This window comes from Limanda limanda, chromosome 14 (assembly GCF_963576545.1).
Source record: "Limanda limanda chromosome 14, fLimLim1.1, whole genome shotgun sequence".
In the NCBI taxonomy this organism is placed as follows: domain Eukaryota; kingdom Metazoa; phylum Chordata; class Actinopteri; order Pleuronectiformes; family Pleuronectidae; genus Limanda; species Limanda limanda.
The window spans coordinates 9,592,517-9,664,605 of record NC_083649.1 but is presented as its reverse complement, the minus strand read 5'-3'; positions in this window follow the sequence as shown (position 1 = coordinate 9,664,605).

The window sequence follows — 72,089 nt, the reverse complement described above, 5'->3', positions numbered from 1 at the left end:
ACACACAAATGTGTTTGTTCTCTGCATGTCTCCCTCCTGCAGTTTAGTTCATTTAACGGGGTAAGAACATTGTGGCATTCAAACTCAAAAACACAACAAAATAACCTTTACTAACACAGAGCTGCCACATGGGCAATTACGATCACAGAATATTTGATGGCCTATAAAGTGATTACATCTGACATCTGAGAGCCAGCAGGTTGTTTCATTTGGAAGATGACAGCCTGTTATTGAATAAAAATAACTGAGGGCACAATCTGTGCTTTGATAAAATTAAGGGAACTGGGACTGACTTTGTTTGGAATCCCTTTGCTTTCTATAACCCTGTCCTAAAAGTGTGTAGCTTGGGTAAAAGTATATGTTTTCAACAGCAAATGGTCTGACTATCTAACAACCAATATTTGGTCAATTAAGGACTAAAAACCCAGAGGATACCAAATCAAACAAGGTAAAGGCAGGTAATCGATACTGGTGATTTCCAGACTTAAGGACAACACCAATGATTATTGGAACAAACCACAGCAAAGGTCGTCAGTCGAGACAGCTTCCATTGTTAAATATTAGTATTCAACAATGTGTTCCTTTTTTAATATAGCAAGTAGTGTTTTATTGATCTGTCAGTTTTTGTAACAGGATTTAGTGGGGTATCAAGTCACTGATCCCAGCTAATGCCTGAAAACTAGGTGGTTCGGTAATTTGCAACAACCTTTTGAGTTCCTGTGAGCTGTAAATCCACAACCTCTAAACAAACAGCCCTTCTTGGAGGTGCCTCCTTCTCACTCAGACTCAGACTGACCTTGGGTCAAGGTCCACCGCTGCCTGTACCCTTCGCAGACATCCTCACAAGGAGACAGGATGACTGGATGCAGAGGAAGGATTTCTCCTCAGAGACCAGCTCTCTCCACTCTGCACCAAAAACTGCCCTAAAAAAAAAGCATGAGGATGCACAACAGTGTGGGAGTCGTTTAAACATTAGCAGGGAGCTGTTCTTCAGCTTATATTCACACACAACATCCCAATACATCATTATCAGCAGTAACAATAAAGTGACACAGCGATGCAGAGGCGTAAAGCTAAAGCCTCGCAGTTCTTTAACACTTGGAGTTTTGTACAGAAGGAAATACGCCCAAATGTGATGCACAACAAATGCTGTCGGGGGCTATTTTCAAATCCATTTTCCATCCATAAGAGTTGCTGATGTGAAGAATTACATGCCTACAGCCATTGATGTAGCTGCTGTGAGCAGCTGGTCTCCGCCAGGGAAGCAGGCACATGGATCCACGTACGAGCACGTATAGAAACATGTGCACACAAAGCCACTAATAAACATCCAAACACACAATGGCAATAGTGTTGTATCCAGGCTCAACACTCTCACATCCATCCCAGCGTTTCCTGCTCAAGGGCTCACACTACCTTTCAACCCGCAGCCACACAACACAACACAACGTTTCCACTCAGGCAACAGACTCCAAGGACATGAGTAATACATGACTCACATCGGAGCCCTGGTCAGGAGTAACAATCCCTTTACAAAGTGATGTGCACAGTTAATTTATATGATGCATCTGAATTCTCCAAAGAGCCAACCTTGGACTGAAAACTCACAAAGACACAGGGACAAACATTGAGCATAGCCTTATAATTTAATGTACAGGTTCTAATTCAAATTTAATTCTCAGTCGAGTAAGAAAATAAAATGTATGTTGCATGCTGAAGAGAAGATTCTTCTATAAATTACACGTTGTAAATTCACAAGTAAATATAAAATAAAGTGTAAAAGTGTCCCGATACTTATTTTTCCAGCTTTGTGTGCTTTATGGTTCACATCTACTTCCACTTGGAATGTATTGATTCTGACTGCCTTTTGGATTATGAGGTTTTGGATTACTGAATATCGCTGGCTTGATGGCAGGATTCTGAATTAATGCACCAGTTGTAAACTATAGTTACCGACAGCAACAGCAAAGCTTATAGAGAGCTTTGAACTAAGATTATTTACGTAACCACCAACACTAACCAAATTGGGGGGGGGGGGAAAGAATAATGCTCAGACAGATCCATGCAAATTCGAATTTTTAATGTCTTTAATATGTCTTATATTGAGTTAAGATCCACAGCAGTAAAAAGGATTCCATAGTTTGGTGAGGGATGGAGTCTTGGTTGCTGTGTGGAAGTGAATTGACATGTAAAGGCCTTTAATTGTACGTACTTAGCAAACTAAATTCATTCCATTGCAAGCAGTGTTTGAAATATTCATGATTTCCTGCAAGTCAAGGGAGTTACCTTCTGAAAAGGAACAAGATATACACGAACAATGGTGCTATTTTATTCTTCAAATATTATGAGTTTTTTTTTTTTCACTGCACATGAAGCACGAGGCATAATAACTTTGGATTACAGACTTCACAATACCTTGTATTAAAGAAAATCCTGGGTGGCTCAGAAACAGAGGATAAATCATACGGATGACAGCGCTACAAAACTCAATAACCATAGTTTGCTTAAATAACGTTTTGAACCTCAGGGGTTGTGCTGTCAGGTCCCTCTGGTGATTTATAGGTGTTCTGTCTCTGGTGTTTGCACCAATGTACACAACAGTTCATGGCAATGTTACGCTTGTCTAGTGACCTTATTGCCGTTTGCCACCATGGCTCTCAACAATGATTTCAAGAGACAGCTTTATGGTGGCTGAATGAGTATTAGGAAATAATTCACTGGATTCAAGGGAGAGTGAAACCTTGAACAACCTCCAATACAGAAGGGGCAATGTAAGGTAATTTGATTCCTCTTCACATGTGAATAATCTTATTTTGTAGGGGTTTACAATCCACTGAAATGGATAGTAGCTGTTCTACCATCACATTCACTACAACCTTACCAGAGCATTTGAATGCCTTCTCCACCAACTACAAGTCTTTCCCTCTCGAGCACAGGTACATGTGAAAGCAAACACACACACACACAAATCCACACACACACTCGGTTCATACCTACCTACCTCTACGGGTAATTAAATCTTAAACCATGCACATCACTGAACTGAGCCGGTATTGCAATAGACAGGACACTGCTGGAATTAATTGTTCCAGCCAGTCATGTTGCAAGTAGCCGGACCGAGAGGAGGGAAAAGACAGAGGAAGACGGGAGGATTTCCAAAATAATGGTCATGAAATGTCAGGAAGCGCAATCACTTTATTTGGCCAAGGCGCATAGACGCAAACCTCACTGGAGGTATAAATATTTCATAAAGCGCAGATTAAAATGCACATCATAGTGCATTTTTTATGTGTTGGACTGAGTCTGCTCTGGCTTTGATCAATATAGATTTATTTTAATGAGACATTTATTTCCAATGCCATAAAATTAAGACAAAACTATCCGCACCATTTTGAGAGAAGACAGAACAGTCACTAACAATATAAAATGTGCTTAGACAAACGCAAAACTCTTTAGTGTGTAAGATTAGTTGCAAAAATCGAACTTGAATTTGTTCCCCGGTGTCACACTTGACAGGGAACCTTTTCAAGAACATAACAGCATCTAGCCTGGGGCCAAATAACTCTTTAGAGGTAATAATGAGATTGATGAATGATGAATATTCTAAATCAATATTTGGACCAAGTGTACAGAAGCCAACACCAGGAGAAATGAGATGGCTCATCCATATAAAGTCTCTCATCCACTATTGAAAGCTAAAATCTCAGTTTTTGTATTACACCAACCAAACTTTACCTTCTCGGACAATATTACAAGCTGTGCCCCTCAAATTCTACTTTATGTTTTGCTAATATGGATTCTGACGGATTAATTTACAATAGCCGATGAATGCCACTGGAGCTTCTGCATACATGTAGTGCTAAACTGCCAACTCTGAACTGGTGTTTTATTTAACGAGCAAGAAGAACTGAGCTTTACAGAACATTATGTCTTCACAGTAAATCACACCTGGTGAAAACACTCCGAGCTCGCAGTCCACAAGCTGCCAGTGCATGAGAGCCAGTGGTTTAATTAGCTGGCCATCCTGGAGGGCTGTTATGCACTAAACATATGTAATCACATAAAAAACTCACAGGATCTGCTGTTCCACCTCTGACTACCTCAGACCCAGAGACATTTTATGTCTTCATAAAGTGGCCATAATTGTGAGCGTGCCATCTTTTTAAAAAAAAAATTGGTTTGTAATGAACTGCATCCATTTAGATTATCTGCCTTGCACACACCATGCAGGCTTCCTTTTATTCCCATACAGCTCTGCACATTTATGTTTTCATTTTCTTAGCTTTCTAATGAAAAATATATGCGTCCCTGCATACCAGCAGTCTGTATCATAGACATTAAGACAGGCAGACAGACATAGGCCACGTGTGTGCACTTACTGTACCTGTACAAGACAATATTTCATTAAAGAAGCAGAAGAATTTTTTTCAGTACAGAAAGCTTTATACAAGTTCTCACTCAAACAGAACAAAGATAAATACAAATAAAATGGTCTCACATATATATTTCAGACACCAGCTGACTAAAATATATAACTACAGATTCCCTTGGAAACTTTCCAGGGATGAATTGTGTATTTGTTCTTACACCAGTTCAATCAGTCACCTCTTGACTTGACTTGCTGTCAGCTGATATGAAAAATCATTTTACACATTTCTACAAATGATTTGTAACCAACAACAATGTGTCATATTTTTCATTCATTTGCCCTGCTCTAGGACAGCTGTGTAAGTGCTATATGGGGATGGGGGGGCGTCCTGAACATGGCTGCCGCAGCACAGCTAACGTCACCACAATCAGCATTACATCGTTTTTTTATTTCTATTTTGGCTGCTTGCTGTTCCCATTTCAATATAATGTCTCATAACTATTCAGAGGCCCATCTGCATGCCTGGGGCACGAGCATGTGCAATTTAGAGAATGTGTGATGGTATCAAGTCATTTTGTAACAAGTAATACATTTAAATCAATCCTCACCTATGTTCAGGCCTGTTCGTTATTCATAGCGGACACCGGTTTCCAGCCTATTCTGGATCGTGCAATTGGTTTTGACAATTGTTTGCATATGTTGGTGTGGATGTGTGTTCATGCAAAAAAAACCCCACACGTATTGGATAAAGAATACGTTTTCTGAATGTATGCAACGTTTCTACATGGTGCAACTTGGGGAGCTGTGCATCGCAGCGGAGACCCTGAACACTCACCAAAGCTTGATGAGAATATGTGTTCTGAATGAGAACTGTACATGTTTCTCAGATCGTCTTCTGGTGATTCATTGTTTTGAATTGGAAGAACAAAGACTATTGGTCAACACACTGTGGCTCCTTCAGTGCTGACCAGACTCTGCCCGGAGCCCATGAACTATTTAAAATGGCGTCGGTAGATAGTTTGTTTACTCTGAAGAAGAACATGTAGCTGGAAACTTGTGGATGTCTCATTAAAACTGCATTGAACTGAGCTACGGTGTGCGGACATGTATTCTTTCTTCTTCTACTGTATGATCATTAGTTCAGCACGCATTAATGTTTCATGGGATGTGTATGTCTTCTGCACTTATGAATCATAACAGATTGGCGTTATTGATTTATTGATGCACTTGGTTTTTGAAGTGAAACTTGATTTAATGTCATCTTAAGGAGGGTGTTGCAAAGCCTCTTTGAAAACAAGGAGCTCCAGGTCTCACTTTAACACAGAAGACGAAGATTACTTGAAGGAGCCAAAAGCTGTCTTTGACCTCTGTGATTAGAAGCTGCATCTAATTTCTCTGCCACCATGCTGACATCAATGATGGTGACTGACTTAACTGTACTAGACAAATGTGAACTAGTTGCCTGATATGCAATCGATATGAGATAATCTACTGTATTCTACATATTTGCAAAATCTTTACAGATCCCCTAATTACAGAGCCGACAGACTAACGGGACAGAAAACAGAAAGTGAGCAACGATAGTCTGAAGAAAGTTAAGTGTCCTTTGTGTCGTTCAAAAAATACCATCCATTAAACTCTAGTAGAGATATTGTGCAAACACTAAGTCCCGAGTGCATCCTGGTTGTTGGTAATACTACAATGTCAAAAATTCTTTCTTCCAACCTCCTTTTATGGCTCTTAAGCTATTTTCACCCTCTCGATGCTGCCTTTTTGTACGATAACACATATTTCTCTTTCGAACAATGTAACCATCACTGCCCTCACACCTCCATGCCTGGGTTACATTGGCATGGTTGTAATACATCCACTAGAAGGCAGAGCTGGATCGAGTTTCTGACAACAAACAAGGGACCAAACTAACGCTACTGTGCAACTCACATTTAATTCCTGTCCAATCTCCTCCCAGCCATTCTGCAGTTACTGTTTTGTGCCCCGGCAAAGTAACATCAAAGAGATGCCTGTAGTTTCTCACCAACTCGCAAAGTCTCTCCTCAAAAAGTTCTGCCGTTGATGACGTCTATCCGCTCAAGGCTAATGGATGTTTTGTTTGAACTATTGGCTCCACTGGCCCTCCCTCAATTTCCAGTGGTTCTGCTCCGTTTGGACTGTTAGCTTGCAAGAGACGTGCACAAATACCGAATACCATTTACAATCAAATCAACCGAACCTCTTACTTCTGTGGAGGTTCATGGTGAGTATTATTTGTGAGAAAAACAAAGCAGGATCATCATGGCCTACATACAAACACTGTTGCCGTCCAAAAGGTCATGAAGTGCGATATAAATACCCGCACGGAAATTGGGAATCTTACTCATGAGCTACACAATGTGCTGTGACCTTTTCCCTGTATGTGTGAGCTAGAGGAACTTAAAAGTTGATACTATCTGATGACTGCCAGGTGCAAAGATTACATTTGATAAAATGATATATCACACGCAACCCTTTTCCATTGAGTGTAAAGGGGGTGCAGGAAATATCACTCTCGAATATGAGATGACATGGCGAGCGCTATCCCACTTGTCATTAGTAAAGGTCATTTTGTTGTTTGTAATCGGAGACTGTATAAAAAGATGGATGACATAACTGCTCCCTCAAAAGTGAATCCAAAGCGTTACAACTGCCCCCTGGTGGCTGGCTTCAGTAAAGATCAGAAACACCACCTCCGTGTTAAACCAAAAAGTCGCACATCAAATAAAAATTAGTCAAAGATAGATTTTTTTCAATAGATTTTTTACCACACGAATGTATGCCCATGTTATCAATAAGTGTTTTTAATCGTTTATTTGATTCCATAAAAATGAGATGAAAATTCATTATTGACTCATGGCTCCATTCCCTAATCGCCACTGCACAGACTGGCTCCAGAGGACGTCATCAACACGAGATGGAAGCATTCCTATCCGTTTTTCTACTTCATTTCTAGAAGTGGGGGTGAAGCATCCATCTTTACATTCAGTCTATAGGCATTTGTTATGTATAAAACATGTAAATTAGAGTAATAAACTTTCTAAAGGTTAAATGTTCTTCATAGGAAAAAGCAGTCGCAATGACATACATATAATGTTTCAGATATGATGAGGAATGTTTGATTTATTGATTGCCGGTTTTTTGGAAAAAGTGAAGAAATCCATAATGTATGAGGAAGTAATTTAGCAAATCAAAACGCTGTGTCACCTCTTGGTGACACATAGTGGATAACTGGGCTACATGACAACTCCTCTAGTGCAACACTGTGCTGCTGCAAAAGCACAGAATCAGAAAGAGAGCAGGACAGAAAAAACGAGTTCTCCCTAAGTCCTTGAAATTATGTTTTCAAATCGTGCCTTTCTTGAATGGTAAAGAGTAAAGATGTTCCAACCTGTTATCTCATCGGAGAAGCACAAACTGTGTTTTCCTTACGCAAACACACACGCGACTCAAAAGGCTTAAAGTGGAATATTTATAGTTGAGATACTAAATCCATTAATATGTGCCTTTGGCCTTATCACTTAACTTCAGAATACAAAGTACAACACTTTTTATCTTCTTCTACTGAGAGTAGCACGCGTGTGGGACTTTACTTTGGTAACACCTTTGCCTCATTCTGAAACACTCTGCTTTGATGGTGCTGCCCTTTAAAGTCATTCGCTGATGTTTATTGGAGAAGTAGAATCCATCACAATCCGCACCCTTAACTAACACAGCGAGTTTAACAGTTGTGTTTAACCTCATCAAATCACTGCTGTCGCACTCTTGAGCAGAGAATATAAATAGGCCGTGCACATTAACGCACGGTGATGCTGCGTGTGCTGCGGGCTGGATATCAATGCTGCTTGTTCTCCCTTGAGGCAGTGAAAGCTTTGTATTGAATATGAGATGGAGGCTCCAAGGAGGGGCCACTCTTTTCCATTACTTTAGGGCAGTCACTGTGAGCCAGGTTTGTCCTACTCCATCAGAACCGAGTCTGGGAAGGTACCAATGCCCTTATCAAGGATATTTATCAGCTGTTGCCCAGGAGGTGGAGCGGCTGGTCCATTAACTGTAAGATTGGTGGTTCGTTCCCCAGCTCCTCCAGTCCAAGTTTTGAAGTGCCCTTTAGCGGAAGACTGATCCCTAAATTAGTCCCAAAGGTCCCAATCACCGTAAGTGAAAGACATATTGATAAGTGCCTTGTTTGCCGTGGCAGTAAAGCAGCATACAGTGTGAGTGCACTCTGTTTCTTGTTTACATAATTGACTTAGTCGTCTTGTCTGTCGCTTCAAATGGAGGGGACACAAATGCTGTTAATCACTATTGCTGAAAGAGATGGATCATCCTGTTTATATGCTGAAGCGGTGTTGAGTAAATGTGGGTTATGTCTTTTCTCAGACTTGACTCCAGATCCAAGGATGAGGGTTGAGCCAGAACTTATTTGTTGGTATTGGAATGGTAATGTAGTGTATAATCCTTTTAAATTTAGTTTGAGATTATCCATTAAAAAGCCACAGGTAGTATTATTGCTGGGGCTTCTGTTCCTTTTTCTACAGCCGCCAAAGTCAAAATAATACATGTCTTATTATAATTATGTTTCCACCACCACTAAACATTTCTCATTATGAAAACCTTTGCGGAGGCTGACACTGAACCATTTTTCGCTCCAGACTCCCGCTGAGTCTCACCAGAACCCCTGTAATTCGTGGACGTGCGTGAAATCGATGATGCAACCCTCCACTCGCACTACAGAGCCTTTTCAAACTGGCTAGCAACAAGTTTCTTTTTTCAGACTCTCAAAGTGGCTTCTGCTACATCAAGGCCCTCCAGGTGGGCGAGTAGGATCAGTAAGAAAAAAAGAGATCAGGGCCAGAAGCCTTTAATTCCAACCTCCACCGAGGGAATTTGCACAGAGTGGATACAGCCAACCTGCAAGTGATTGATAATCCTCATGGACTGCAACCTGGGATACCTAACCAGAGCAGGAGGCAGCCGTTCTTGCTATATGAGACCAGGAGCATTCAACATAAAAGACTCTCTGTATGTGAAACAAGGCACAAAACTATGCCAATGTGGTTTTAAAGTTAAGGACACATGGGAGCAGGCAGCGCTTGCAGGGAAGCTAAAAACTGAGTCACAGTGTGAACTGTATCATGATCATAGACTGTAATGAAGCCAAAATATATGATGAAAGCACTGCCACTGCCGATACATTCACTCGGCCAATCGCACGTGAGTCTCAGCTGTCAGTCATGACGTTTAACCCAGTAAGTCAAACCAAACTTACCAGAAAAATAGACAAATGACAAAACAAAACATGGATGATGCATGATGAACCTCTGCCTCACTAACAGAGCTCTGTTTCAAATGACAAAACTAGGGCTGGGCAAGTTAACTCGTTTTAATCGAGTTAACTCAAGTGATGAGTTAACTCGATTGTTTATCCGCCAATTATTATCTTTTTTCCTGTTCTGCAGCAGTCAGCAACAGACTTTTACAAAATAAAAGCCTGACTTTCACAATAAAACAATAAATAATCAAACCTGAGTTAATGCGAGACAAAATAATTTATCGAGTTAACTCATCACTTGAGTTAACTCGATTGAAACGAGTTAACTTGCCCAGCCCTAGACAAAACCAATGATCAGTTGCCCTTTACTTACCACAACCATACTGCCCAGGCAATGCACTGAATCTTCCAAGGTCTTATAATGAAAATATACTATCTTCACATATGTGAGTGGCATCATTCCTCATATCATACCTCAGTTATTATTAAATCAAGTATTCCACTAAAAAATAAATGTCCTTAAGGTCGGCTGTGTTATTGATCACTCCCTAGCCTTCCAGTCATTCTATTTTTTCCCACTAATCTGCAGCCACGGTTCAATTCCCCCATGTTCTGAGTGTGTGTGTGTGCTCACCTTAAACTGTGTGTCCCGTTAGGATTGCAGTAACAGTGGGCGGCGTGAAACGAGGTCGCAGAGTTTGCCCTCCAGGAGCAGATGGAGATGATGGTGAAGCCAGGCATTGTGGAGCACTGCTGTCATGGGCCCTGCAGCCTCTTTGACCTGAACAGCTACGGCCACTGACCAGTGAGCTCAGGCCCTGGTGCTTCACCCTGTCTTTGTTAGCCTTGCTTAGCATAGCCGAGCTCCTTCACTGACTCCCACAATCATCAGCTCTGTAAAAGGGACTGTTTTCAAACTAAGTGCTGATAACTTAATGCAATTTGTTTCTCTTAGAATATAGAGTTTTTTGGCTGAGAAAGGGTGGCAGGTGCGATGGCTTATCTCAACTTCACATTCAGCAAAGTCAACGAGTGTCGAGAGCAGAGTTTTTTTTGGTGTCTGTGGTTTTTCTCTCTCTCTCTCTGTTGCTGTCATCTCTCAGGTGCAGTCCATTTACAACCGGTGAGCTAAACCCTCAAAGACCAGTTTGGAGCAAGTGCTCTAATCCCGCTTTGGTACTCAGACTATTCTGCAAGGCCGAGCCATTATGTGCCAATATGTTTGCAGCCAAGCTGAGCTGTTGGATGGAGAGAGTGTTTACATTTCTGATTCCGTTCTAACTGGAGTCCAAGCTTGGCGCAAGAAGCTGGACCACAACACTGCAAAGGTGTGAGGAGAGGTGAGTGAGTTGCCTCAAGTAAAGAAATAATCCCTTCCTGGAAATGGTACTTTAGAATTTTGCCTGTTAGAAACGGTGGCCAGGCAGCAGCTTGACAGGTTTCGTCTCTTTGATTCCAGTGTCATTTAATGGTGACAGTTAAATAACAGTTAAACTCTCTCTTGTGGGTAGTGAAACTGGCCCAGAAATATCAAACAATAAGTTCAAGGCTTACACTGCATCATAGAGCACAGTTGTGTGTAGCCTCTCACAAAATGAGTAATGGAACGAATGCATGATCTCTCTCTCTCTCTCTCAGTGTGTGTGTGTGTGTGTGTGTGTGTGTGTGTGTGTGTGTGTGTGTGTGTGTGTGTGTGTGTGTGTGTGTGTGTGTGTTCGTGTGTGTGTGTTTGTGTGTGTGTTCTTTTGTGTGTGTGTTTTCTGTCACATTTAGCAGAGATCTGCACTTCCCCCTGCTGGTGGTTCTGTAGACCTGCTTGAATTAAAATATGTTCTTTGAAGCCTCAGAAATATTACAGACACATGAACTTGTTACCTATGGAAAAAATATAAACTGTTAATGTTAATCTTTCATTGTATAGTAAGTAAGCAGTCTCAAATATAAATAGCTATTAGTCCGATGATGTTCCACTTTCCATATTGAAGACACCCTGCTCGCTATGTGTAGTCTTCTGTTCATAATTAGAGCAAAACATGGTTTAATATGCTGATGGTAATGATCATATGAGCAAATGCATCAGGGATTACAGTGGCGTGCTGTGCTACACTGAATACTTATGGAGGAGAAAGACACAGAGGGACTCTCTTTGTATTCCACCTGAGACACTGTGCCTCCATATTGCAATTTCCTGTTCGAGTCTTATCTCGGGGCGACTTGGATCCAGCAAAAGCCTCGTGCAAACCTCTTCTCCTCACCTGCTGCAACTCCATCTCTCTTTCTATTTCTCTCTCACTCCTTCATTCTCATTTTCGCCCCCCTGTGCAATGTCATGATTAGTAGGCTATGCTAAGAACCAGTAACGCTTTACCTGGACATCAGTCACTCAGACAATCAGTCAGCTGTCTCGCCGTCAGTCAGTCGGGTGATCGGTCCGCCAGCTCACACCCTTGTTGAATTACTCATTCAATTGCTCGGCTGATTGCTCAGCCGCTTTCTCACTCAGTCAGTCATCTGCTTTTTTTTGTTTTTCCCCCTATCACTCTGTTTTGCATGCCAAGGAACTCACAAGCAAGAAGCATTCCGAAAAAAAAGGACTAAGAGTATTAAAGGGGAAACAGCGTCCTGCTTCCTTTTACTCTCCTCACCCCCAAATGAAGAACTGGCTTTTGCTCATTTTAGCTCTCACACTGAGCAGCCAGAAGTGCTTCTTTGAGCCGCCGCTGAGTGCAGGACAGCAGCCACCCTGAGTGATAGTGATATTTCAGCAGGAGGACAAGGTGGAAGGCGTTTACTTCTGACAGCAACACTCAAGTCTTGTGCTCCGAGTATCTGTAAAGAACCAGAAAGACTTGCGTGGCAGTGCCAGCCAGATGTTACAAGAGAACTCTATACAGTGTTGAAAGGCTAAAAATGAACACAGCACTGTTGAATGGGAGGTCTATCTTGTGTTAGTGTGTGAACACGTGTGACCACATGTTTGACAGTTGCTTTGGAGCTGTGAGATCCAAATCTTCGAATTGTCTCCACAGTAACAATAGGGTTGTGCCTTCCATGACAAAAATATAATCCTGGCTCTGAAACTATGTGACATCTACCTACCCGATGAGCACTTTAACATCACGGATCATGTGCACCTCACTGTGGCAGAGAGAGACAGAAATAGAGAGGTACAGGTTGGCAAGTCGAGCCAACGACTGATCTCCTGTGTCTGCCATGATTACATTCTGTTCAGGCCCGGTTGCAGGGAGAAGGAGGAAGGAGGATCAAGCTTCGGCCACAGAATATGAATTTTATATCTGCAATGCAGCCGAGAGGTACCTCCATGCCTCCATGCCTTACTTCTCACTGGATAATAAAAGATATGTCTGTGCGCAACAGCTGATGTCTTTTTTGTTTATTTCTTTTCTGAGTTTGAGCTTCTTGGTTTAGTATTCAGACGGCATTGCCATAAATATGATACACTCCGCCGCACTTTTACTTACCAGTTTGTCATTTTGAGCTCTAAATGCATTATGTATGCATAGCTGACACAAGGATCATTATCATTCTTTACACAGAAGACAAATTATACGATTCAGATTTTTGTCATTATATAAACTGGAATGTATCTGTAATTAGGCTAAGTGTTTGAAAAATCCCAAACCAATGCATGAATATTTATTATTCAAAGAAAAATGACACTGTAACGCAGAAGTAAAATGAACACCAAACAAAAAAACTAAATGATTGAAAGAAAGCCTTGTTGGGCTGCACAGCGCATGGTCAAGTTCTAGCTTGTTGTAATGAAATATTCATGCAGTGGTGCATGTTTCAACCACAATGGGGCTACACTGAATGAGAGGTTGTTAAAGTCTGCCCAGCAGCAGTGTGATGAATGAGTGGATAAATGCTGACAGGTGCTTTGTGTCAGCTCATCATCAGAAAGGTTCCTCACAATCATTTACAATTGGAGGCTCTTAATTTATTCAAGTGGTTGGATTAATGAATTAACTTAAGTTTGTTACAAGAGAAAATGAGAATAAATGAAAGACTTTTCAAAACATAACTTATTTTATTGTAAGAGGAATTGTATGTGCTAAATATTCTTCATGTTAACTCACCCCCCCCCCCATGCGGTATCAGGCTATATGTGCCACCTGTGCAGCCACTTCTAATTACAACTTGAACAAGAAAAATCACCTCTTTAATGAGCAGAGTGACCTTTTTCCGAGGAGAAATTCAGCTGAACTTAAAGTACAAATTAGATGTTAATGGTAGGTGCCGACTGATGGGGACCGTAATAGCACTATACAGCAACAACAACCTATCAAACTGCTTCAGACCACCCTTAGGCCACAACAAGCTCTTGCCAGTCCTGATATTCTTTGCTATTTTTTCGGCTGAGACCTGGCTCAAGAATTAAGCAGTCTCTCCATTTAATGACACTTCGCTATCACCCCCAGGCATACACACATCCCATTACATTAAAGATGTTCTCGCTTGATTGCAGCGCAGTGTTGTTTTGCTGTTTATTCTTAGTGTTTTCATCTCTTGTGTGTGTGTGTGTGTGTGTGTGTGTGTGTTTGTGTTTGTGTTTGTGTGTGTGTGTGTGTGTGTGTTTGTTTGTTTGTTTACAAAAAAACCTGTCCTAGGTTTCTGTCATAAAAATCATATTTTCCTACTTAACTGTTACGGTATCTAACTACTAGGTTGACGTTGTGTCAAATAATTACATCGAAAAAGATATGTCCACTTACCCTGGAAAGACTACAATATATATCTATATTAATAAATAATTAAACTGCTCACTGGTTGTTAGGAATGCATCTTGTGACATGATGTCACAAGCAAGGAGCAGTGATCCTGAGTAAGGGAGACGCTGTTTTTGGAGAAAGATTCTGTCTCAAAGCTTGGTAAAGCTTGTTCCACAACTCTAAGTTGGGCCAAAAGCCTTTTCCACAGGGAAAAGTTAAATCCTCAGTTTATCTTCCTCAGACCTGATCATTCTCTGTGGAACAAGAGCTCACTCACTGACCTGTGAGGAACAGTGTTATTTGGACATCCTGTCTGTCTTTCCACTCTGACAAACCAAACTGAAGTGTACATTGAGTTGTACTGACACTAGAGAATTGCAGGTATTGATTAGTGTAATTGCCAACCTCGTCCACAATGACAACAGAAGATTGTGATCGGATTCCAGACGCCCGAGTGCAACTTCGGTCTTTGAAACAAAAGCCTCTAACCTATAATTTCTCATTGATCAACTCGACTGGGCCTATCTATCCTGTCCCATTGGATTAGAGACAGAAAATTGAAGGAAAAAAAGCAAAGCTCTGCTCACCTTTCCCAACCTCACCTGGACAATACAACCTCAAAGAGATCAAAGAATAGGAAATGGCACAATGTCAATATGACATTTTGCTGCTTGAGGCAACATGGCATTGAAAAACAGCTTAGAGATTAGAGTGTGGGGAGAATCTGGTGAATCCAGACAGCTCAAGGTCATGCAGCAGTAACAAACAAACACACACACACACACACACACACACACAATGCCCGCCAGGAAATACACACACACAAATACTTTTTGTACACATAGCCTTCACACAAATAGGCTCTCGTACACGTTTACACATGTGTCGAAGCACATCGCGGTTAAGCTTGTCAACAAATTTGCCCTTCCTGATGAAAGCATCAGATTTAATTTTTTGGCAAATCAAATCAATTCAGTTTCATCTGTGCAAATTCAATTTCAGCACTGACTGGGCTCGAGAAAATGTAAACTGTGGCTGCTGCACAGTACAGCCTATGATCATCGAAGGGGGGGGGGGGGTAAAGGTTATTATGTTCTGTTTGTACATCGTTATCTCTGAAAATGCTCACCTATACTGGGGAGGTGGGACACCATTATAACTATTATAATGGTCCGAGGGTTAATATCCAAACATTCTCTATGAATGGTCCTCCTGAGTCCAGATAAGTCGCTGTGAATGGAGAAAAAATAATTAACAATAGACTATGAGTGAAGTGGAGGGTTCAACATTCACACACACACCGCCGGCCACAGAGAATAGACGTAATCTGCGTAACAATGTAATTATAATCTGCCTAATTCTCTCGTCTGCCGTTCACCTCTTGAGAAACAATAACAGGAAAAGCACCAAATCTTTCTTCGATTGTTTTGGCAAAGCATTGGCTCTTTAATCAGGTGAAGTGAGTGACGACCACACTGAAGAAGATCCCCTCCCCCCCCCCCTCAAAGCATTAATCACGAGATAATTGGATTGAAAATTAAGGAGACGTTGTCTTTGTATTCCATTAGCTTGGAGTGGATTTCTCATCACTCGCTGGCAGTGGGCGCTCCTTTCTTTTTTCTTTTTCCTACTTTTTTTCTCTCTCTCACTTCCCCAGAGGCTTTTTTAAGAATACAGAAAAGGTGGAGAGGGAGGACACGGATAAGTAAAAAGCTGGTACAAGACAGAGAATGAGAGAGGGAGATGGAGGAGAGTAAAGAAGAGGGGGTTGGCTAAATTTGATTCACTTAATTTTGTATACGGGGGCCTGGCGTCTTCAAAAGGGTAAACTGATCCAGTCACCGTGATGAATAGGCTCAATTAATCCACCCAGTGGGGAATACATGTGTTAGGATCCGCCCCCTTGTTGGGCAATTCCTCAGACATCATCTTACATCTAATCAATTGAAGGAATCACTCATTGCCACTTTCTCTGTCCGATATGTCTGTCCCTCAGTCATTTATCCAAATTATCAGTGCTTCACAATCCAGCCAGCAACATAAAGAGCAATTACATTACAGGTAGTGTGTAATGATTTGTGAAATGTGCAGTTACATACCAATAAATATCCGTAGTTGCCTGGTAATCTTCCCTGAATTATCCAAATTCCTCCTCCAAAACATCTAGATTATAACCCTCTTATTCTAAAACGCCACTTCTTGCTCCTCCATAATGTATATAGCGGTATGTACTCGTACAAACTTAGTACCAAAGACAAAGGATGGTAAGGAGATTTTAATTGCAGTGGCTGATTTCCCCTCTACTCAGTACTTGTGTTGTGTACAGGTTACACATCTCCCTGAATGTCCTGTTACTTTATTGCACCTCTAGATTGGGACAAATTACACCTTTACCTTCCTCGAGGAATCCACCCGCCTCTGACCAAAGCACTGAGGTCTAATCAGACAGAGTGAGTGAAAACACCTCTGTGTGTGTGTGTGTGTGTGTGTGTGTGTGTGTGTGTGTGTGTGTGTGTGTGTGTGTGTGTGTGTGTGTGTGTGTGTGTGTGTGTGTGTGTGTGTGTGTCTTTAACAAGAGCAGAGAAAGATATAGTGACACAACAGCTGTGTAGTTGAACCATGAGTGCTTTTGGGCATTTAATCTCCTAAACCCATTGCAGTTCTCAGCAAATTCCCGAAAGTATTTTCATGTATTTTTGTTTCCAACTTTATGAAAGTAAGATTTTAATTTACCACGAAGACTGCAAACATGTATTCACATAAATTACACAGTAATGTGCAAACAATACACTTCATTCATTTAAAACTGTTCATGGAAAGATTTCAAACCCCTCTTGCATCACTTGAATTTCTCCCCAGTTGACGATATGTTGAGTAAATTCCAAACAGTCGTATCTTAGTCAAATAAACAGCTGAAGATGCCAACTAGGGCCGAGCTGGGGAGACTGGGATGTGGAGCATATTTAGCTAATTCAGAGACAACTGTGGAGCTGTGGGAGTTGTTATTAGGCCTGTGCATGTGTGCATAGTTTTTTCCCAGTGACTCAGATGACTAAGCACAATGCGGACAAAGAGGTTTATATATCTGGCACAAATTGCATATTTTGTCATTTGTGCATACACAAGCTTTTTAGACATGAATCTATAGGGCTTTATGCATCTGGTCGCAGGAATCTGATCGAGGTTTCCAAGACTGTAAGCACTTAGCAAATTGCATAGGAGTAATTTACTCTGCTCATCTCCCCATTATAAGAAACCCTTTTATATATTTTTTCTCCAATATCTCATTTCACTCAAGCTTCAGTATATTACTCTTTCATACCTTTAAATTGGATACCCCAGAATAATAGTGGACTTGTCTATTATTGATACACTGAATCCATCATGGCAGAAAGAAAAGGGATTGAAAAGCCCATGAAAGATCTTGAGGGCTCGGGGAACTCGTGATTTCTCTGCAAGAACAGACTCTGCCTACCTGTTTGAATGTCTGTGTGATAAGGATTTGAATGGGGCGCATTACACAAGACCCCTGCCAGCAGATGCCTTTTCAGTGACTGCTAATGGGAATCATCGAGCTCACAAGTGACACACATTGCAGTTCCCTGCGTGTCATAAATAATCAAGTCTATTTTACTCCTCCATAATTTTTTAAGGGATTAAGTCTTGACAAAATGTAAAAGAACAGCGGAGGGGAAAGTAAATCTGTCTTATCTGCTTAACTCAGCTGTTAGAACATATTGTAGAACATCATTTGGTGCCAACGTATTCCTGAATCTTACCTAAGCAAATTTGTGCTGTATTTGATTTATAAGGGAAGTATGTATTCTAATAAAACCTCATTCTTTATATAAGATACATCTGTTAGTCTAGTGCCAACAAGCAAAAACCCCAATTAATTCCTGGCCCATTCCTCTTGTATGTGGAGATTTATTTAATTGTGTTTCAATTGTTTCATTAAACACAGACTGTTGTTTAAAAAAAAATAGCAAAGTGAGCATATCATGTTGTATTATTAATACAATTTATTGATGATTGATAAATTGATTTAGGAAGTAGATTTGAGGATCAAATCACACAATATTCATCAACAGCGGAATTTGCTTTGTTTACTTTGTGTGTGTGTGTGTGTGTGTGTGTGTGTGTGTGTGTGTGTGTGTGTGTGTGTGTGTGTGTGTGTGTGTGTGTGGGTGTGTGTGTGTGTGTGAATAAATACAGTGATTCAATGTAATAAGTTTATTGCCTCCAACACTCTATTGCTGCATCACTACAACCAGAGTTTGAACCCTAACCCTTTTTTGAACAATATCGACCAAGACATATAAACCCTACGTGACAATTTGGACCAAAATACAGAAATATCCTGTACGTTTGGTTATTTAGGCACAATTTTGGTTATAATTTAAAATGTTGCAATGCTGTGAGAAAACACAAAAGTACTTTTCAGTATTGTGACCTTTAATAATCAGCATACAACTTTTAAGATGGCATGCTCTCCGTTCTGTATTGCTCTGTGTTTCAATTTATTTTGGTATTGTGTGCTAGTTGAGGCCTCAAGGACACCCAGGGAAATTAGAGTGTTTTTATAAGTTATGAAAGCAGCTGAAAGTGACGGCAGACAAGTCTATTTGTCAATGTTGCTCTTCGTCTACCTACGATATACAACATGAAAAATAGAAACACACTACAGTGGTGTCCTGTTTTATTGTCACACAAGCACAGGGCCAAATACGGTAAATTCCCTAGGACATCATCTGAATTAATGCAAACTTTGACAATGATGTCTTCAGAGATTCATTATTTATGAGAGCAGCTACCAGCTCCTTTTTTTTAAGCAGAGCTCCCAGGAAACAGAATATAAAATGTGCATCAATCAAATATCCCACAGAGTAACCAGCGCACTCGAAATAATAATAATAAAACACGAACACAACCCAGCTACATAAATATGAACATTTTATTTCTGAAGAAAGTCTCAGTGTTGAATTTGACATTTTTAAGGAGTTTGCGGCAGCTCTCCCAACTTCATCTTTTCTTCCCTTGAGTCAATGATGCCGCCCACGCTACTCATGGTGCGTCCCACTAAATCCCAAAAGTCTGACTTACTGGGCGCATGTGTGGGTACTTGAGTATATGCAGTGAAATTGTGGTCTTGCCGAATCTGGTCAGGCAAAAACAAGAACATATGTCCAATGAATCCTGCAAGCACAGTACTTCCACTTCCACAAGAACACATAAAAAATGGGTAGAGATGCTTTCACTCCATGTCAACGTGATTTAATTCTCAATAAGATATAAATGGGGAGTTGCAAAACCATTTATTTTTCAGAAACACAGTGTGTTTTTCAAATAATTAATTCATGTAGGAGAATAAATACTACACAATTATGTGGTTATCTGTGGTTAACTAACTGAATTGAACTGGCCTCAAATTACAGCTGCACGTGGTTCAGGGTTTGTGGTGTTTGTCTTCATTAGCTTTACTTTACTTATTAGTCACCATCCGCCACTTCCCCGGCCAGACATCGAATCGAATGCCTTGTTAAGATTCATTGTGGAGTGGGCAAATAATGCAACATGGGTTTAACATTTCTTTTCTAAATGCCCAGAGGTGGTACCAATTTCTGTGAGGGAGAAAGTCAGAGCTACAGTTTGCATGCTTGATCTGTTTACCTATTAGGCAATCAACAGACCTAGCTTCCGGACCTGTGGGATCATGGGTAATACACAAAGGATGTCCCAAACAGAAACAGCAGCAGAGCAGACATCCAATCCACTCCGAATAAAGATTTACCATAGGGAAATCATCAGTGTGAGGCAATTTAGAATCTCTTAAAATGTCTTTGTATAAATCTATTGAGACAAAACAAGCTGACTAGGGAGACTGTTACAGTTTTTATCTCAGTGTGGTGGGAAGCTGGGAATCAGCAAATACACAGATGTGAAACGTGTCTCTGCATTTGTCAGTGAAGACCTCCCATTTCATGACCAGTTTATCATGAAATCACCTCTACAAGGGTCTGGAGGTCGGATTCACCATCATTGTACTAGAGTAGACATTAGTAAAAGAAGCATCTAGCCGTCAAATAGAACTTGTGAGATTGTGTTTACAATGTGGGACGTTGTGTAACTGGTATGCTTGGTATTTGATGTTGTTTAGTCATGACAACACAGCTGTTGGGAAATTTAGCAAGCTAGGAAGCAGGTAGTGTAGCGCAAGAAAGTCAAAGGCATGACAGATACATATATATAACTAAAATGGCAGTAAATCAACTTAAAATCCAATGAAACCTTTCAGACAATTCAGAGGTCTGAGATTCCAAGAAAATATAGAATAGCTAATGGTTATTATGGATTCCAGATTTTACTGCTAAATGTTATTCTTTTACAATGGTTAACCTTCACTGCTGTGAAAATGTTAAAATAAGAGTGAGTGTGACATAACACCATCACAATCAGGTTGGTGAATAGAAAATAAAAATAAACAACCTGGAGGGCAACATTATTATTTATTATTATTGAGGCAAAAGATAGAAATAAGGTTTGCAAAAAGTGTTATTGCAGCCAACAATGCCCAGAAATGTACAATCAAGTATCTATTTTCTCTCAAGCATCTACCGTTTATTTCCTTTTATGAAAATTTTATACAGCTCTCGTGTTGGTTGCCTTCTCCATGCGAACATGAAAAGGTTGACCTTCAGGGGAGTGACGCAAACTCCCCAGAGAATGCAACCGCAAATACACCAGGGTATTATAGAATGCAGGGTTTTCAGCGAAACTCACTAGAGACGTGCAGATGGAGATACATTTCTCTGTATTACTGTTTGGTGAATGCAAACGCTGACGGCTCCTCATTCCTCTGTAACATTGGAGGCATGAAGCAAAAAAACACATAAAGCACAGTCTACTCTTGCATCACGAGGGCTGACAGTCCGCCAATTAAGTTGTCAACACGTAATGATTCCTAAAAGCATCAGTGGGTAATATTCATACTGTGAGAACAATTTTTCAGCAATATAATGATGCTATGACACTATAAAAGACTGAAAACGTCTAATTTTATCAAGTGAGATATTGCCTGTACCCAGCCGAGCAAAGTGCATAAGCATGTTTCCATATAGGAGTTTGTGTTTTTCATGAGGAAACGACATTGAAGACTCACAGCAGGGGGCGTAACAAGATGGAAGGCGGTGAAGCCAAACAAAATGAAAAGCAAAAGCATCTCTATGAATGGCACGTTGACTTAATTGACAATCAAGCCTACGCCATAAAACTTTGAGCATTGATGCTTTACACACTGGCAACATGCTGCCATGTTTGTTTATGACATTGCGAATGGCACTAAAAAAGCGTGATGTGTCACAGTAAGAGGCTGTGCACACAAATATGTGCTTTTCATGTATTTCTCCAGCGATTCTAAAGAGTCAGCTGGTGAAATCAAACATCCGTCTCTGTCATCGCTCCATCAAAGATCTGAGAACTTATCAAAGCTTCTATCGGACACTAAATTGGTCCTCCATCTACAGACCAGCATCGACAAATTGACTTCCTGTTTCTGAAGGATGACCATACATCACAGTGGGTTTTACAAGTTGCCCATTCTTGTGTGCCTCATTAAAGATAATTGCCTACACTTATGCAAATTATTGAGATGTGTTGTTTCTCTAGAGGTTTGACACATCTCCTCACCCCCACTTTGTTCAGTGTTGTCTCTCTCTGTAATCTTTAGGCCCCTGGCAATCACTGGCAATTCCAAAACACGGACAGTATTTCTTGTTTTTCCCTCTAGCCCTCTATTCTCCCTCGGTGTGAATGGTGTCCTTGCATTTTGCCTTTTGTGTGTATGTGTAGTCTACCTCTCTCCAGGCTTCCATGGTCAAGTGGTCATGCACGTACCATTTGAAAAGCCCTTTGTGGCAAATGCGTGGATGGAGCGCTTTATAAAAATATCTTGACTAAAGACACTCACATTTTCACAAAGAAAGCTTTGTACACTGCAACTGCATTATACCTAGTAAATAGCTTAATTGTGAAGTATGGAGAGACTTGATAGCTTAGTCAGAAACATGTGGAGGCCCAAGAGGTCGCATAGAGTGCATCCAAAGAGTACACTTGCTTATTTGTCCAGATTTTATGTTTGTACATTCTCTGCACTAAAAGACTCTCAAGATTAGATAAAAATTAAGCTTTAAGCCCAATCTAGGAAGCCAATTAAATAAAACCAGTAGCAGAAATAAATCATATTTTAAAGATCTGATATCAGACATCTCTGCTGATCTCAGATAATTGGGGGCTACATACCAACATTTATATGTACATTTTATGATAAATAGTTTTTTTATTTTTAAATTTTTTTTTTCTTTTGATAACCCTGATGCCCTTCTCCTTCACTCTCGTTGTCTCTGGAGACACATTAAGTGTCTCTTTGTTTCTTCTTCAATCTTCAGTGCACCTATCTAGTTCAAAGCAGACAGGTAAGCAGCATCAATGACCAGGCTTTAACCCAAAAGTCCACTAAGTGTGTATGAACAGCATGTGTGTGAATTTGTGTGACAGACTGTCCATTGAACTTTATGGCTCTCAATCCATATAATGGGAGAATTACTGAAATTATACTCCCAATTACATTTCTGTCTGCAGATATGCAAGCAGTTAATCACATGATCCTTGTTGCATACAAACATTTGGCTCCTTCTGTGATTAAGTCTGATTTGATGAGTTGCAAATGAATAAAACATTTGCTGTGTTCACGTACATCACTGTGTGTGAGTCACAGCAATCAGCAGCCGCAATCAGTCGGAACCCAAACCAGAGAAGGCTGAGTACAGAACAGACTTCACAGCCTCAGGGCGTATACCTTCAAAATGGTTCTATGTTTATTCTATGTATGGCAGCTTTATTGGGCCTGTGGCAGAGCTGTGCTTCAATGTGTCATACGTCCTGACAAGCCCGCAAACAAGCTTCTCCTTGCAGTGACGTCCTCACACAACATCATCCCTCCCCACAATCACATGCGTCATATGTAGATGTTTCCATATGTGCCATATTGGAGCCTTTTTTATGTATTTTTCTGTGAAAACCGGATGAACAAGCTGGTCCATGTGTTAATGAGTGTGAAAAAATATCACTCCTTCAAACCCTGGGACACATCTACATTTAACCTGTTAGCATGTGACAGAAAAGCTCTCACACAAAAGGAGAATGACGCATCCTTCACCGACCAATAAAAAATGGTTTTATTTAGCCTCTCATGTGTCTCTCAGTATTTTGGGATATGTTGAGCCTGTCAAGCCACAGCTTAACCAGATGTGAGGCGGGGACGTGGGAGAGGAGCAGAAAATAGACAAGTCTCCATTTGGATGTGTGAGAGATAGACGGAGACGGGCACAGGAGAGACACGGATATGTGAAAATGCAATGTGCATTATTCAAAGCTCCATTCCTCTGGTTTTTTGAGTCACCTGGGGGCAGAAAAATCCAAAACAAGCTGCTGTATGACGTTGTTATGGAAAAAGTGTTGGCAAACAATTTGCCTTCTTTCACATACATTAAGAACAAAGATTAGCATTAATTTAGAATTTAGTTCATTCCCCCTGACGAGTGAAAGTTGCCCTTTAATTTGTACATGTCAGAATTGCCTGAGTGACATGCGCCTTCATTATAATGAATATTGATTCTGCTGTTTATTTTGAGACACTCCCACATACCAGATACAAATAAACGCTGAGTAGAGTGGAACTTCAGACTGCTCCCCAACAGTGAAGCCAAATCATATCGATCCTCACCTCCCCCACAGGTAGTTTTCATTTGACTGATGTATTGATGCTAGTGAAACGTCATGATTTACACCGTTAATTATTAAAGGAATAATATAACTGTTAGCCTTGTCCATTCATATACAATGATTGGTAAGCTCACACGTTTCTACAGTTAAATCAAGCTGTTCTTCTGTAAAACAGTTATTTTTCTTTACATTAATCAAATCAAAGTTTTTGTTAACACACACAGGCATTTAATCACTATGAAGTATCGCATGCTCAGTTTGCTCAGAACAGTTATTGCACCTTTTAGCTGATTTAGTATGATAACAGTACTCTGTGGTGGGGGGTTTACTTCATCATTTGCAATGCTGCAATAAAACTGCCTGTACTCAACCAGGAGCGATAACAGTCACAAACAAAAGATCCGGCTGAATGTATCAGAACACAAATAGAGATATGGATCAAAACGCTCTCTTTTGCTCTAGATTCAACTCTGCTCGTGTAACAAAGGGTTGTTTTGTTCAAGGCTTTCACGGAGAGGTGGTGCAGTTATTTGGAGTTATTATTTTTCCAAGACTCTCTTTTTATCAGTATATATGCTCATTTAAGAATTTCACTCAATTTTACAAATTTTTTCTTGTGTTTTAGGACTTTGCAAACATTTTGTAAAAAACATTTGTAAGACGGACCACCAGCTTATTCACAGCTCAGCAGGTTACTGACTTTAGCCTTTAGAAATGTTGGGGAATGTTTTCCCTTTTCTGTGCACAAGCAGCAGGACAAATGTGTCTTCCCCTTTCTTTTAAAACAAGATTTCCTTTGATACTTCATTCAAACTTCAAGCTCTAGATGTTATCAGAGGGAGTATTATTAATTATAGGGACTGTTTCTGCTCCAGCTCCCCCTGCGACCCTCAAAGGAAAAGCTGGATGAATGGATGGGACTGTTTTACAGTAGCAGTGTTTGATGAATTATCATCAGGAGCATAAATGAGATGGAGACAGATTCATGTTAATTGCCTCCATCGAGGAGGTCATGTTTTCACCCGTTTGATTATCAGCAGGATCAAGAGAAAAAAACGATTGATACCATTTTGATGAACTTTGGAATGGGACCTTGCCAAGAAAGAACCCATTACATTTAGCTACGGATCTGGACAAATACGCAGATCTAGGAATTTATTTTATCTCTTTCTTCAACCTCGAGAGAAAGGGTGTCCTCGGGAATAATGCATGGATCTTGATAAAAATCAGGCATATTTAGGGGATCGATAAATAGTGTGTGCAATTTGTTGCTGATCCAAATAAAAAATCATGATGTAGCAAATTTTAATGGGCTTCATGAGAGGACTATCGGGCGAAGGTATGCACTCTACTGACTGCCGTGTTAAATGGTTCGTGCTATTCTGGATTTATTGTGGGTGTTAAGAGCCAGTTAACAGCCTTTTCATTGATCAACTAAAATGCTATTGAGTTTGGTAAGTTGGCGATTAGGACTTAGCAACACAAGTAATTTTTTATATCCATATTCTGAGATCAAGCCTGAGGTCTGTGAGATTGTGGAGCTACGTAAAAAAAACAAATGATAGCCCCTGTGTTCCAAATGGCAATCTCATCTATATGCATAAGATTCTACCTCATTGTATTTCCCAGCATGGATAATGTCCTTATGTTCTTGTCCTTGGGATGAACTGAGCATTGTCTCAGCTTGCTGCCAGGTTGGAAACATGAGGGATATTGTGTTTACAAAAAACAAATCATCTTGTATGAGATGACAAAATGGTCCTCAAGTGAAACAAGTCTCGTACCACATATTTAGCTCCAGGGCATGTGACAGTTGCTTCTTTCCCTCAACTACCCAAACATTCTCACATGCCAGATTAAGATTCACTCTGTTACTGTTCCTGTCAATCAGCCAATTCTCACGTTCGAGGGGATGGACAAGCATGGACATGGATGGCCTTGTTGAGGATAACTCTGACAGGAAGTTGTGAATTGGTTATAGTCCAGGAATTTTGTGGAACCTTGTGAGAAACCTATGAGGAGTTTGTTTGACGAGTGCAAGCAGAAGCTAAATCATGAGGAAATTTTTGTATTTTCACGACTGACTTTTTCTATCGGAAATACAGAAACGACTTGGTTTTTAAGGGTAAATCCATCAGTTCACAGGATAAATAATTAATGCCAGAAAATAGATTTTGGAGCAGCCCTATGCTTTACAGTGAGAGAGATGATTGCCTCTTTTCATTTGCTGCTGGTGAGAGGTCGCATTCCAACGTGCCTCACCGCACAGCAATCAGCAAAGGGACAGGGACGCCTACTCTGCAATGACGGTCACTAATGTTGTGTAAATATGCAGAGAAACCATTATGTCCGCAGATGGGAGGAGAGTCAGCTGGTTTCAGCCCTGTAATGAGTGTGAGTGATCACACACAAAGCTGGTGTTAAGCGCTGAAGCTGATGTAGGGTGACGGCTGAAATTAAATGTGAGGCGCCCATTGACGGTTGTTCTAATATCCATTCACAGCTGCAGTTGGCTGTTATATTATGATCATATCACTGACTAAATTGTTGAAATGATGTCGCCAGAAACCACTTCTCCTATCGAGTGCTTATCCAACAGCAGAATGCACTCGACGCTGAAGCTTTTCTCCTGCGGTGACACCTAAAATCTATGGGTCTTGTGTGATCAGATAACTGCCCAGCTGGGGATAGGTGCATAAAATGTAAATGTTCCCAAGATCACTGAAGCTTCAATCACTCCATTCAGGAAACACTGTATCCAGAAGGGTACATTCATCTTAAGCTATATCTCGAGTGGATATTATTATGTATATGTATATACTGTATATATGGTGAGAAAGAAAATGTCAAGTTTTCACATTAGAACGGTCTGTTCTGGAGCTTGAAGGTTTATTCTGCTGTGGTGAATTCCCTGATGAAGGAGATTTGACCCAAAACAACTGGCACTGGCAGAACGGAGAGCTGACACAGAGCCAAAGTTAAGTTTGAATGTAGCGTGAGCAGCCATTACTTGCTGGATTAAGTACAAGAAGGAAAGTGAAACCAGGGGGGGGGGCAGTGGTTGTCGTACTCTAGTGAGACAAATGTGGTTGCAGGATATGTCCCAGGCAGCTACGCAGGAAGCATATGCTGTAGTTCATAAAGAACAACTTTCAAGATTGTTTTCTTGTTCTGGGTTGTTTGTGAAAACTGCTGTTATAGTAGGATTGTTGATTTCATTGAAGGAATCAATCAGATCATTCTTGTCCTGAAAGGGAAAGATCAATAATTAGACTCACTAGAGCGAGTGAAATTCAGGGAAAGGGCAGGAGAAGAGAGAGGGAGCTAGTCAAGCTACTTTATATTTTGCTTCATTTTCCGCTAACGGAGATGGATCATCACTCGGTCAAACCTCAATTTGTTAGATGATGATATTGAGCCTCGATCAATCCACTAAAATGTTCAGAGTAGTTTCATTTTAGGAACAATGGATTGGGGGGAGGAGGAGACGGCTGGGAGGGTTGCTGTGATGGAGATTAATGTTAAGTGGACTAATGGACTGTCTGTCTAAGCACTCACTATGGACAAACTCTGTAATCAGCTCATGGAGGCTGCTCGGGTTTGCAGGCAGGCAGGCGGCAGGCTGCAATGAGGTTGCACATAGAATTTATTAGAGGGTGTCTTGGCAAAACGCCCCATTTCCCAAAGCCTCCTCGGCCTGTGATCTGCATGTTAATTGGGTTTGCGTTCGCATCCTGGTCTGAAAAAGCACAACTCTCAGAGTGAAATATTATGACCCTGAGGAAGCCAGTTATTCCCTCTTCATCCTTTGTTCCTGCTCTCCATCGCATCCTCTCTTCTTATTTACCTATTGTATCTGGCTTCCCTCTGGTTTCTTCCATGTTACTCTTCTTACCTTTATAACTGGGGCCCAATGAATATGGTGGAATGACACAGTGTGACCTTCTGAAAGGTCAGATACTGTACAACTATGAGGTTAATGCTTGAGGCCTGCCCCAATTCAACCTTATATGGCCGGTAAGGTTATGGGATGTGGGGGCTGCAGCCATCTAGCCCTTTGTGGCTCAGTTTCGAGGGGGACGCCAACACATCATACTCTATACATTTGTAAAAATGTGCCACTTCAAGCTGTGAGAAAACAGGCAGAGCCACTATCAACCAATACTGCAATGAATACATTTTCAATCTGTGCGGGTGTCTTCAGACATATTTAAATATTTGACAGACTGTGTCTCAGCTTTCTCTTTTTTACTTTAATTGAGTGTTAAATGTTTTCATCATATGCGAATGAACCTGAAGAAATAAACTTCAATCAGTACCATGGGTATCTAAATTAAAGGTTTTACACACTCTGGACACCCTGAAGTTGAAATTACAACAGTATTTACACTACAAAGAGGAAGAGGACAGCTGTAGAATACATATCATTTATGTGAAGGCGAATATTCCTTTTGGCAATTGCATAACTTCAGAATAGAAGCATTTTAAAAGGTAAATAAAAATTACTGTATCTCCGAACAAAGAAAGGTGCGGATGAATTTATTTATGTGTGTTTTTTTTCATTTTACATATCACAGGTACAGCATCTGAACATGTTCCACTATTTAAACACTGTGGTGGTGAAGTGGAAGCACAATCATCATGCAAAACAAAGGCATTCCACATCCACCCATCTGGTCTAACAGCTCTGTGGGTCACGTTGCCATGGGGATCATAGCCAAGCTCTCTGGGTCTCCTGTCAGGTAATGGGAACGTCTCTGGCACAAACACGATGCGAGTGTGTTCTGAATGCAGAGCAACCTCCAGTCTCAGTGTCCAGCCGTCAAACCGAGGGACGCTCGGAGATGGCGGTTGGCAAGCAGCCACGGACTGTCAGAGCAGATCAGGGCGGACCTCCTGACGTCCCGGAGATGGCAGGAATGTGACATTTAGATTTAGCTGATCGCAGAGTCGGCTTCGGATGTCAGCGCATGGTCTCACGAGATCGTAGATGAGAAAACACAAGTATTATAAACTACAGTATAGAGATTATTTGTTGGTACTTCATAATCTCACTCTTTTGAACAAACTAAACTGATACAGATACACCGGAAGATATATTCTCTTCTCATCAGGATTTGTACAAAGCACAAGAAGTGTCATCGATATATTGATGATATTCTTATTATTTCTGAGAAAAAAAACATTTTATTTTATTGATTACCTTTTTTGTCCCATACACTCAGCTAGAAAGCTCTCAAAAGGCATGTGGCAGTCAAATATAAATGGTGACAGAACTTATGGCAGATTGTCAATAGTAATTATGGTAATGGCAGTAAGAGAAAACTTCTGGCACGCTCATCAATGGCTGTTAATTTGATGCAATGATCGTGACAGGATGCATCTCAAGCTGTGGAAACAGCTATTGAGTCACGGCATCATGGTTTGTGTAAAGTAGATATTAAAGACGTTGAGTAGAAGTAAGAACCAGTTGGATACTGTTGTTTTAATAGGAAAACTAATGAAAGTCACATCATCATATTGAGACTTACTAAGGAGGGTAGCTTCATGTGTTTCACAGAGACATGCTATAGGATTGGATGCCATTGCTACCATTGACATTGGTTAGAAGGTTCAGGTGGACAAGTTGGAAGGTTTCTGATGTGCCGATAGTGAATTGTTGCTGTGGGGTCTTCTCACATTGACAGACTGATCAACACAGCACTGTGTCCTCACTGGAAAACCGTCAAACACAATAGTCTGGGGAGAGGATGCAGTGACAGTGTACATGCAAAACACCATCAGGGGAAGCTAATGGGTCATTCCAGTGAAAACAGCAAAAGACATGTTGACATATTAACTGTGTGACTGTGTGATCAGATTCTTTGGAAGAAGGAAGAAAGAGGATCCTGGAACCTAATGATAGCTTGCTAGCTAATGATAACTTCGGTCCTGGGTCCTCTCCTCTTTTCTTTGTACACCAACACTCTCGGCTCTGTCATTCACTCACATGGCTTTTCCTACCATAGCTATGCTGATGACACCCAACTAATCCTGTCTTTTCCCCGATCAGAAACACAGGTAGCAGCACGAATCTCTGCCTGTCTGACTGACATCTCTCAGTGGATGACCGCTCACCACCTGAAGATTAATCTTGACAAGACTGAAATACTTTTCCTTCCAGGGACAAACTCTCCCACCCATGACCTGACTATCAACTTTGACAACTCCGTGCTGACCCCCACTCAGACTGCTAGGAACCTGGGTGTGACACTCGACTGCCAACTCTCCCTTTCTGCCAACATTACTGCAACAACGCGGTCCTGTAGATTCATGCTTTACAACATCCGGAGAATACGCCCCCTTCTCACTCAGAAGGCGGTGCAGGTTCTGGTCCAGGCCCTGGTCATCTCACGCCTCGACTACTGTAACTCCCTCCTGGCAGGTCTACCTGCTACTGTCATCCGACCTTTGCAGCTCATCCAGAATGCAGCAGCTCGACTGGTTTTTAACCAACCTTAATTCACTCGCACTACTCCGCTCCTCCGCTCCCTACACTGGCTACCAGTGGCTGCCCGCATCCGGTTCAAAACACTAGTACTCGCATACCATGCTGTAAACAGATCAGGTCCAGTCTACATCCAGGACCTGGTCAAACACTACACACCAGCACGTTCTCTCCGCTCTGCTTCAGCTAAACGACTCGTTCCTCCTTCACTGCGAGCTAAACACTCATCAAAATCACGACTGTTTGCTGTCCTAGCTCCTAAATGGTGGAATGAGCTCCCAATCGACATCCGGACATCTGAAAGTTTACACATCTTTCGCCGAAAACTAAAAACACACCTCTTCCGACTGTACCTTGAATAATAAAAAAAAAAAAAAAAAAAAAAAAAAAAACTAACCACTTTTGAAAACTAACACTTTGGTAGCACTAAAATGGCACTTACTTATAGCACTCTGTAGTTTTGCTTTATTTCGAAGAAATTTTACTGTCTTGATTCTTGTTGTTCTTGGTTTGTACCCTCAGGGTTGAATGCACTTATTGTAAGTCGCTTTGGATAAAAGCGTCAGCTAAATGAAATGTAATGTAATAACTAAAGCCGAGATAATGAGCATGAGAATAGCACAATATTCTTTTGTATTTGTACGTTCATTTCACTTACTATGTTTTTACCATTTGAGAGATAACAACATTTGTGATGTAGTCTTTATGCTGCATATCAGAGTTTCACAGTGGTTCTTTATCAGTAATCATCCAAAACAAGACACGACTCCTGTGGATTTACTCGAGGAACATTCTCTCTCTCTGCCAGGCCGGCAGCTGTGAACCACATAAGTGCAGAATAACAACAAAATGTCTGTTGTTCCCCGTTTTACACATTCCACGCTTTACTTGATACCAGACTTTCTCAATGTTAGTGTACAATGCAACAGCACAATAATCTTTGCTTATTCCCGTTTTAGTTAATCTTTGTTGCCTTCACACTTTCAAACCAATAGACTATAAATAATGTATAAAAAACTCTTCAAAGAGTTCTTCAATTTCTCTTTTCCCATTTTTGAGAGCTGTACATGAAGTTCAAGCATTCGTTTGAATCTCATGCTGTAAAGTGTGCCATGGCCTCATTTAGCTGGTGTTAATTCACACTTCTGTGACTGTCATGAAAGTGTCAGCAGCAGCATGCATGAGCACGAGCGTGCACACACACACACACACACACACACACACACACACACACACACACACACACACACAGACACACACAGACACACACACACACACACACACACTGTCCATCACTGACCATTCTAGCACCTCAGGTCTTGCTGCTGTCTGTGGCCTGTTCTTAATCACTCTCTCCAGGGGTGGAGACGGGTCACTTTAATCTCAGTGGTAAGTCAGGCTGACCTTTCATATCTCTCTTGCAGACCTCCAGGTGACCTTTCGTGAGGAACACAGACTGTGATCCTCGCTTGGCAGCCAATCTCCGGCGAGTACGTGCAGGAGCAGAGCACACCAGGAGTACACATGCTCAGATAGTATTCAAATATTAAATTATTTAAAACTGAGAAAAGAAGCAACTCCCAATAAATTACTTGACAGATTAATTATCAAATTGGTGAAAGTATTAACTTTGCATCGTGACTTCTCCCTTGTCACTTGAAAAAGCAATTAGACCTGCCCCAGACAATTTCTTTTTTTTTGCCCAGTCCACCTTGACAGTGTTCAATAAAGATTACAACAAACCTTGACCACCTCAACCATTTGCAATTTGTCATTGATTTTAATTTTCACACATATAACTGCTGGGAAAACACACCTGAGCACAGGAGACTCAGGAGGTGTCGCACCGTTTTACCTTGAACAAGGCCTGCATATGGATGAAAGAGCAAGGTAATAGAAAACTATAAGAAGCCTTGAGAGGAACAAGACGAGCGCCTGACAATGACGAGCGGAACGTAGATGAGAAAGAGAAGCGTTAGAAGAAATGATTTCCGTAAATCTCCATAAGTCACTGTGACAACTCCTCTTCTCTGTGACCATGAGTGAGTTTACCTTTAAATGAACCATAAGGTTTCTGTTGTCATTTGACGTTGACAAGTGGTGGTGAGCCATGAGAAGAGAAACACACGGCAGGAGAAGACAGATACTAGGAAGATTGTATAAATGTTTCCTTACATAGATATATTATTGTGCCATATATGCGCTGGTGTCTGACACATATACACGAAAATATGAATGAGCCAAAGTGTTGAGATGGATAAACTGAAAATGTAGAGAAAGAAAATATAGGGGATAAAAAAAACTGTAATTTTGGAAGACAGGCTTTTATTTAATTTACCTTTTATAACCCATGCACTTAGAATGACTGATTGACCAATGAATGGCTGGGGGGAGTCAGAGTGTCAGGGAAAGAGCTGGGACATCTGCACTCACCGAGAGCCAAATTAAAATGCAGGCATCTGCCAGCCATGTCTCATGTCTGCCCGTCCCCTTTATCCAGGGAGACGTGTTATTTATGAATGCCAGAGTTGTTTATGCATTTGCAAAATAACACCCAGAGTGGGTCAGAATGAGTGCAGCAGAGGAGAGTGTGACGGCCACTGTATTATTTTCATTACATCCACTGAAACCTGAGATGCAGCTGGCACAGAAAATCGATGTGAAGCAAGGCAAAGAGTGTGAGTGAATCACATCGAACTGTTTCAACATGCTGTTCTATGTCTCAGGTCGTATTGGTTGTACGACTGCAGAATAGCTGTAAGTTCTTGCATTATGCCCATAAAATCATATTATTGTATTGATTTCCAGGACATCATTCTCTGCTGGTTTTCTCACCTTTTCCCAGGAGGTCAGGTCGGGGTCGACCGCAGACACATCTTGTCGGACCACACGTCCATCATGAATGATCCGTGTTTGTTGAAATTCTGATGAGCTTGTCACAAAAAGTAAGATTGTTGAGATATTTCCAAGCCAAAGGGCTGTGAGGAAATAGGATTCTTGCAATCGCCCCAAGAAGAGGCAGCTAGTTGGTCTATTTTTCCCTGATGAATGTGCTCGTATAATACAAAAAAACACGCTAGCTCACCAATGCAAACTTGCACTTGCACTTTCATGAAAAACGGCTTTAATCCTCCCACATCTCACTGGCACTTCAATTAAATTTGATTTAAATGCTGTGACATTTGACACATGTCTTTGAAATCCCTTTGCTTAAAGTGTTAATCCTGGCGTTTTTCTGCAGGCTTGAACTAATGCATTTGGACTCTGCCTTTCTCATTTCCATTTATTCTGAACCCTGACAATAGCCATTTCCATGGCAGTCAACACATTCAATTATGTTGCTGCCATCATTGCAAGGTGCACAGGGGTTTGATTTTTTTTCAGGTCGTATTGTTTGGACCTAACTTGCCCCCGTCTCATTCATGATTTTTTTTTAAGACACGGTGCATTATTCTTTATTTAACACAACTGGAATCATTTGTTTAAAATCTATGGAAAGAATAAATGTGTTTGCACAATTCTTTATTGAACTGCAGTACAGATTTATTGGATGTGTGAATGTAACTAAAGGCCATACAAGTGTTGAGTCCCTGATGAATGAAAAGGTCCAGCTCACAAGGACAGATATGAACCTTGCACACGCACACACACACACACACACACACACACACACACACACACACACACACACACACACACACACACACACACACACACACACACACACACACACACACACACACACACACACACACACACACACACACACAACCACATACTCACTTGCCCACAAAGAGGAGCATCTCATTCAGAATAGACTATTTTCCCAGTGCAGCAAAGCTTCTATTATTACCAGAGTGGGCATCTTGATTATTCTGTCTATTACAGTGGCACAGCGTGGTACCTCTCGCCAATGCTCCCAATGGGCCACTTATTACCAGGCATCATTCTACCACCAGTTCAACTGGCCTGCTCCTGACTATAAAGATGATTGTTGTGCTCTATTGCGCAGCATGGCAATAAAATTTAAAACATCCCCGTTTGATATTATGACAGTTATGAAACAGGACAAACTGCAGAGGTCAACAGGAACGCGTGGCCGCTCTGTCTTTCCTTGTGCCAGAATATCAAGTCAATTCTCTGTCAAATTAAATGTTAAAATCTTTAGAAATGTATTTTAGCAGTAAACCTTTTGATTTATCTCAACATTGAATATTTTGTTTCCATTTCATTTTTGATTATCTGACAGCAGAGCTTGTGATGCAAAGCTTTGCAGCTGCTCCTTCTTGCTTTAGAAGCTGCTGGAGCCTGTGGCGTTATTTTACTTCCTCACTTCCTGTTCGTCTCAGAGGTGAAGTTGTTATGTTGTATTTGGTATAAATTAGATAAGTGGCCTAAGGTTGAAGTTTTAAGGAAATGTTATTCACATATTTATCTCAGTTTAATGGAATCTTTGGTTTGTGCAATTTGACTTTTTATACAGCCAGTGTGACCTCGTAGAAAAGGAAGATTACCGGTATAGCAATGCAACCGGAGAATTCTGACATGTTTTCACTTCTTTTTAACCTGAAACCATCAAATGGAAGTCCAGAGTTTTTTTTTTTTACAAAAGACACACATTATTCATTCCCATATGGCCCAGTGCTTTTTGACTCAGCTGTTGACCACAGGACCGGGCCCATGTGGCTCAGCCCCCCTCAGTCCGGGCAGATGGCCTCCTCGGCCCAACTGGGCTCAAATGATGCACTCTCCACTGCTGCCATCCAGTTCACTGGCAGGTAACACACCCACCTACAGACACTATCAGTGCAGGCTGTGGGAGGCACGGAAAAAGGTGGTTGTTTTTGAGCAGTTTTGGCTCATGCAGTTTCTGTCATGTTTTCGTTTATTTGCCTCAGACGTCAGCCCCGCAGCAGGATGTGCTAACGGTGTGAAACGCTGTATGAGGGAGACGCGCTGTATGAAACGCTGTATGACAGCAACACAAGCACCTGTGAGAAGTTTCTCTGCCTTTTAGTTAATGAAGAAAACTTTTCAGCACCAGAAATAATCACACAGGCTTCTTAACACTCGCCACATTATTGGTTCCATCATTTACAGTCAAGCACTTTGTAATCAGATACGATTAAGATACATTTATTTGTCCCAAACACATGCACAGACATGCACAAGCACACTCATGCAAGGAGGGAAATGTAACCTCTGCTTTTAACCCATCTGGTGCAGGACACACAGTGCAGGGAGCAGATGTTGGGGGAGTAAGGTGCCTTGCTCAGGGGCACTAGACAGGGTAGGGAGAATCCTCTTGGATTTTTGGACAGATCAATCCAGGTTCGTCTTTTTGTTGTTTCTCCGTGGAGACGAACCAGAGACCTTTTCTGCCCATAGTCCAAGTTTCTGCCACTAGTCCACCGCCTCTCCAGTCTCAACATTATTTATTTGAATCTGACAGACACGATTTTTTGGGGGCCAATGCCAATACCAATATTAGGGAGTAAAGTCTCGCCTTGACTCTATTATTTTTTACTGTTACCTGACTTAAATGGTCGATTCCAGTCAGTTGTTTCATATGAAAATCTATTGTTTACATTTCATACATTTATATGATACAGAGCATCAGTCAAAAAGCATTACAGATATACAGAATTTGTTTTTGATACTTTTATAGTTATTTTATTGCGAGAATGTAAAATGATCTGAAAAGGTACCACTGCTCTGCAGGTGAGCTGCAGGCTTTTCGCGCTAATTGGAATATTGATACAGTGCAGCAAGAGGGCTAGTTGAAAGGTAAAAAAAAAGCCATGGACATCTGGTCTAGTTTGCCAAAGTTCAAATAAACATCATACATACAGGAAGAAATATATACGGTAAAAGTAGCACAGCTATCGACGCTTCCCTTTTCTTCACCTCACATGCTGGGAGTTGAAGCCTCAAGCTGCTCTCCGAGTGTCAGTCATTATTTCTAATTAGCGCACATTTACAGGATGTCCTGACACACTTTGGCTGAGCGCACGCTGCGCCTTTTGATTACTAACAGACAGCTCTGATTGCGATGATAAAAAGAGACTTGACCCATCAGTGGCCTTCTCTCAGCTGAGCTTCCTCGCACCTTGCCAGACTTCCTGTGGATGTTTGTGGAGATAATGAGGAGGCCTCACCAGAGGCGTTTAGCGGGACTGTAATAACGAGCACTGACTCTGCCACTGCTAAGGCCTCTAATGCTTCTAATTCAGTTAATTAGTGTGAACTTGAATGAGTAATACACAATTAACTTCTGAGCAGGGATCAATAGAACCAATGACTTATCAATATGATTAGCTCTTAGCCTTTCAGTTTAGAGGTCGGTGAGGCTTAGAGGAAGATCAGTGAGTGGGCAAGTGTGAAGTTTGTGTATTTGATGTTAGTTTTAAAATATAAAGCAGGAAATGCAGCAGGTTCTTTCAGTTTGTTTGTTTTTTTAAGACTTATGTATAATGTCATTATTCTGAATTTGACAACAGGTCCAATAAATCCTTGCTATCCAAAAAAATCACAACAGAGTTGGGGCTAGAAAGATGGACGACTGAGTATATTGCATGAAATTAAGTATTCCAAGCAATGATTAAACTTCTTAATCTTAAAAGAAGTATTGATTGTATATGGACGGTTGCCGTTGACCAATTCATGATGATTGATGCTATAAGTAAGAGTCATATATTCTCATCACCAGATTTATGGGAAACATCAAGTCATTTCAATTCAAAAGGCCGACAGTGGAATAAGTCCTCGAAGTTAAAGTGCAGTTGCACCTAATCAGATATCTGGCTTGAATGGGACTGGTGTCAAAATCCCATGACCCTGCTCCACACTACATCTGCTCTTGCATTCACATAAGCATGCTGCTCACTGAGTTGTCGGAGCCAGACGTGTAGAGTTTGGCCGTGATGGAGTCCGGTCACGTCCTGCAGTGGCAGTCGTTCAAAGAAATGTAAGTGGCTTCGCTTGCTGTGCATGTCTCACTTCCTGCTCCACCTGTTCTTGTGCCCTTTAAACCACAATATGTTGGCAGAGCATAACAAGCACACACAAACATGTAGAGTAGTTACACACGCACACATGCAGAAGGCACAGACAATGACATACGTGTGCACGGGCAAGCACCTACATATGCTCCCATAGACCTTACATATGCACTGTATACACACAGACACACACACACACAAAGTTGCCCTTTCCAGGCCCCAACAGCTGCGACAACAGGAGGTTAGGGGAGTAAAATAAATTAACAACATCTGCAGACTGTAGATTAATGGGAGAAATCATCTGTAAATTAGCCATGGAGCTTATTCATCTGCTCATTCATGCATCGAGGGGGGGGGGGGGGGGTAGGAGGAGAGAGAGAGAGAGAGAGAGAGAGAGAGAGAGAGAGAGAGAGAGAGAGAGAGAGAGAGAGAGAGAGAGAGAGAGAGAGAGAGAGAGAGAGAGAGAAAGAGATGCTAAGTCACAACATGGCAGCCAGCTCGTCTTCTGAAATATTTTGAGTGTGTTAATTTGGGGGAAGCATTTTAATGGTTTTGAATGTCTCATAATTTCCGATTTGTTTTCCCATGAAGTGGAAATTCTCTCTTTGAGACTCAGTTAAATATGGATATCGTTCCACTGTGAAGAATTGAGCTTTGTGAATGTGCGAGAAGAGAGGATTTTTTTTTATCTTATTCAAAGCATTCTGACTTATAAAGGACATACAGTGTGATCCAATTTACTTGAGGATATGCTAAAACGAGCAGCAACACATTGATATTCATTTAGCGCACACTTCTGTAATGATATTCAAAAGCAGTCATCCTCCAGCTACCTTCCCTGCAGCTTCTCATATCAATGACTACAAACAGACACATTTTAAAAAAAGCTCTGGAACCAAAGTGATGCATCATGCTGAGTAATGCACCATATGTGAATAAAAGATTTAAAATCACCCACAAGGGGAATAAAATACATCAATCTTAACAATCAAATCTGAATTCTACAATACACCTGAAAGAGATCTACCTTTCTTTTGGGAGATAACAATTTGGGCAGAGTTGCCGCCCAATATTTCACCTTTCTTATATGTCAGGCAGCAAATTAGAGTTTGTTCATCTGCTTTGAAGTCGGGGGAAACTTGACCACCACAATCTTTATGGAATCTGTCCCAAAGAACGTAAATAAAGATGAATGATGCATCTCCACTTCCTCCCACTATCCCGAACTGAAGCCAAAACACCATGAATACAAATACTATCTTATGCATTTGGAGGTAGAGTGTGTGCGAACAGCGATGGATGGATGGAGCAGAAGACGCGAGGTCCCTATAGCTAGAACAAATAAAAGTCAGTATCTGCAGTCAATTGTAGCATTTACCCACGTTTTTTTGGCATTAAATAAGTACTAGTACAAACTTACAGGAAATATGAAAAGGTTTAATGGAGGAGACAGGATTTATAAGATATATTGCATTCAGCTACCATGTGGCAAACGAGAAGTTTTGGCTTCACTTTTGGGAAGCAGTCATGTCCTCCATCTTTTTGTGGGCTACAATCTTTGGTTGGTCACACTACGACACGTAGTAAACAAAAAACACTTGGTGCATACTTCTTATACTGTTTTAAAGTGGTATTTAGAAGTGTGTCCACAAAACGTACCACTGTATGTCAATGAGTGTGTCACAGCAAACATGATAAGTACCGGAAAAATATGTTTTACTTGAACAATATTTGAATTCATAGCACCATAACATTGAAATAACATATCTAACAGATTCCCAACGATAAGGTAAAAGACCAATATGGATCAATTAGTATACATCTAGCCACTTTGTCTGGCTTCTTGTAACTGCTAAATTGAGGATAACTTGGGTAAAGGTAACTAAACTATAGGAGAAAGTTTTAATAAGATAAATATATATAGGAGTTTGTGTTGGGGGGGATGGACGAGCAGTGATGTTTATTTTTTAATCGGCCATCTGTGGCCCTCAGCTAAAAATATATTCATAAAAGAAACAATAATTGCTTTAGCGTTGGAGGTCGAGAGAGGTGATAAAATAATGGATCATAAAAGCAGAAATAGCTGTTAAATCTGTTCAAGTTGAACATTTATTTCAGCACCTAAGAAAACATAACTTTAATTATGTACTGTCAGGCTGGCTCTGGTTTGTTTCGAGAGGTCCACCAGCAAATGACTCCTGTCGTCAGACTTTAGTTGGGAGACAAGGAAAATGATAAGTGCACACATTTAGCTGTTTATCTGTCCAGGGTTAGTCCCTTAGGGGTTAGATACAGCAAGTAAGTGACACTCATGAGCATTAATTAAATGTTCACGCTAAAAGACTTCACCTGATAGAAGAACATGAGGACACAGTAGGCAGTTATGAAAAAGGACAGACAATAAAAGTAAGGAATATATTTAAATTTCTGCTCTCCAAGTTATCAAAAAAGAATATACTTCCAAGGAATAATGAATTTTTTAAAATATATATATATATATATAGCTATTCATTGGTTTTAATGCTAGATGTTATTTCACACTTTGTTAAACAAAAGCAACATCTACTGCGTACAAGCTGTAAAGTGGCTTTTTGTAACTGGATTAAATACTCAACTCAATCGATCTCAATCAGAGGTTGAGAGTGCACTTCACTGTCTGGACAATAATGATGATGGTAAAGTAAAGGACACTCTGCCAGGACCAAGTTTCAATACCATGGCTCCATCTCCTGATGGCGGCCTCCATTTCTGTGACATTTTAGCCTTTTGTAAAACAGGAGAAAGTGGAGACATGTTGTCAAGCTTAACATTCATCTTTTGCATACAAAGCAAAGTATAATAAGAGTGTGTCCAACAACTTGCTTATCATCAATAAGCAGAAGTGGGAGATTATTAAGGGAAAAACTGAATTAACAACCCTACTGGTTGTAGAAAATGTTCATGCAGTCTACAACATGAATAAATGCTTTATATTGACTAATATAGAGCCAGTATGCTCCTGGCATGTGTGCTAGTAAGCAGCTAGTTAACAAGTGAAAAGGTGGACACTTTACCGTAAATGGTACAATTAGGTCACGTAAATGGTTTGTGAAAAAAAAAAACTTTGAGAAGTAAGTTCTTAAAAGTCTGACAATTCTCATTAAAACGGAGACGACTTGTAATAAACCTGTAAAAGTCTTCATCACCTCCAGCTCAAAGGCACCAGAAACTCATCCAACTTCTAATTTCTGCCTTTCACGCCCCCGGTCATCCTCCTGCTCTGCAGAAACACAGACAGGCAGGAGGGCTGCAACTCCAATATCACAGTGACTAAACCTACATATTAAACTTTCACCATAAATAATTGGAATCTGCTATTCAGCATAATGCACTCGGACAAAAAGTCACACTTATATATGAAAATCCAGTGTGATATTCTGCAGAACCATCAGTACATTTAGGAAACTTGATTAAGGTCACACTACGACTGAGTAATTCATATCCAAATGCCTTTGTCCAATTTTATTGATACTGCTACGGCTTCTTGAGTTTTTATTAGCCGGCATAAGATGTCCCCCACCCCCCCCACCCCAAGGCTTTGTGCAGAGAAAATTAGCTTCAAGTTCAGCAATGGCCCGTAGCCAGCCGCTGCCTTCATGAAGAAAAGGCAAGTAGAGGCTCGGCCATTACCATCACGCAAATTCACTTTGCTTTGACAGCATCATTTTATATCGAATCCTTGTAATAATTTGAAGGGATTTCTCGAGAGGAACAATAATCACACGGATACGATGTCTACTGAGAAAATTATTTGGTCCGGCGTAACAGGACTTTAATGGTAATTCTATATCTTGATCCAGTCGGACGAGCCTTCTAATCACAGGGCCTCATACTGATAAAGTGTACACAGCCGGCTGAAGTCACTCTGTCAATTCAATTCCAGGCAATATGCCGTACATGCACCGCTGACTTCTCCTTAGGTTTGTTCCTGCAGCGGGGGGGGGGGTCTCGTTCTATACTCTGCACAAACTGGAGCTGGATCATGTTCTGAAAAATGTCATCGTGATTTAAATCTGTTCCTTTTTTTTCCGCTGTAATGAAGAGTGGTACAACTGCTTCCCTTTGTTGCAGCTGCTAATGGGAATACATGGGGGAGCAGGAAGCAGGAAGCCGAGAGGATTCTTATTAATTCACATAAAAACGCATGTAAGGAATGTTCCGCCTTCTGACTCTGTGCCTTGCTGACCTTTATTAAATTCTGTCTGCTATTGCTCTCTCTCCCTTTCTCTCTCTGTCTCTGTCAGCTCGGCTCATTATTTGACTTGCCCAACTTTACCCTCCTTAATTTTTCACTGCCGTGCACTTTCAAATCAAGTTTACTTTGAATGAATTGTTTGATGCTAATAAGCCATCACAAGACTTTGATGAAAAGGAGGAACCGGTGCAACTTTGTATTCCCTCTGAGCTCCGGACTAATTGCCTTTTAATTGATGGCTTTCAGCTTGAATGCAGCTTGTTTCACTGTGTCCGTGTTATTCTGGAACACCCAGGCTCGGTGAGCTTTCACAGTTGATGGTATGTGGGCTGTCTTGTAGAGCAAACACAGAGGGTGACTTTATATAGCTGGTCTATTTTTCATTTCCCATTATCATCATTGTGAAATTGTACTGATAAAAAAAGGTGTCATCTTCACCCTTGACACTTGTAATATCCTGTAATATCTTAAATAGATTTTTTTATTAATATCGTAGACACAGCTTCCATATTAATAATTTCATTTAAATAAGTTGTCTAAGCGATGAGACGTGACACAGTCAACAGCTGACTGTGACCAAGACGATCTCGTCTATCATCGAAAACATGAGAGAAACAGTAACTCAGTGTCTATGAGTTTGCAAAGCCAAGACTAATAAGCATAGCTTCCTAAATTACTGATGCATCCACCTCTGTGTATTACGTAAAACTTTAAGAACCCAGGAGGATGTGCAGGACAAGGGTTATGATAGAGATAGATCAAGCACTATTGCTGATGGACTAATTGTTAGCATTCTGACAGCACGTTGACTATTGATATTAATTCAGGACGAATAATAGTTACCTAACAATACTTTGATTGGAGCATAAAAGAGCCAGACCACCAACCCTTTAAATAATGGATGATTTGCAGTCGGGCTTATTAAGAAATCTTTTCATGTTTTTCACTTTCCTGTTGAAAAGGAGACGATTTTACTTCTTCTCAAGGACAGTTCAAGAAGTACAGTAAAAGAAGCCAGACGAACTTCGCAGGTTTGAAGTATTCTGGCAAAAACTGTTGCTGCCTCCTTCAGTGTCTCTCTATTGCATCATGAAAAGAGTGCTGTGCCTTATTTGGCGAATTGGAGTTGTGATGACAGCCTCAAATATCAATGTCTCTCGCCTTCCATTGGCTCTGTTGATACGGCTTAGATACATACGGCAAACTTCTTCCAGGGAACTATTAGAAAGTCTTTCCTGTTTCTTCACGTCATTGTCACTGAATCATGTAAAACTGCACAATTAGACGGTTTCCCCTTCCCTTCTTTTCTTTCAAAAAGTTGCTTCAATACCACAAACTTTCTTTAATCTGTCCATCCATGCTGCTCAATCTGGATCCCCTTACATTAGCAATGCCTCCGTCCTGCCTCTCCTCCTCGTGAGATTGAATCTGGCTGTGGTTTGCAATACATCCGTTTGACTGACTGCATACATGATCAGATATGTCTGTAGTGTGCCGTGTGTGAGCTCAGCGTTAAGCGTGTTGGAAGTCATATGCCTATGTGCGTGTCTGAGGAGACCCTGCCCCGGTCTCAGCAGGCCACTGGTTCCCGGACCCCGGTGTCTGGTGGCAGCTGTCACTCTGCGTGTCCCTGTTTCAGGTGACAGCGCGGCTCCTCGTGTCATATCGTGGTTCTGCCTCGGCGCTCAGGACACCAGTCTTCTGGCTCAGCTGCACAGCCTGAGACCGAGAGTAGCTCTCCCCGATGGAGGAAGGTGCTCCGGAGATAAAAACAGAAAAACACACAAGAAAGCCTGTTCGCACGCCGAGCTCGGGGGGGGGTGTTGAATGTGTGTGTGCGAGCAGATGCCGGGGCGTGCATGTGTGAATTTGCATGCCCGAATGTGTGTGTGCTCTCTCCTGTGTCATCCTGCCAGTATTTTGGGATATCTGTCTCCAAAGCTCACAGCTCAGACTAGGATGAGCCAGAATAGAAACGCATTCACTTCTATTTCTATATTATCTAACCCAAGGGCACGCTGATATAATGAATACATCATTCTGTTATCTGCAGAGAGAAGTGCACTGGCTGATATATTTCTTTCTGGACTGAGACGGTTTCAGGGGGAAAGTTTTACATTTAAATAAATGTGCAGTGCTCCGGTCTGTACGTTTAAGTAGTTTATCTGTGGATCTCTGAATTTAAACTAAACTGTGTCAAGGTGATCTGTGTTGATATCCCTCAGAGGCTGTTGTTGCATATTTGTGTGTGTGCATCCGTGCGTGACAGAGTGTGATGAGAGACAAAGAGAAAAGTTTGGACGCTGAGTCATATCAAGGCCTATTCACAGATTAAAAAATGAGGGCTTAGTTTATTCCTGTGCACAGACAGAGTTGTGAGTTCAGTCCTCTTCACCGAATTCTGATTAAAGTGGATTTTGAGAGGAGGGCACTGGAGATTAGACCCAAAAAAGCTCTGCATTTGCATTTGCAGGTGATGTCCTTGGTAGCACAGATGCATACATTCACAATCGCACAACCCCACAGGAAAAAAGTGTGATCCCTCCCTACACAGAGTTATGTTTCTCAGTTTGTAATTTTTCTTCAATGGCCCACAAGACCAGACTACAGTTTCCTCTTTACACGGTCACTTTACTTTGGAAACTGTTTATTTCTCTGCCTCTCACAACTTTTCTGAAAATGCAGACTTTATCTCAGGACACAGAACGTCTATTTCCATAGAAATTAAAGTTTGACGAAGGCTTTTCAAAGCAAAATAGAAGTATGTTTGAGGGGAGATGGTGATGGAGGGAGACCGGAGCCTCTGAGAAGCTGACCCTCTGGGAGGAGGAGGACGAGAGACACCGGGTAATTCATCAGTAACTGAGACTGCTGTCCATTCCACCAACCAGCATGCTAAACATTATGCTCCTGAATGGATATGTCACTCTCCATAAATTTGCATAAATTCTTCATGCAAAAAGCCCATAAATGTAGCGACCAATGTTTTAACATCAAGCACTCGGAAAAAGGACTCTGAAGATGATTTGATGAGTCACAACCTCCGACTGAAACCAAACGTCTGGACTTCTTTTACACGCACTTAACGCTGGACGTGTACCTGCAAAGTCTGGAGTGCCTATTGAGGTCATGCTGTTGAAAGCCTCAAACAGCTGCTATACAGGCAGACATAAAACACGGTATTCTAAAGCTGAATGCACCAGGTTTGCATTTTAAAAAGGCATCACTGTTGATACATTCACGCCTCTCGTCTACACCAGAGTTTGTGGGCCTGGGCACTTTAAAATGTTGCTGGCCCTGTTAAAGTTTGAAAACCTCGGCTGCATATAAATGGGGGAGAGCAGAATTGGAGACGTTAAGAAACAATGACCTGCCTTTACTTCGACTGATTGGAACTCATCAGTCACAATTTGACTACCAGCGGTGAGTGCACTGCTAACACCTACTGTCAAGAACAGTTCAACCTCATCAGTCCAAGAGAGTAAATCCCTGCTCTTACTTTTCACCATTGTTGTTTCTACTTCGGCACGCAAGTCGACAATCTGCTTTTTCTCATTCCCGATTGTGTTTTTTAATGACATTTCCAGTATGCCAGACAAAGTTTATGTAAAAACAAAAAGCATCAACAGAAAAGGAGATGTGAGATTGAGGTCGATATCAGCAATTAAATCTGTGATGGAAGACCTCACAAGGCTTTGAGGCGCACAAGGCTTATATCCATCAGCTGTAGATATACACTTTACACTCGAACGATTCACTGTCAGCAGGCGACTGACATCTCAAATCTCCTCTCACTCGGACTTCATGTGATGTGTGCTCTTAATAAAATAAAAATGTCAGGCTATATATGATCAAAGTCTGCAAAGACCCAGTGGATTCAGCTCGTCTCTCACATGGCTACAAAGACTACAAAAAACGGCCTCAAACATCCACACGAGGCAGCAACAGCGTTCTGACCAGCGTGATTATGATTGCGTAAAGAACCGCAAACACTCAAAATGTTCTTCACTTGACATCCACCTCTCTCTTGTTCTGTCACGGCATGGTGTCTCACATGTGTGACAAATAAAAAAAACACCCATATCCAAAACACCCCTCGACCCCCTGGTGTTCACTGCAGCACACAACGCGATTGACTGAAAACAAGTAATGGGAATTCCGTTCAAAATTTGTTCAGGGCTTTGACATTATTGTTTCTCCAACTCCCTTCATCCACTTCCACTGATAGTACTTGAAGCCTTTTCTTCTTTAATCAAAAAGGCCCCCTCCCCCCCTCTCCTTCATCTCTCTCGGGATCTTCAGCCTGGCAGGTGCAGATAAATTCTGAGCGGTAAAGGTTCCGTGCATTTCCGTGTCAAAGGAAGAGTTCCCGTGTCTTTCCTCTGCAGGCGCCTTCACTCAAAGCTAGAACACACTGATTCTGGCATTGATGCCTGTGCTCAGTGAAATTACTTGTCTGCTGATTGATTTGAGTCACAACATACCCTGGTTTTGTTAACAGGTAATTTACTGTGACTGGAGATGTTGATACTTTGGGTTTCACCGAAGCTCTTTGACAGCTGCATGCTCCACATCAGTATTCTGTCCTGGTCTTGAGTGAGGGATTGAGGAAGCAGAAGGCGAACGCGACACACATTTAATCACAGGTTTTCCCATTTTGCAACTCTTCTTTACTCAACTGCTCTGTAATTATGCGACCTGTAGCAGCTTTAGAAAACACAGCGCCGGTGTTTTTGGCCTAGAGCAACAAACAAGCACAGAAATTAACACTGACATAAAAACACTGCAAAGATGATTGATATTGGTTTCATTAGTTTTTGCTTCATACGGAAAAAGAAAAAGCATTTGGGGAAATTTGTGCAAAAACATTGTTTGTATTTTTGTCTTCAAGGTGATTATTATTTTGTTACGTTTTGTTCCTCACTGGTCTCCTGACTCTGGGCCTGCATAATGTTTTTATCATGCTGACCAACTTATATGTTAAAATGCTGCACCTTTTGTTATATTTTTAATAGCAGCTGCAAGAAAAAAATTAAGAAAAAGGCAAGTGACACAACACAATGCGATGCACATCAGTTTCTGCACACAAACATTTTAAAACCCAAAATCTGATTTAAAAAGAAGGATATCTTCTCGACGTATAGCTGATGCCTGGATGAGGTCTGTGTTATTCCTGCCCACACTTTCACTCACTGAGATTTTCACTTTTTTTCCCCAGCTGTATGGATCCAGCGTAAATGAGGAGTAGGAGCAATCAGATGGTTCAACCTGTCCTATTAAATGATAAGAAGGCCATCTGCTCACAGGTCGGCATGTTAAGAGACTTGCCTCTGACAAATACAACACAGTCAATCCAATTTCTCTCTTCTGCATTGTTCTTCATCAAAGGAAGCCCAGGGGTGAAGGTTATATGGGAGAACGTCTAATGATGTGTGGACCAAATCAATCTATTTCCACTTCACAGTGGCTTTTCTCAACACGATAAATGGAGGTGGCTTTTTTTCCCTCCCCATCTGTACTCCACATGTGTTGTGTTAATGTGTCAGGCTAGTTTTTCAACCAGGTGCACACTATCACAGTTCTTCCTGTCAACCTTGACATACAGGCAGTTTTTCAGTTATATTTAATCTGTGAATGTGTGAAAACCCAGAGAGTGAGATCGACACAATGTTAAATGAGATTGTGGCAAAACGCATAGAGTCACATTGGGACTGTGTGATTCTCAGTCACATCTAGTGTGCAGTGAAATGACTTGGTTAGTTCACTGATAAGGGGGGCGTGTGCAGCTCTTCATCTAACAGCCACTGGAGCTGCTCCTTCACTCAAACTGATGAAAATGTTGCCTTGGTTTGTATGAACAATAGCGGTAAATGCTAAGTTCACCAACAATCACATTGTATTTCTTGCACCTACTTCACAATAAAGTCAACTCATAATTTTAACTGCAAATTATTTTTTACCTGAAGCTAAAACTGTAATTCATGATTTTTTGGGTATCAGCAGGAACATATTGCATATAGCATTTATTTCCAGGAATTTCACCAACATCAGAATAATGCAAATACGCAATCATTGCAGCTCTGTCATCAGTAAGCTACTGGCTCAGTCATCATCCTGTAAACTTCAGCAACAGAAAGCTCCTTTCTAGAATTTAGATTTCCTTCATGAATTTTTAATATATGTATATTTTCAATACAAATCTTCAAGTTTGATACTTTAAGAAACCAAATCAGATTGCCCTGTAATCACACCAAAGAGTGCACTAGATTCATCAATACAGAAAATGTAAATCAAATATGTACACCCATCCAGTATATTTAGCAATATGTATGGTTCTTTAAAGGATAAAGTTGGGAACTTTGTATAAAAAAAATGTTTAGCAATGAAAATCCCATGAAAAGACCACAGCCAAGACTAAATAATTCCTTCTACAAAGTGTTGCTTCTGCAACTAAAGCCTGACAATACCCCAAACTATTAAAAACACATTAATGAGCCTAAGACTTTCACTCTGTTCTCACGTTCTCTCATTACCATGAAAAATGGGCATTGTTGTTAAAAATGAGTCAATCCCACATTTACAATCTCGCTATTGTAAATAACCTCCGTAGAACCAAATATATTCATCTGCCGTGTACAAAAGCTTTTTTTGAAAATTATTCACTTATTTGTAATGAAGTCATTTGTGAGCTGTAGGATCTAAATCTTACTTAAAAAGCATCTAGACATCTGCTGTGTATATTTTGGGCTGGTTTCTAGATGTGTGTTGGGCTACAGTGCAGGTTAGAATAACCAATCATCAGAACTGTGCTTAAGAAAACGATTAAGCACTTCCAACCTATTTTTCTGGCTCTGTAGGAAACAGCTGTGGCTCAACTCTGAGCTGAAGGACATGTCCTTGGTTCTGAGTTCAGCAGCCCTGTAAGTCTCTCTCTCTTAAATCACCTTTCACATTAACATGTTGGCACAACTGGGGATCGATGGCCTGCCCACACTCCCCATGTGTTCTGGCCTTTGTTCAATCACACGTGTCTGATTCAAATCAACTATAATTTATTTGTGTTACAAGTGGAGGCGACACACACCAACCCAACTTAATCACTGTTGGAAAGGAGAAGGTTGTAAACGATCGATCCCTTATCCTCAGGCCTGCCCACAGATTAGGAAACACACAAGCTGAGACAGACAACTATGCATTGTTATTATGAAAGGAAACTGAATACAGATTTTGTAATAGCTTTGTACTTGGTGATGGATCCTGCTCTAAAACATGCACAACAGGTCAGTTGATTTAAATGAAGGCAGTTTTGTGCAGCTACACCAGACTGTGAGGAGCTAGATCTTTTTACTTTATATCTTATAAATGAAAAGTCTGAATTAATGTTTTTTCTAAATTGTCAGAGTTCCTTGACATTGCATTTACAACAAACTCTTGTATACTCCACAGACTCTTTATCTTTAATCGCGACAGCATCAATGTCTTCAAGTCCCCATATGGATGTCTCACCATCTGCTGTCTCAGCTCTGTAACTCCTGTGTGAATCCACCTGTCAGACCTGCACAGTGTTTTGAGAGGTTGCCTGATTTATTCTCGAGAGGCGTAATTCCTGGAAAATACTTTTTTAATGGTAATGCGAAAGATTTGGGTCACACAGTCGAAGGAGTTATGTAGTTTTTACTACACAGTCTCGCAAATGTACATTTATAAGTGAGAAGTTAAAATTGTTTTTAAATGAATGTTATATATAAATTATACAGGAGACTGATATCGTCGTTCAGGTTGGAGGACTTGTTGCAAAATGTATGTATATTTGTAAAGGAAATGCTGTTTGTATATTAAATAAATTTACTGACATTCACTGACATTCATAAGCACTTTTCATTGGGTGAATACAGCGTTCGCTTTCTTGGGTACACAATGTGTCAAGTACAGTATTTGTGTTTGTGAATGATTACAGTTAACTGGCGTGGATGCATGGAGTAAGTGACGGCAATACGGGATGCATGGAAGCGTCAATGTTCCCTGTCGAGAACCAATTAGATGGAAGCCTCAGGAACTCTTTGAGCCATACGTTAGCTTGCCAGCGTGTTATAGGCCAAATGTAGGGAGGGGGCCTTACTTTCTACACACACACACACAAAATAACACAATCTAACAAACAAAGGTACACAGAGGGGCACACACACACCAGCCATAAACAAATTGCCAATTTCAAGTTTCACTGACGAAGTAAATCCTATTCACGAGCTGCTCTTCTCATCTAATGTGTTCTTGTCTGAAGGCGGTTTAAGATGTCGAAAGCACTAAAGAAACCACTGTTCAACACTTAAAAGTTGTGACATCTGAAAAAACTAGATAACAGGGCACAAGACTTGGAGAAACATTATTAAACTCAGCTGGCTTTACGTTGTGCTTCAGTACTCCTCTGTTTTCACGGATTGTTTTTATAGATACATGTATAAAACACTGTTTGACTGAAAATGTACAGCACAGAGGCCATTCATGTTGTCACCTCTATGTCCATTAAGCCACAGAATCCTCCACCATCCTGTGCTTCAGCAATCCATCAACATGACCAATATCACGTTTCATGTTGTGTGTGGGACTTTTATCTTGAATTAACTGCAATTTACCATCAATTTACTCAGTTTATTTAGATGTTAAAACATTTCAGGAGAAGAAATCTGTTCTCTAATGTTGTTGTAAATGTATCTGTGAAATTTATCAAACCCAAACCTCTCTCCTCTCTGTCATGCTCAGTGGATTTGTGGTTTTGTGGTTTAGACTGGTAATTAGCCGACCAGGTGGGAAGTGATAATGGAACAGACTCTTGACTCAGATTGTCTCAAATGAGAAACCTGAGCAACAGAGAAGAGGTTGCTGTTGTGTTGAGGATGTTTATCGAGTGTGGTCACAATGTGTGGTATCCATCACAGAGGAACCTTTGAAGAGCTGTCAAAGACTCTGGCAAGTGTTACGTCTATTCCCAAAATAAACATCGCTGTTCAGACCAAAATGAACTGGGAGAGGACAAATGTTTCCTGCAAGAGAGCTCAGTTTGCCCAGTCACCAGTTTGATAATCAAAAGTTTCCTTTCCTCAGTTTGTGAGTGAAGTAACATTTAAAAGCATTATGTTTTAGGGTGAGAGGCAGTAAGCAACAGTCAGCAAGAGGAAAAACCTGCATCATCCTACAGTATGGCCAATTCAGCTGCCTGTCTGGTTTGTTGATATGATCAAACACCAGTTACTCCACCCACGGACCGAGAAGCAATAACACCATTGATCAGATGAGAAAGTTTGGGATTTTGGCCTTTTGCAACATCTTTGCAGCTCCAAAGTAAAGTTTTAGGCAATTATTTTATAAATACATGTCTACTTTTGAAAAGAACACTGAGATCTGGACTTAATTGACCACAGTTGTATGAACCGCCATAATCAGAGGAAGCCAAGATGAAAAGTTAGCTTGAGAAGTGTTATGACATTGTGATATCTGTGGCCATTGCATTGATCTTATGCTTAACGTGTTAGCGTTGGAAGCTAAACATTTAGCTGAAAGATGCTACTACGCTCTATTGAGCTGAAGGGTACTGATCGGATGATAACATGTGGGTCCATCGCTATGATCAACCCCCCCCTCACATTACGCAGTCATTTAATCCATTGTTACAACATAAATATTGAGCTGCTATAACAGTCCAACGTTCAGTAATGTGATTGCTAATTGCTCTGCTGCAAAATGCAAGCTAGGGTGTGCCGATGCTCATCATTTACAACAATAATACAGCAGGGATACCAGAGTGATAGAGAGGTGGTAAAGAGGAAGATGAACCACTGTGCAAAGATCAAGCCAAACAATATCCTTAATAAAGGCATGGTCATCTTGACCTGGTGACATCATTAGGAGCCAGATACTGTGCAGTAATGATCCTACATCCACCCAATGTCAATCATCATGACGCCTCCCCAGCTTTGAAATATCGAAACATGTTGGCTTTACTTTTGGTGAGCTGTCATCTTATTCATCTTTCTACACTCAATGGTTTCAGCTTTGTAGCGTTTGAGCAGTGACTGAAAGAGTGAGACCATGAGAATGAGAAGATGAAAGTGGACAAATCATGTTTCTGGGCATATTGTCAAACAGAGTCCAGACTGAAGTGAATGTGACAAGAAAAAAGGCAAACAGAAGATAACAAGAGAAGATGAAAAGAGACGGAAAGAACTGGGGCGTTCCACAAAAACACAACAAAAGACAATTCATGAATAAACTTTGCTTCACACTGTGGCCAAATTCATCTGAAGAAAAGCTTGGACATCTGGGGGGAGAAGCTGATGCCCCCAGATCACCTCTCATTGAAAGTATTGCGGTCGCATCCAACCAGTGTTGCCACAGTTACTTTGAAAAAGTAACTTAGTTACTTTACAGACTACTTGATTTTAAAAGTAGTTTAGTTACTTTACAGACTACTTGATTTTAAAAGTAACTAAGTTAGATTACTAGTTACTTTCTTAGTTGCATTCCGCAGCTGCCGACAACACCCCCGCCGGCTCAACATAAAAATGATAACCTGTTTTGCCAAAACTCACTTTATTAGTGGATTTTTAACACTAATGTACACAACAACAACTTATAATGTATCTCCTGACATTTTAAGTTGAACTTGAACTATTTCCTGAAAAAATACATGTTTTTATAAAAATAAAATAAAGACAGTCTTTCTTGACTTCACTTAACATAAATACTTGTTTTTATAAAAAAATAAAAGAATGACAATCTTTCTTGACCTGACATATTTAACTGTTAACACTGTAATGGAAAAACTTACTACTTATGATCTACATTGTTTATAAATGTAACTTTTCAACATGTTTTATGAACATTGTACCTGTTGTTCACAGCATAAGAGAAGCAAGGAGTGGTTTTACAAAAAGCTGTTCTGTGAGGCAGCCCGGCATTGACAGTAGTAGGAATCTTGTTTATTATGGCACGAAACGAGGGCGATTCAACTTAATTGTCGCATAGGCTACATGACCTCACTCCCAGAGACGGGATTTGACGTATGTTCAGTAAAACACTGTGTTGAAGGAGCGTTCCGATATCCTGAGGGTCTGTGAAGGGGTCGCGGTGGGACATGTGACTGTTTGGACCAATAGGATGGCCCTCATTGGCCGCTTGTGTTGGGGATGGGGGGGGCAATGAGGAAGTGAAGTGTTGTTTATGTGAGCGAGTGACGGAGTAAGAGCGAGAAGTGCACATGTTCGTGTAGATGATAATAAGAGGAACAAAAAGTAGACAAAATAGTAACGCACAGTGACTTGGAGGAGTAACTTTAATCTGATTACTGGTTTGGAAATAGTAACGCGTTAGATTACTCGTTACTGAAAAAAGGGGTCAGATTAGAGTAACGCGTTACTAAGTAGCGCGTTACCGGCATCACTGCATCCAACAACACACAATGACTTTTCCCTCAACTCTCTGGAGAGGTTCTATATCCCACCTGAGCAGGAAGAGCTAGGATGTAGACAAAGGACATTTTGACTATCTTGGTGGACACTGATAACATTCACAAATGTCCCCATATATTAAATGCATTCTCTGTGTTAGCTAACCCATGTGTGTAGTAGTCGTGAACAACTGGGATGTTTCAGGGTCACAAATACCACCTGGCAAATTAAGGTCAACATGTGTTGCAGGTTACATTTTGACAACTAATTTATGGGATTTCATAAGCCGCCTTACAGTATCGTACCCTTGATGTCTCCATACAGATGCTCGCCTCTGGTTCAACTCATTATTTCTCACGACACGACGACTTGAACCGTCCCAGTGTCGGCACTAAATCCCTCTCAGACCTGCCTGCACTGAAGATCCCACAGCTCGTAGCCATGTTCCAACACTGAATGTGAATCACTTTACCTCACTGACATTTCCTTCGTGTGTTATGTGCTGCAGGCACTAAGGGAGATAACACTAACTCACATTGATCCCTAATTTCAGCTCTTTTGTTAACTGATTACCGTGGAGCTCTGTGACCAGGGGCTGTTACGCTTCAGAGGCCCAATGTCAGGTCTGACTCGGGGCAAGGAAACCGAAATATATTATGTTGAGGGTTTCAGATAGATGTGAATGCAGTTAATCTCTGATGTTGCACTGGACTTGAAGGACACTGGGGGGAAATGGTCTCTGAGGTTAAATCCACGGTTTACACAGAACAGTTACATGAGCATCAAAAGCACTGAAATGCAGGGAAATAATAAAAAGACAAAAACATGAAATAAAAAGTTGATTTGCAATATTAACAAAGGACTTATTCTGACTCAGCAAAGGCAGAATAATGTCTTTCTAATATTCCAACATTCAAGTCTCTGAAATGGTCGATTAAGACGTAGCCATTCTTAGATCTTAAAGACAGAAACTCGGTAAATGATTTAGATCTTCACAAATGGTATATTGAAGCAAAGACACAATTAAGCTATCCAAATAATATTGAATATGTTATCAAGTGGTAAAAGCCATTGTTTTTTTTTGTATTGTATTTTCATTTGGAGATATCGCCTTTTTATAAGTTTGTTTTTAATGTTTTTATATGAAGAGAGACTATTATGGACATATTTCAGATAACTGATGGTGTACCCTCAATTCCAATTTTACGTTTAAAGTTTTACTTAAAGCCCAAACATGAACTCTATTCAGATTTTTGGATAGCAAGGGAGGAAAAAAGCTTAAAAAAGCTAAACTAACATAATTTCGATTTCAGTCACATTGTAAAAACATATTTTCAAAATGAGGCTTCTCCTGGCATCACCTCATACACTTTGGATCATCCTTCCAAAAAGTGAACAGAATATTTGAGAGGGTGATTACAACACGCCTGCCTCAGGAATCAAATGGGACACACAGAGATTTAGCGAGAGAGGAATTTAATCTTCCAGAGAATGCTCTCAAACTATCGCTCAACTCGCTTTGGAGGTCAGATAAGCAGATAGAACCTGTGAATTAAATTTTGGTGTAACTTGTTTTTCCCCAACAGGACAGTTGAATGTCATGTTGCTCAGAGCGCTGTTTCCGCTTCACTGCTGCAAAGCTTTCAGACAAACACTTTGCTGACAAAGCAGGTGATAGCTCCAACCGGATCTACCATCACTTTTCCATTACCTTGAATAGCACTCGTGAATTCACAAAGGCCTGCCAAATCCTCATATGTGTTTGTCAAATTATCTGTTTTAGTTCATGGCTATCACAGAGAGACACATTACAATATAATAACATTTATCGAACCGTAAACTGCAGTTGTTAAATAATGTGTGTAATAGTTAGAATGAGCCATAGGGGAACATGTACGTGTTTATCCAGCCTTGTGATGAGCAACAGTGCTTTAAAATCTAGCTTTTATATAAACCCAATCCCCATCTTAAACAAATCTCAAATATGAATGTCTCTACCTGCAGAAATTGAAATATTAGTTACTGTTAATGGCACAACTACCTAGTTCTTCATACTTAAAACTAGGAGAACCAAGCAACCACTCTCTGTGCAAGGTGCCTGAAGAAATACGTCAGGAGGGAAATCCTACCTTACCAACATCAAGGGGCCAGATTTACTGTTACTCTACAATTTGCAGAAGCAGCTGTGACACGTTCTGCCCAATACATTCAGTATTTACAGTTTGACAAGCGTTTGCAAGTGCATCTCTTATCTTTCAAGAAAAACCTTCAAGAGAAGATAGCACGGACAATAGATGTGGTAAATGCTCCTGGGTCTTTAATGGCACAGACTGTGACCTTGATGGGACAAAGAGAAAGAGAGAAACACGAGAAAGAAATTAGCTTCTTAATGAAATAATTCACACTGTGACTGCGCTATGGATTTAGTCCTAATGAGATTGAATTATCAAATACATACAGTGCTTCTTCCCGGCAGCTACTTGACCTTGTCTCTATTTATTCACACCGTACATGAAGATGGACAACATGAGGCCATTTGCCCCCTAGTGGCTGGTCGTAGTATACGTCTCCTCCATGTTAGCAGATCAGACACATGCCAACCGTACGTCGCTATAAAACAATAAAGCATTCATCCAATTCATTTTATGAATAACAAGCCATAGCCTACCTGACATGGAGATTTGCTCTTTTAACACGTCAAAAATAATACTAGAATTATCAGACTGGTTTCAGTGGCTAACAATAGTTCTGGTAGCTACGGCAACCGTTGGGTACATCGGCATGGATATCAGAATGTAAATTAGAATATGAAATTATTTTAGTGTCATTGCACACATCAGAGCAATAGAGACACATGAGATAAATACAAAATTCCCATAATTATGGGCCTATGTTTTGTTAAACCATGCCCAATGGGGTCAAATTCATCAGGGAGCAGTCTGACAGTGGCCTACAACTTCAAGCGACCCCTGCTGTTAGGAAACGGTATGCGCTAGTGGAATACATTAGTACCACGAGATTCAGCATATGCAGCTGAAGGGGTCGGCATATGCCGCTGAAGCACTAGAGGCGTACCATCAGCCTCTTTTCGAAATCTCAGCGTCTATGAGAGAGATTTTCCTCGGGCCCCCGCTACACCCACTTGCCATGTCAGAAACAGTGCTCGTCGTAATCTGTCTCTCAAGATATATCATGACAGCTTCTCCTGTCTGCTCTGGACAATGTTTGCTGTGATGGGAGAGTGAAGGAGGTGAGGAAGTGCCAGGGTGAAGGAGTATTGAGCGAGAGAGAGAAAGAGAGAGAGAGAGAGAGAGAGAGAGAGAGATGACGTGAGACAACCGATACAGCCAGACGGAGATGGAAGGTGTGTGCGAGTCCTTCTTCGTCTATCGTTTGTGGAGGAGAAAAACTGTTGAACATCACAAGGCTGTATGTCACATCAGCAAAACATGTCTCGGAACAAAGCAGAGATGGGCGAAGGGATATTTTTCTTTCGCTTGTGGGAGAAGAGTTTTAAAGTCTTGGGCTTTGACTGTAGTTTCATTGGAGGAAATTGGAGTAATATTGCTAGGTTTCTTTCACTTGAGAGATGTGATTAAGAGAACAGTTTTCGTAGGTATAGGCATTCTAAAGTATAACATCTGACTCAGTGCATAGGAAAGTAATACATGTACAGAAAAAACAGAAAATCCACTATGACAGGCTGTAACTTTTGCTGAGCAACAGAATCTACATGTGCCAATTATTACCTTTGGGTTCAGAGTCCAGAAAACAAAGCCCATCAATCACTTGAATAGCACTTAGACTGCGAGGTCCCACTCAAGGCCAAACAGTGTATATTCCTCATCAACACTGGATTCCTGAAACAGTATTGTTGTCACTCTAATAAACTCCACAGTAGATTATCACACTGCTATTTATTGTAGTAAATTTCTGTTTTGTTCCATTGTACCAATCCATATGTACATTGATCACATATCCTCTCAAAAGAAGAGTCACGATGAAAACCTCTCCTGTGTAAAGGTCAAAGCCGAGTACTGTACTCATGATGGATGATAAATGCAGGATTATAGCAGACATAAGATTAAATGGGAGCTGTCGAGCAGATTATAAATGAGGGATTGTAGGGTAAAGAGCAAAAGAGAAAGAGAGACTATGAGGCAGAAAGAAGTTGAGGACGGAGAAGAAATGAGAGGCTGTTGGCACACAGGAGAAGTGGGAGAAAATAGCTAAAGGGATGTGTGACGGAGTGTTATGGGCAGAGAAGAGGGAAAAACAAAGGACACCAGGGGAAAGATATATCAAAATGGAGGTGTTGTTGACTGAAGAAATGTGCAAACCACGAGTCTGTAAACGTGGAAGGAGTCAGATCCATTTGTTTGGCACCCTCAGCAAGTGATGAAAGTCATTTCAATTTTACAGCCATGATGACATGTCCCCCAATGCCCACTGTCAAATCGATCAATGTGTGCGCGGGTGCACAAGTGAGTGTGTGTGAAAGTGTGACCGCCCTTGGAGGTTTGAAGTATACTCAGTGAGCATTTGTGGCTGTGGTGTTTGCAGATCCGGTTCTCAGGCGGTACAGGAGATCCAATCAATGGCCTGAGACCCAGGGCCATAAAGATTCTATCACACACTTGCTGAGGCCCACTTTCCCCCCACACTCTTTGATATCAGTCCCTTAAATATGCCTCATTATTTTTATCTTGATCCCTGGAAAAAAAACACAATGTAAATTTAAACACTCTCACAATGTTCCAAAAAAAAAAATCTGATCCACCCCTTTGTTGAAATCAAATTGAATGTGCTCTATCATGGCTATTGCCCCCATTTGCCCCCAAGGTTCATGGAAATCCGCTTTTGGACACTTTTAGCAAAAATATAACAGGTTGGGTTAAAAATATATTTTTGTCTATTAAAAGAAGCCTGTATATCCGCTTCTATATTATGGTGTGTGAGTGCGAGCCGGCATAAGTGTTCCATACTTTTTTCGTTCTAGGACGTGTGAATGCACTTGTCATGTTTCAGGCAACCTCTAGTGAGCAAGCCAGGGAGTCAGTCTTCCTTGTCTCTGATCTGCCGTCTGGAGAAAGTGCCGACATGGGCTGTCAATCTCCTCACCTCTGCTGCAGACACACCTCTGCAAGAGCTCACGCACAACTCAAAGTTCACAAGTCACTCTACACAAGTGACATTCACACATGAGGCGATACAAGGAGATACACAGACAAAGGGGGTAAGTGTTGGGATGTGTGCCGACACCAACACCCAGGCTGATTCCCATGCACTTACAAACCACATGGGCCACAGGTGTCTGCATGGGAATTAGAATTAGAACCATGTTGATGGTTTACAGTAAGATTGCTGAGTGACAGGCAGCCATGCTCACAGCTGGCAACATTCAGAAGCTCAGTGGACCTGTCCTGGATGAAAGTTACTATAATTCAGCCAACTATCCATTGGCTAAATCCACACTCTCAGATATTGATGTTTAAACCTTCAATGTGCCCTTTGGTGTCCCAGGCCACTTTCAAAGAGAGGAATCAAGATCTCAATGTGAAGGATCACCAACCTGCAGAGCTTTTCCTGGACGCAAATTAGACGGGCAACCAGGCCCGGGAGCCATGCACAGCTCCACCAAGCCCGAAGGTTTATTGTGTTTATTTTGAGTCTTTTCATACTTGTTTGGAAAGTAAAAATGTACTTATTCACCATTTCTAACGGCTCTGTCAGTAATTCGCTGCTCCATTCTGTGACTTTAACACTCTATCTTTGTGTGTGTGTGCGTGTGTGTGCGTGTGTGCGCGTGCTTGTGTGTAGCACCCTTATCTTTCCCTCAAGTTCTGGGACTATCATACAGAATTTGTTTATTGTAACCAACCACTTATAGTGATGGATTTTGAGCTGGAGGACGCATGATATTTGATGGAGGCGGCCCTGCAAACCTGGATCAGCTGGTTAGAGTAACCTACATGTTTACATAAATAGCAACTCTGTCTTTACTTTAAATTCAAAGTTTCACTTGCTGCTAAAAAGCAGCATCAGTGTCCTTAATTATGAAATTTATTTGTGCATGTAAAATCCAACCATGCTTCCATTCTACTGCTCTGATCCAACAAATTAAACACAGTCATCAGGAGGACAGACTCTCACAGTGCTTTAGTGCATTGCAGCAGATTTGACCCCTTTTATTTGATGACAAAGATTTCACGGTCAGATATTTTCCACCCAGCTTCTCCGGGAAGGGAGGTCACAGGATGAAACACCTTGTGCTTTCTGCTATGATGAGCAATTCAGGTGAAAAGCAACAATTTGCATACGCCTCACCTTTGATGTACCAACTCCCTGGAGAGACTGAAGCCGCTAAATGGATGATTACGGCAAGTTGGCTGTGAAATTGCAAAACAAAAAATCCCTGCCGCCCTACACACACACATTCACCTGTCCTCTCTTTTTCACTTCTTCCATCATTATTATTTAGTTTCCAGGAAAACATTTAAGAGTTTGTTATGCTCAAGCCATCTCTGTTTGCCGCGAGGAGCTGAATTCACAACACACTGTCAAACTTCACAACTACAAATGGAAATGCTTTCTTCTCTCTGACCCAGATTATCTGATAAAAAAGGTAAAATCAAGGAATTGAAAAAATATATGAAAAACATTTAACTTGCCACAACAAAAGAAATTCCTCTAACCGTGCACGATACACATACACGTTCCATATTTTATCACAGGTTGAACTACAACGATCACCTTCAGCTTATGACTCCTGATTTGTTTGTGTATTTGCTCCATGCAGGCTGACAGACCTTTGGTGAAAGTAACTCCACTGAGCAAGAGAGGTTTTGAAAGAAGACATAAACGCAGAAATGTGGCATATTCTTACACCTCTTGGAACAAAATGCAAGTTATAGTCCTATAAAAATCCAGTTTTGTCAGTTACTCTTAGTGCCACGATTTACCCATTGCACAATATTATATTTAAATAAATTCCCACCCAACTCGTGGATATTATCATAGCTGTAGGCTCAGCGCTCATGGCTGGTTAAACTGTGCACAGATGGCAAATGCAAGGGGTACCAGGGTACTGTAGGGATGCACAGCGGCCCAAGGGACAAACATTAAATCACAAAAAGATGCAGTGTTACAAAAGGCACCGTCAATGCTGTCATTAGATTGTGATACTTTGTGTTGCCGCCTGCTCACATGTCTTCGTGGCTTTTCGGCAAAGAACACACAATCCAGGAGGCAAACAAAACAAAGTGACAGTACATTGTAGGACTTCTTTTTAAGTAGGGCTCACTAATGACAAATAATAATTCTGAAGTGGGCTCCGGAGCATTATCACAGGCAAAGCAAACAGCCCATTCCAAACAAACATGCTTAGAACAGGCACCGTTTCAACCAATCCCAGCCCTCGTTGGAAATATCGGCCTCCTCTCTCCTGTCCCGGCTTTATTTGGGAGCACGCCTGCCTGGTCGTTAGGTACACTATGCAGATGTTGGGCATTATGTGTTATGTGGCATCACTTTGCCCCAGAAGTGTCGGCCGGACTACTGAAAAGAGCTCCCTTTGTGAGTAACCCATGAGAAATGTGGCAATGTGCAGGAAAAGGCATCTGACTTGAATGTCCTCCCACTGGAAGTAGTCCTAAGTCTCTAAGTGGGAAAATGTCCTACCCTGCTCTATAATGTGCTACCCTTGACAGTCCTTCTGCAATCACATAAAAGTGGCACGCCCATTGTCAGTTTAGATGATCTTTATAGCCCCAGACGAAGGAGGGACACTACCAGGACTTCAGCAACAAGAAAGCAGAGAAAAAGAGGTTTTGAAGGAGTAGTAGAGTCTTTTTTTCCAAAGGAAGGAAAAGAGGGTAAACAAGATGCAGCAAAAGCAGATATGCTACATTTCTTCTATCTTGAAGTAGGCCAGGAATACAGTGCTGCATTTGTCATATGCACGACAGCTCTATTAATCATAAAAGGGGAAGTCAATGCCCAGTGGCATTACTCTGCAGGTGGGTTGTCCCTCTGGATGCCAGGGCTCCAACCTTGGTGTCCTACCCCTGTTCTACCCCTATGGTCTCTCTCATCTTGTCCCTCATGGTCTGATACTCTAAAATCTCTCTTCCTGCATGCCCCCTGTGTTTTCAAGTTCCACTTCTTTCTTTCAGTCTTCTTTTACCTCGCCTCACCTCAAGTCTCCCTTTCATTGAGCCTCTCCTCCTCTCACCGCCATGCTCCTCTTTTCCCCAGACAGTAGCGCTGGTTTTAAGATACTCAGCAAGCCCTGCATCAGCCATTTAGTACTCCAAGCACTGAGCCGTTTGGGTTCCAAGGTGTCTTGACCAGCCTTGTTCCACTCACACACCTGTCTCCTCATCCTATCTATTCCATTCTCTGTAGTGAGTTGTTTGAACAGGCCTAGAAGTGGAGGAATGTTGAAGGGGCTTATACCTGTATAACTTTCAGGTTGATTGTCTGTATATTAACATATGCAGGGACATGGACTACTTTAAGATATGAGTCAGGAAGAGTGACTCAACAGTAGGGTTGCAAAATTCCAGGGAATATTCAAAGTTGGAAACTTTCAATGGGAATTAACGGGAATTAACGGGAATATACAGAATTAATGGGAATAAACGGGAATATACGGGAATTAACAGGAATAAACTGGAAATGTTGTAGGTAATTTATACTAACTGTATTTACCTTGTCATATACAGACATAAATATAAACATTTTGTTTTGTCATCGGCTGATTTGAGCCCTGAGGAAACTTTGGGCACTTGACTCTACGCTTCTGCATCGTTGTGTCATTCTTAACATAGGTCTTTGCACAGTATTTGCAAATGTACACAGCCTTTCCTTCTACATTGGATGGGGTGAAATGCCTCCACACATGAGATTGCATTGTTCTGCAGAATAAGATGAGAAAAAAGTTTGTAAAAAAACGCTAATGCAATGCCAGAGATATAAATAGTTCGCCAAACAATTGGAATCGTCTGTACTCATATTTTACAATTGATGGATAAATGAATGGAAATAGGCTAGATGAACAGATAAACAATCCTCAATCAGCATGCTAATATATTTTCGCCAGTAATATCATCGAAACTTCCCTGACTAGTCCTGCACACTACAGCAGGCCTCAATCACCCCTGCTGTAGTGTGAAGGATGCTGGGAGTTATCTGTGCATGTGATGGAAGAATGCACCGTGGAGGGTTGAAACTCAACGTGCAGCGTGTGCTGCATTCCATACATCTTTAAAATAGAGTTTTGAATGATGTTTTTATTGCTCAGCGTTTAATTTGCGTATTTTTTTTTTTTTTCAAAATTCCCCAAATTCCTGAGCTAAACTTTCCGCCCCTTTGCAACCCTACTCAACAGATAAGCCGCATTTTTTTACATGTTTATTCTTCGCTGAACAATATTTGTCATTTTTTTCTAAAAAAAACCCAAGCACAAAATGATACACGTGTTAACAGGATATCACATACATCTCCAGTGACAGTAGACTATACCATTAGGCAGATTCATACAGTAACTGTACAGCGCTGCTTGTGTTTACCACCTGACACTTAAATTAATTACTTTATTAAATACTTCGAGAACTTTGGCTGACTCATTGTGCAATCTGCAAGAGCTGACTTTGTATTAGCCTGTTGGAGGCAGTGGGAACAGTTTAGACTCTCTCATACCACCCATGCGAGCAGTAGAGACACAAGTTAAACAATTTCACTGTTGAAAGCCTTTTATGATGTGATAAATCTATGGCAAAGTTTTGGTTAGGTTCAATTACAAAAACAAATTGGATAAGTTTTGGCAAAGAGTCCCTTAATTCAGGATAGAATACATTTATCATCACAGGTTCCAAGAGTAAACAATTTGTTATGTGCAGTGTTTTTGTTAAGTCATGCTACAAATCTCCATAAAGCCCCAGGAAGCTCTTTGTAGTATCAGGCTACATATCACACGTTTTTTAAAGCAACTTCTGAAACAATGGCAATGGCTCAATTAAGACAATCAAACCAGCACAGTCACTGTGTTTTTACAAAAGTTAACAGTTCCATGGTCTCACGATGATGTGAACCACAGCACAACTATATTCTGTGACACCAACACTGTGGTGCAGCTGCAGCTCTTTCATTGGGCAGTCTCCTCGAACCCTGGTATCTGTCTTTTCATATGTGTGTGTGTGTATGTGTGTGTGTGTGTGTGTGTGTACGGATGCATGTGCCCATCACTGCCACTGATAGCGTTACAAATTTCAGTCAGCTTCCACGGTCATATATCTGGGTGCGTTTGAGACCCGAGATAAGAAGGGATTTATGAAAGCAGCCCTCTGCTAAGTCAAGGTGAACACCAGAGATATGATGCTTCTGTGTGTGTACGTGTAGTAGAGTGTGTATGTGATTCAGTGTTTGTTCCAAACAGTGTAAATGTATGATACGATGTTAGTGTTACTGTCATGTGTGTGCATCTAACACATGAAATACCAGAATGAGTGTGAGTGTCTCGTATTTTCAACTTAGCGTTCCCCTCTGTGGCATGTGAGGGATTTAATGTCTTATAGAGCCGGGAAATCCATCTTTTCAATATCTTAGGATCATTTTATTCTATCATTCATTCTTTCGCTCACAAACTTAATCCTTTTCATGGGGACAGCCTCAAAGCCTTTCTCAACATGCATTTAGCATGAGGGAGGAGGATCTGTGATTCACGAGTGGCATGTTCTACGCTCCCCGTGTTTCACCCAATGTGCATCTTATAGTTAATCTAATAATTTGATTCAGACTCACAACTATACAGATATATAAGCTGAGTTTAGCATAATTTCTCTTTCACCAGACGTTATCGGTCATGTTGTCTGTTTGAGATTGTTTTTTGTATTATTTCTTGTTATTAAATCTGATGTGCAATATCATGTTTGTGCAGCAGGAGTATGAGATGCTCCACACCTGACACTGTTTTTGGTTTGAAACAATAACCATGCATATTGGTTTCAAGTAGGGATAGGTCATGAAAAGTCCACTTGCACAACTGGAGCAAGCTATGTGTCAGTGGAAAGCCCTGATTAATCACTGTCTATTAGATGCTTGCTTAAGTAGCATTAATGATGTGTGGCTTTTCCATCTGTCATGCCATGTTAATGTAGCTGGGGGATCCTTAGCTAGTACTGCTAACTTTGTCTTTTTATATTGGTCAGTTGCCAGCTTCAATTTATTTACCGTCACAGAAGCTCTACCTTTTTCAGTCATGACTTATTTTCCCACTAGCACAGCAATATTGTATACATCATTATGACCTCATTCACTCACACTTGCATTCACTCTCCAAACACTTGCAGGCACACGACAACACAGAGCCTGATAACCTAATCACACAATGGATAGAATCATTTGGTTAATGGTGCTATTTACATTTTGTGCTCCAATCGTACATCACACATGATCTATCTTATCAGCTGTGAGGAAAGGCTCTTCTTCCCAACAGGAGTGGGTTGTATTCCTGTTCAAATCTTGGTAGACGCTTGTTTTAATTAGCGTTTCTTCTTTTATGCTCACATCGATCAATCTAAACACTTCCAGAAATCTGTGAGTGTCTATGGCTCGCATATCTAAAGAACCGTTCATCTTATCTGCTTCACACTTGGATACGTTGAATATTAATACACATTAAATAACACCCTGCAACCAGTGCTCTGTAGTAGCAGCAGCTGGGACTCATCAACTAAAGTGACATTTATCTTTAGAACAGCACATTAGCGACAACGGGCACTTTCAGGGCGACGGTAAAGACAACTGATTCTCGTTTTATATTCCAGTTCAGGGTTCTGTGTGCTGAGCTGCGCTTCACCAAACTTTAATTAAACAGGTGAACAGCTCTTGTGCATTGCAGTGGTGGTGTGAGTTCAGAGTTCTGTGGACTGAGTCCCACAGTCAGTCTTTACTTGCCGCAGATCACTTACGGCAGATCACTTTTACAATTTCAGAAACAAAGCTGCAACCAGCCTTACCATATAGGCCAAGCAGAAAGGCCACTCCAAATGGCATGTTTAGATTGGGCACTGCTCTAGTGTCATTGGGTTGGCCACTTTACAAACCACTTTACAGATGCAACACAAACACTGCGATGCCTAGAGTGGGCCTACACATTCATAAATCGGCAATTCAGTCTCAGATTTAAAACCTTGCTTTATTGTCCTGCAAACATATACTCAAATCCACAAGGGGATGGCTTTTGGCAAAGGGCTGGGGAGAACATTCTTAGGCCAAGGTCAGCAGCTCTGTTGGTTTCTTCCTTGATAACTTTCAAACTTCACATGATGGCAGTCCTCTCTGCACCATCAACATAAACTTGGCCAACATCCCTCTTCAGTCTTCCGATGCCCGACTAGACCTTCAGACTGCAACATGTGGAGCAGCTAAAACAGAAGTGGTGACTGTTTGTAGGATAAATAAACTACAGAGTAGAGGCAAACTCACAGACGCCTGCCTTCAGTCAGCACGTCCATCACCACTATTGCCTCACAGCACACAAGAGGTTCCTCTAAACCACATATACACCAAGCCAAAGTGAGTTAGTGTGAAGATAGTACAGGTCTACACACTGCTATACTTGTACTTGAATTACAGCTCTAACCAATAAGCTACATATTAGCAAGGCCTCAAATGGCCATGTGTAATCTGAGAGAGGTCTTTTAGCTCCATTTGTTTGGTTTTAGCACAAATGACTTCACATTTTCAGTTTGAAAGTACAGAGATAACATGAGTGTGTATAATGATACTTAGATAATAAAAATGATATGTTAGAGAGTGAGTGAGGATGGGGAACCTTCAGGGGATATTTCAGGTGATGCCTTACACTCCAAGGTCAAAGACTCAGATTCAGGAAAAGTAAACAGTTTTTGGATAATAGGATTGGGGCCAGAGATGAGAGCAGTGGTGGGGGATGTGTGTCACTCCCTATTGGATGTCTGTCTAGCCCCAACACCCTATCCAGTGGCACACTCCTATCTGAGGAGAATCAAACTGCACAGCGCACGGCAACTCCTGCCCATTCGCATTTTGTTATTTCTTTGCCCAGTCTGTATCTTTCAGGACTCTTAGATGCCTTTTTTCTTCTCTGTCGCATATCTTTCTTCTTAACTATTTTCTTAACAGAACGAATTCTAAAGCTTTTATCTACTTTATTTTAAATTCAGTCGCCATCACAGCGCGGCCTATTCAGAAAATTGGGAGAGAGAAATGAAAGTAAAGAGGGCTATTTGAGAGACGTCCTGCTTATTAACTGACTTATTATTCTACATTGATTATGTCTGCAAGCCATTTACTGTTGTTCATTATTGTGTGTTCCTAGATCACAATTAATTGTTACTCAATTGTTCTTTGACCACAGCACAGCTCAGTCCCAAGGCCGTATGAGATAATACCAACAGTGGAAATAGACAGAACTTTACATCTGTCTTTTTGATTAGGTTCAATCCTGCCGAGTGTCAGTCAAGTGACAGCCTTAGGAAGCAAGGGATCTCTCCACCGAGGAATAATTCCTGTGTTCAATTTTATTGTCACATTCAAGTCGTCTTATGGTGCATGTTTGTCATAGCAAATAAGCAAACAGTTGATTTATACAAGGTTTGACACGTGTAGGATAAAAGACAGAGATAAATGCATACATTTTGCAATTTTAGATCAATTAATATGATATATCTATATACTGTACATATAGCGAGAGAGAGAGAGAGAGAGAGAGAGTGAGAGAGAGACATTTCAAATTGACTGTTTGAAGATCATAGACTGTATACAAAGATGGAGACTGGTCTCCACTGCCTCATTCAAACAGTCTGCGCAGTAACTAATTGGGAAAGAAGTTGCAGTATCGAGTCCCTCCTCAACTAGGGTTGGGCAATTAACAAAGTAATTATCGATCCCAACATTTATAACCTCAAACGGACTTGGAATGCATTCATGAACTGTTGGGTTTCCACTACGTTCTGTGCCTCACTCCCCCGCTGATCTGCGTTCACTTTAAACATTAACAATAAACACCAACACTAACAAGAAGTTGTTAGGACTCATAAAGTCCTAGAAGTTTACTTTGGGTTTGTTTGATTCATACATGGGCATTAGGAAAGAACATTGGCCACTGCAGTAATTGGGGATACACTCTCTCTCTCATACACGCACACACACACACACACTGAGCTTTTTCACCAAGTTGGTCAATGCTTTCTGAGCTAAGTGGGCAAAAAGGTACCCCTGAGCATTCTTTAAACTATGTATGTCTCACTGTGGCAACAGTAATGCCTGCTGTGAACAATGTCCATGCATCCAGGCCATGGTTAAACACTGTAAGCCTATAAGCACACACAGCCTCTCTCTCTCTCTTTCAAAGTCTCTATCTCGTTTTGTCTTGTTCTTTCATTCTAGATGCAAATACACAGACAAACAAATATGCACATGACTCTCATATATCACTCCATTTGAAATGATGTTTGGTTGAATGGTTGGTTTATAAACGTGCCCTATAGGCGGTCCGCACATTAAAACAAGTTTGAATCATTTCTATGTGCTGCTTCACAAAGACTAAATCTATGGAGGGAGCGTGTATTGCAGAGCGAGTTAATGGAGCTATCACAAGGTTTTCAAAGCTCCATCAGTGGGGTTGTTAAAATTCCATACACCTGCGGAGTTCTCCATTCATGAAGTCGCCATCTTAGCATGAAATGTTTTTTTCACTCATATGATTCTGTGGTGAAATAAAGGTGGTATAGGTTGAGACTGAAACATAGTAAGAGAGCAGAGCAGGTCGGTGAGAAAACATGAAGTTAAAATGCTGCCCTTCACTTCAATGTGTATTAACTGGTAAGAATTCTTCACAGACCCCTCCATCGCTCCTTATTCATTACCTCTTCTAGATCAAAACTCCAGAGTCCTATTCCTCACACTCACTATTACTCTTTCAGCGGCAGTGAATGTGGCAAGCTATGTGGTGGCTGCCACCTACCATTCATTAAGTGACAAATGGCAAATACACTCAAAGCCTGACTGGATTACTTAACAGTAGGGAGGGAGCTGACAGCAGAGCAGACAAAGGTATGATAAGTGAACTGTGACCTGGAGACATCTGAATAGAATTGATATAGTTTGAGTTTTATAACCAGGGAGGACAGCAGAGGTGGGGGACTAGAATCGCTTGACTTGACTTGAGACAGACTCGAGTTGAGACTTGAGGACCTGGCTGACAAATGACATGCCTTGACTTTGAGTTGTTGAGATGGAAGACTTGAAAAGACTTGACCTTTTCATTAGATATTAGCATTTGTCTGGATAATGAGAAAGTTAAGTCTCATTTTGAAACATGAAAGGGAGACATTCTGGCATCCCAGACCAGCAGTGGCCAACACAGGAGGCCACTACCATCGGCCTTTCATTGTTCTTCATAGGCTACCAATCCTCACACTCAACCTCATAGTACCTTTACACTTCAAGCCTCGGAGCTCAATTGTGATTTTCTTTCTAGATCTGATTCATTTATGTAGCTGTTCACATCCTCTTTTTAAATGTGGCCAGGATCAGACTCCAGTATAAACCACTTGGGCCCGCTGTGTGAACGTAGTCTAATATATGATTATCACAAATCTGGTTTTATGCATCTACTTATATTCTTGAAATAATTCCTAAGAGGATTCGAGTGGGAGTAATTGGGGGAAAAATTCACCGGCCATTTCAGAGAATTTCTTTAGCAGGTGCTTTAGGGTTGCTCGACTTTATTGTAATTTGAATTTAGGGTCACCCTCTAACCAGAAGGTTGGCAGTTCAATTCCAGTCTCCCCTTTTCTGCACACCTGAGTGTCATTGGGCAAGAACTGTTTTGATTTGAGTGGTTATCAAGGCCAGAAAAGAGCTTTATATAAAACAGACTATTTACGATTAATGGGCCAGTTGCCACAGTTTAACTTCTACAGCAACATAGTCGACACAAGCGCACACGTACACATATACGCTGCACTGTAACAGTTACAATATCATTGCGTTGGATGAAAGCTGCTGAAAGCAACACATGCAGCTTTGTATTTCAGCCTCAGATTTAAAATTGGCCAACTCCTGCTGCCAGTTTCTAACAAACACCACTAATAAACCAACAGTTTTCACCTCTACAGACCTAATGTTACCTGAACAAGCATCAATAACTATAAAGAGTCAGAGTTAGAGCCTCAACCACCAAATACATTAAAGTTATAAAAGGCACCAGAAGAAAAGACTTGTGTACTCACCATGGAGACGTGAGGAGAAAACACAGTGTGTTGTTGTTGTTGGAGAAGATTCAGTGATTTAGTCTCAGTCCAGGCTCCTTGTTCTCCCACATTTGATCTTCGTGTGGTTTCGAAACAACGCAGACAAGATGTCAAACTTCGCTTAAAGTTTCCAGGTGTGACGGGAAGCGTCAGAGAAATACATTTCCCGGGATGCAGCAGGTGCAACTCAGCTTCCTCCTCCTCCTCTTCCTCTTCCTCCGACCTGTCCTCTTCCTTATATTATATTATATTATACTGCGTATTATACTGTGTCTGTCAGTGACTCCAGCGGTTACTTTGTTGTCCAGAGTGCTAATGCTAAAGCTAACGTCACCCCAAAACAGGAAGTGAAAGTCTCCAAAGGTCAGAAGTTCAACACCTGCGCTGCCCCAGCTGGTTGATTCAGGTCACCTATGTTTCTTTTATTCTAGAATCAATGTTTTTATTATTATTTATTATTTATCTTGTAAATTATAGTATTCACACAAACCACAGGAATTCCAAGGGGTTGCCATGGTTATCCCAGTGGATTTACACTATTTGGATAAAAGTATTGTGACACCTACACATCACACCTACAGGACCTTTTATGACGTATAACAGCCTCAACTCTTCAAAGAGGTTTTTCTACAACATTTTGGAGTTTATCTGTAGGAATTTCTTCCCCATTCATCTGTGTGTGAGTGAGTCAGACGCTGAAGTTGGACGAGAGTGCTTCGCTTGCGATCTCTGTTCCAGTTCATCCCAAAGGTGTTGGATGGGGTTGAGGTCAAGTTCTTCCACATCAAACTCACCTGACTGGGCATTTGTGGACCTCGCTTTGTGCACTGAGGCAGAATCATGCTTCCCCGAACTGTTCCCACAAAGTTGGAAGCATAAAGTTGTCTTGGTAAAGCATTAGATTTCCATTCACTGGAGCTAAGGGGCCTGGTCCAACCAATGGCAATGGGATGAAACACCTGAATTAGACGATTGAGAGATGTGTCCCAATAATTATGTCCATATGTGTCTTTTTCTTTGCAGAGTCACAGCCCTTTCAGATACAAGGTGGTTTTAACTTACCCTTCAGCACATAGCACACCACCGGCCTCAGTTTGCATTATGCTGGCTTCAAAATAAAATACACAGACTTAACTTTGTGTTAATATCTTCATACAGCAGTTCAGCAAGGAAGCACAAAAAGAAATTACATTCATGGGAGAAATCATCCGACGTGTCAAAACTGCTATAGGCTCAAATTAGCTTCAGCTAATATGTATGCAGAGTATATCTGTCTTTACAGCATCAAATCTCAATTCTTGTCAAGTCAAAGTCCATTTTATTGTCGACATCTGCCATGGCATAGACAGGATTGAAATGCCGTTTCTCTCTGATCCCCGATGTAAACATAAAAGTATGCAACATTTAAGTACAAAAAACATAGTACTCAGTACAACATAGTATGCAGTACTAAGGCACACGGTGGATAGGATGAGATTAGTGCAAACCGGAATATTGAAAAAATGGATTGAGATTCCAAAAATACTATAATGTCCATCTACAGGATGTAGTAAATAGCAGATAAGGAAAGCACCAATTGTCGAATGATAGAAGCACTTACAGTAAAAAAATAAAATAAAAGATTACATTTCTAGAAAAGTGACGATATATGTATTATTTCTCTCAATTTCAGTTGTTATGTGTTAGTTATTTGGTTTCTATCATTGTAAGGAGAGTAAATTCAGGCAGTTTCAGCTTAAAGACCACAAACCCTCCCTGCTGCTTTCCCCTGAAGCAAGGTACAGAATCCACCACCTCATTTAGTGCTGTATATAATAGGTTTTTATAGGACAGGGGGGAAAAAAACACGTTTTAGTTCTGCCTCTCAGGATGGGTCAATGGGTGATGATGAAATTGGCACACCATCTTTGCCTGGTCTTGTTTGTCACTGGAGTGGACAGGGATAGAGGAACGGGTCACTGTAAACTGTGATGGAAACCGAGGAGCTGTGTTCAGATTATTAGAAGAGGAACACAGTGACATAATTACGAGCAAGCAAAATAAAAGATTTCTCTTCTTTTTTGTCTGACGCCCGACATCTCTCACACACACACACACACACACACACACACACACACACACACACACACACACACACACACACACACACACACACACACACACACACACACACACACACACACACACACACACACACACACACACACACACACACACACACACACACACACACACACACATTTCCCTCTTGTATCCGTCTCTCCTGATCGCTCTGTCTGTGCTTCTATCCAGTTAGATACTGTTTGAAAGATCACGTTCCCTGGCATGAGAGTGCTATGTAATTAACCTATGAGATTCCTGCTGTTGCAACGTGCCTCTTGCCTGCCTTGCTCTGGTGGATTATTACTGCCATCTACTGGCCAACCCTCAACCTGATA